At 36.1% G+C, this 72,089-nt stretch overlaps 1 protein-coding gene across 1 annotated transcript; it reads left to right on the top strand.

Moving 5' to 3' along the window:
• The first annotated feature begins 14,887 nt into the window (after window positions 1-14,887).
• Window positions 14,888-58,853, top strand: LOC114356341 (furin-like protease 2). Its single transcript, XM_028309449.1, has 12 exons — window positions 14,888-15,167; window positions 40,822-40,926; window positions 47,266-47,400; window positions 52,651-52,785; window positions 53,210-53,517; window positions 53,592-55,352; window positions 55,436-55,551; window positions 55,626-55,746; window positions 55,817-56,371; window positions 56,525-56,625; window positions 56,962-57,143; window positions 58,669-58,853. The coding sequence occupies exons 1-12, from the start codon at window positions 15,024-15,026 to the stop codon at window positions 58,837-58,839; spliced, it is 3,834 nt and encodes a 1,277-aa protein (XP_028165250.1). The 5' UTR covers window positions 14,888-15,023; the 3' UTR covers window positions 58,840-58,853.
• The last annotated feature ends 13,236 nt before the right edge of the window (window positions 58,854-72,089 follow it).

Here is a 72,089-nt window from a genome sequence, read left to right as displayed (position 1 = left end):
TTAAGATAAGAGACTTTCGTTCAAAAAAGGAAACTGTTCGTCATAAAAATCAAATAATACCTTGTACTAATAATAACGAAGACAATGACACTAGTTATAATGGTATTTTGGATGACATAGACACAACAGAGCGAAGGGAGAGAAGGGGAGACGTGAATAGTGTTGAGGCTCATGAACAAGACCCACCACCCGACACGAGTGTCGCCGAGTCTCCAACACTGGCTCCAGGGCCAGAGGCCACTCCAGCGAGCCCTCCGCCCCCACAGGCGAGTGGCGCACCTGTCAGGGGCGCCAGCCTATCTATGGTGTTACGTAATATTCCCCGAGTGGATTATAAGAAGTTTTTCTGATTATGTCGATGTCATCTGTTACTGTACTTATATTTACTATGTAAAGTTGTGTTCACTGTCTGTAATAATGGTGGAGGGATAGTGTATAGTTATACCTATGTGCGTGCTACGACACCACACGAACGTACGTCGAATACACTCAGTGCATTACGAGCAGCCCGGTGTTTCACTCGTTCCCACGTATTTACCATAGACGATACAAGATCTTGAAGAAAACTTAGGTGCGTAATAGAACTAACCTCAAAACTCGGTTTAATTTCAATTTAATTGGTTCAATTTCAATTTAAACCAATTATAGGACAGAATCTTTGACTGATAAATTAATCGAGTTATTACTTAATACCAACTACACAATTTACTATTTTTTTAGTAGTACAATCTTTACTAAAATAGTATCATAAAGTTTTCTGTTTATTCTCGCCACAATGCAACCTCGGTTACCCTTCCAGTTAATTTAAACCAGTCTATTGCTATGGGGTTTATGTCCTGTTTTATGGGTCATAAACTTCTTGTTGGAGCGACACCGTTAATCCAGATTTTAAATGAAAAATTGATAGTTTTTAGTAATTGGTTCGTTGCGGGGCAGATCGATAGGTAATTTTAAATCTTGTTGTGAGATGCGATGGATAAGTGCGTTAAGAATACGCGGTTTGAAGCACTGCAGTGTAGATTTTAATAAACAGACAAGCGCAATACTAAATTTGTGACTGGCAATTGAAATGAGCTTTTGGAATGTCACTTACGGGCCTAAAACTCTACAATTAATGCTTGCAACCGAATATGTACTATACTCGACGCAAAGGCTCGTGGCAGGCGGGGCCCATAAGTAATTTTTGAAACAGAGATGCACACTCGCCATTATTTTATTAATTAGTACGTATTATAAACAACGCTTAAGTAGGTATTCCTTTCATGGATTACTTTCAAAATTTCAGATTAAGTTAAGTGATTTTATAAATACCCGCATTAAATTTAAATTTACCTGAACATTAATCAGTGGTGGTTTTCACAGAAATCCCCATAATGCAAAGTCCCCTGGAAATATTGGAATATTCCTGGAATAAAAATAATCCCATGCCAGAGTTCCCGGAACCAAATCTTTTGTAGATTATTTTCAAGATTATACTACCCATACGATAATATAATGTATTTCGCGTCAGATAGGTTCTATTTGCGTTTTATAAGATTATGCATTTCCATTGAGTACCTATTCCGTTCCACATAAAAAAAGATATCACTTACCTACATAAAAAGATTAAATACCTATAAAAGACTAGCATTGACTCGCATTTCCACCAGATTTACATACAAGGTATACAGGTTGTATTTCCATCACTCACGTCACTCATTGACTGACTGACTGACTTACTCACTCACTTATCACGAAAGCTCAGAAACTACAAGTGGTAGGAGTTTCAAATTTCGCATGGGGGTTCCTTTTAGAACGTAGATGCACACTAAGATGGTATTTTGCAATATTCAGAACTTATGGGGGTAAAACGGGATACACGCGTACCTACATAAAATATTATTTTTCAGGTCATTTAACGGTCCGCATATTAACAGAATTACAAAATCAGTTCTTTATAATATTAGTCTTCCAAAAATAAAGTGCCCTCAACTCCATAATAGTTTATGAACCAAACAAACTAAAGTCAAAGACAACAGACTCTACAATAAAGTAACACTCCTTACCAAACAATGATATTCGGCTATTTATTTTCAAAACCCAGTTTCATGCTTCAGAAACTCGGTTATTTTCTTAAAGCCATTCCAGTAATAATTCGAAGGGTCAATTTGGTCATTAGAAAGGGTTCTATTGATGTTTGAAACTCTTGACCTGACGCAGAAATCTGTACCACTTAGTTGAACATCTCAAAGAGTTTATATCAACTTAACTCAATTAAAATTCGTACGGAACTTTTGTTAAGTACTTAGTACTTTACAGTCGTCGCACAATCGAAGGCTTGCTTTATTTCAATCAACTAGCTTTCTGACCGTGGCTTCGCCCGCGAGGAATTTTGTCTGTCACAGAAAAACTTTATCGCGCGCATCCCTGTTTCAAAAACCGGGATCAAAACTATCCTATGTCATTTCCCGGGACTCAAATTATTTATATGCCAAATTTCATCAAAATCCGTACAGTAGTTTTTGCGTGAAAGAGTAACAAACATTTTAACATCCAGACATCCATACAAACTTTCGCATTTATAATATTAGTAGGATTATTAGGTGAAGTTTTTGTTAAAAGCTTTTTCAAACGTTTATAACGTTTGTTTTTCAATAATAAATTAGCATTTGGTTTTGTTTTATTCTATCTTCACATGTATTTTTCACACTGACAAAATAAAACTGATCAATATTGTAAGACACCTAAGTTGTTGTAGTTGGAAGCAATAAAGATATTGAGTAAAAATGTTGAAAGACAGGCAAACAACAAAAAATGGTATCGGAAATTTATAAGTATGAAATATGAAAAGTAGTTTCACAGCTCTACAAACACACAAAATATGAATTCAATTTACTGAAAATTGACTTCTCAGAAATTAGGAAATCAAATGCCCGGTGAAACAAATTGAAATAACAAATTGTATTTCTCACCACAACGTGGCGATAGATCGTTTGTGCAACTTTTCATTTAGCTAAATGACAAAAAACCGTTTCCCCGTCTGTTTCTCTTGAAAAACAAAAATGGAAACCTCCGGCCTCAACAATTAAATTGAATTGGACTAACAATGCTTTATCCTGGATCCAGTCAAATATAACTTTGAAGTAGATATCTTTTGGATAATGAGTTCTATTCACTCACAATACAATATCGGCGGATCTATAAAGTCCCATTCAAGACGTGTGCTTTCAGAGGATTTCTTAGAGTAAAATGAACTGCTCTATATCAATTCATTATAATGCTATTCAGATGTTCTATTGTGAGGGCCCATTATGACATAATTTACCTTGGATCACAGTGTGGTCTACAATGGGGACCATTTAAATTAGTGGGCTGGATGGACGTAGTCATTTCAGGTAAATCTACAGAATAGGTTTGAGTGTCTTCGCCTCGAAACTTAAGTTTAGCATTAAGAAATTATTGTAGTTACAAAAGAAATAGTCATTTTCGTATTTCGAAAACTTTTTCTATTTCTTCCACTTCATCGTAATAGATCTATTATGGAAAATAATTTTGTTCATTTGTATTTGGTTTTTCTATTTAGAGAGAGAGAGAGAGAAATAATAATAATATTTTTTTTTGTAATACATTGTAAAAAATATATTTAAAATTAAGAAAGAACTATAAATAAAGAAATAATAACAAAACATTTATTTATTTCGACCACATACAGATCATAGTGTTAGTAAATAAGTACTTAAAAATTATTAGGTTAGTAAGAGCCATACAATTAGTTTGATTTGAAATTTAAAATAAGCATCAGCGGTCTGCCAGCACATGAATCATTGAGCAATGATTCAGGTACCGACGATCAAACCTTGACGCAAACATGCCCAGCACGCTGTTGGAGCTGGCCTCTACCCTGCGCACCAGGGATGTGCAGCGTTTGCGCATTGTTGCATAGAAACAATCTATTCGCGCTACAAAAATCACTTGACAGTTAAATATTTTCACATTAGATTCCAACTTTTTATTAGACACATTTTTCCATACAAAAATACCCCACCGTCCGAAGTCACGTAAAACTTTACTATCACTATTGTAATACAAACTGCGAATGGGGTCATTCTGACAATGCTTATCTGACGGATAAATTCGAGAATATGAAAACAAATAGCATTTATAGCCTATATGAGGGGAATGAACGTCGTATAACACAATAACGTGACAACGGCCGCTGCGCCCATAAACGGTGCTAAATGGCTCTTGGATGGGCCAAAAGTGTTTCCACGTTCTATTCACGCATTCCTTTTCGCTGTTAGGCTAAGAACTCATGGCGCGATTTTGACCCGGGCCGGCGGCGGTTGCGGGCCCGCAGCTTCTGTGGAATGCAGATACTTATGTAAAAACTAATGCACAACTCACGACGCGGTTTGCGCCCGCAGCGTGCGCGGTTGTATGCGGGTCCCACGGCACCGGCGAGCAACTAGTAGAATCGCGCGGGCCGCGGAAAACGCTGCCTCGGCGGTTTTCGCCCGGGAGTTCTGCGATCGATTGGCAGGTGAACATTTTGTACCAGTGACTAGATTGGCGCGATTTTTACCCGCGCCGTGAGTTCTTAACTTAACCGCACAGATAACCGGTCCCGTGAGTTTTGAAATAAAACCGCAATTCCACAACAGCCGCGGGTGAAAATCGCGCCGTGAGTTCTTAGCCTTACGCGCGTGAAACTCGAACGAATCTCCGGAACGTAAGTGACAATCGTTCAGGTTACGCTGTGGTATGTAGGGAGAGGGGGGCAGCTTTGGACAGGGGCAGCTTAGAACAAATGATTTTAAAAATCACTGGTTTAGGCTACAATGGTATAAATCATAATTTATATTGCCAGCACTGATGCGCATAGCCGTCACATCTCATTTTTAATATCTAACTGTAGGTTAACCGGCAAAAGTGTTTTTTTGTTTTTGACTGCCAATTTCGCACTTTTTTATTTTGGTTCTAAGGATTTTGTGGACGTAGTTTTATAAAATAGTGAGTGGTTTGTTTACTATATGGAAGTTTAAATAGTTTCAATGAAGATTTGATAAGAAATTGCGATATAAAAGTATGTTCCGTTATTAAATTTATGTTTTTTTCTGGAAATATACCCATGGGGCAGCTTTGAACGAAATGGTTGGGGCACCTTTGAACTTTATAAATTTTCTTCTTTAAGTGGTATTATGAAACCTTAAGTTTTCTAATACTTCGTAGAAGGTTTTTACATAAAAAATAAGCAGATTGCTTTACTGTGACAGATAAAATTTCAAGCTGGGTGAAGTCCGGGCAAAAGCTAGTTTTAGTAGTTGATTGATATTTTTTCAATTATGCAGTTTTGTCTTTGATGTGTCATTAAACAAAAAGTTTATTAGTATTTAGTTAATTGATATATCTTATATTAACTTTTTTTTTAATAATATCTTTAAGTTTTGTGTTACTTTGTACAGAGTGATGTAAAATAAAATAAACATGTTAAATTGATCCCAAATGACACTGATCATTTAAAATTTTGTTTATTAATTATTTTAAAAATACACATTCATAAATATTCAGTTTTATTTCATTGAAAAAAATACTAATTCAAAACTGCCCCAGGCGTGTTCAAGGCTGCCCCGACTACGGGGCAGTTTTGAACGTTTACAGGTCTGTGCAAAAATCTAAATATCTTAATAAGCGTTCATGAATAATTAAGAAAAACATCATTATTTTGTTGTGTGATAACCATGACCTCTATCTAGGAAGAAAAAATTAATGAAATCGTTCAAATTTGGAAGATATTTAATAAAGTTTGAAAATTGTTCAAAGCTGCCCCCCTCTCCCCTAGATGGAATTATGACTTCCCCGAAAAGAGTATAAAACGCAAGTGCGCGGTTTAACGTCAGTCGGGCATGATATTTTTGACAACGAATTTTCCGGTGTTTCGACTCCTATGAAAATTCGCATGAATTTTATACAATAGGTATTAGCGGCCGCCCGCGAGTTCGTACGCGTGGATCCCGTTTTACTCCTTAAGGGTGAAGTTTCGTAAAATCCTTTCTTAGCGGATGCCTACGTCATAACATCTACCTGCATGCCAATTTTATTTTCAGCACAATGTGTCCAGCGGTTTGGGCTGTGCGTTCAGTCAGTCAGTCACCTTTAACCCTGCCTTAAAAGCCTCTAGAAATTAATAATATAAGCGACAATAGCCGAACGGCAAAGGTGTCAGACTGGCTGACTCGTGATCCGAGGAACACGGGTTCGACGACTGGACTGTTGAAGTAACTCGTAACATAAGCATATCTTGAAATAATGGAAGTCTTTAAATAAACTTTGGACGCAGGTTTGCCGTAGTAAGGACAATCTGGTCAGGTGGGGATTCTTGGATGGCTTAAACATGGAGTGCAGGTGCGGTTTTGTTCCCTAGTCGATGAAGCACCTGATGTCGTGCGAGCATTCAGGGACTGGGTAGTCAATGCGGAAAAACGCTCAACGGTTGGAATGTGCAGGTGTCAAAATGTCCATACGGACCGGTTGTTAGTGTGGCAGAAAGTATGAACGTCAAAAAGTCCCAGTGCCAAAATGTACATTGTTACCATGGTTACAATGGTTTAGTGACAAATGGTACACATCACAAAATACAAGTACAACAAAAGGTGTGATAGATAAAATGATCAACTGATATATTGTGCTCATGAATAAATTAATAAAATTAAATGTCAAAATGTTCAATGTTCTTGTAGTCTAGTCAAGAAAGTTTTTTTGGACATTTTTACCTTGATGCATTTAAACACGTGTTCACGTTAGCTATTATACAATAAGACGCTTGTTCAAATAAACCCGAAGACATTTTAACTTCAGATCATTTTAACCATTGCTCATTTCGACGTTCATACTTTTTGCCACACTAACAGCCGGTCCGTATGGACATTTTGACACCTGCACATTCCAACCGTTGAGCGTTTTTTCGCATTGACTACCCAGTCCCAGAATGGCCCTGAGTGCCCAAGCAACTGCACTCAGGAGGATTTGATGAGTGCTGCTGACAAGTTTGAGATTCTGCTGAGAGTTTTGGGCTGACTACAAAGTGTAGGTTTGTTGTCATCACGAAAAGAAGAAGAAGGATATAATTAGCTTACCACGTGGGTAGGGTTGCCAGGCGTCCGGCTTTAGCCGGACATGTTTGGCTTTTTAGGGACTTGTCCGGCCAAAACTTGCCTTGTCCGGCCTGTCCGGCTTTTGTTAGGCTTTTTATTTGGTTGCCGCGCCAGGTGAAAGTCGAGCCACAGAATCATATGAAGCGCACGCATCAGGATGTTGGTTAGCAACCGATGATGATAGTCCTCACTCATGAGCTGACACTAATTGAACCGTCACATGTCCGGCTTTTAGGGTAAAATGTCCGGACAAATGAAGCACAAAGTCCGGCTTTTGTGATTTTGGACCTGGCAACCCTACTGACGTGGGGTTAAAGGGTTAACGGCACAAAGAAAGAGCATTTTTATGCGCTTTGGTATAAAATAAAGAATTTTCAAAAGTTTCAAACACATATTAACAAAAATCCACGTGGGCGAGGCCGCACATAGAAATTAGTATATTTATAACTTTGACATCCGAACAAGTTAACCGAGCCTTACTCAACATGTCTCTAGAGTTTCAGTCGTACGTCAACTAATACAATCCGTTTACCATAACTCAAGTATCTAATGGAACTATATGGCGTCATAAGCTCATCATATCGGGTGTCCATTGATTTGTAAAACAATAAAGATTGGGTAATAAAATGAAAACACACTAAAAACGTTATGAATTTGTATTTTGTCAACAATACGTAGAAAAAAATCATGTTTTATTGTCACAAAATTAAAAAATAATACATAGAAAAAAATCATGTTTAATTGTCACAAAATTAAAAAATAATACCATTTTAATAATACAGGCTATTATTTTTTAAACTTTATTTGTTATTTTGGCACTTAATCTACACTCTAGATTGTAGAGCAATATATTAAATATTTTTGAGCGTTTAACATTTGAAGACTTACATTTCCATTTTATTAAGGTAAGATTCAGTGAATTGCTTTTACCGTATTTTTATATCACAATCGTCATGCAAAGGAAAGATTTTGATAGTAGGTATTACTAACAGTACCGATTGTTTCCTCTAAAATAGCTCAAGTTTTTTCTACTCTATGAGTTTTACTAACTGAAGTCCCACACTTTGCATTTCACTATGATTTATCCCAGGCTAGCTATTAACTGAGGACAGCTGACATTCCATTTTATTAAGAATTCACTGTTGAAATGTTTGCTTGACACCCTGTATAAATGCGTTAGTTATTTCGCTGTGCGAAATTTAATTAATCACACAGCTGTCATGGCGCGAAGAGCGTGCGATGCATTAGTTCAATACGTGACTGCTAATTAGCATTTTGATATTGCAAATAGGGTTGTCAACTGTGAATATAAAGAAAAAAGATAGTCTGTGAGATTTTCAGAATATTTTATTTAACTTGGAAAAGGTACAGCTTCAATTTGAAGTAATTACCTACTAAGGTTTTTTAAATTAAGAGTGTTTAAGCATTATCTAGATAGGATAGACAAACAAAAGATACAGGGTTATTGATGATGATTAATTTCCTGATGATGTCAGCAATTTATACCCCTACGAGATTACTGGTGTTTTACAAATAACCCTGTATAACTTTATTTATTAATTAAAACTTTATTGCATATCTATAATACAGGGTGCAAAAGGCGAACTTATTAGTACTACAGCGTAGTTCCATGTGATCTAGCCTTTTTTTAATTAATAATATTCTGATTTATAAAACGCATGAAACAAAAGCGCAGTTAAATATTTAAACCAGTTTATTGAAAATCATGATAAAATTAAATCCCAGATAATAATTGTTAAAACGTTGTAAAGCTTTATATTGCGCACGTATTATTTTAACTGCCACTTATTATCGGTGGTTAATAGGCTAGTTGCCTAAAAAAAGTCTTTTTTTGTCCGTAATGTTTAATATCAAAAAATATTGGACACGTATAATTTTATTTGTCAATCTAACAAATAATTACATAGTTATGGTGCGTTGAAGTTGCGCACGACGTCACAACGTGCGGCATTTTTAAGCAAGCGTTGACGTCACGGGCCTCTTCTTATGAACTTTGGGGCGCTTTATCTCTTTAAATTTTCATTAGTTCAAAAAGTGAAAAATACGTGTAGAGTATTTTTTGATAAGTTAACTGACGGACTAATTAAAACTCTTGCTTTTTGACCCAGGCAACATCCCCATTGTGTTAATTGTATTTTATTGACATTGTATTAAGGCATAAACTGTTTGTTATTGTATTAATCCCGTCGTCCCCATGATCACTAGTTGTGCCACTGGTAGATGCTTCGAAAATTTTGTCCCCGTGACACAATCAACATTATTTAACATTATTATTCAAATATTTAGTTTCTAATCCCTACACAACATTTTTGCTGTAGTACTTAACAAGGAATTTCGAGTGCTATTTCGAGAAATGCTATTTGCAAAAAATAGCGTTTGCCATTAATTTATTTATTCTTGTCTTTTAAATTATCTTTTTGTACTAAAATATTTCAAACTGTTAAGAAAGAGCTCTACTCTTTGGAATAATAAAAATATTTCTATAAAACCTATAAACTTATTTTTATGCTACGTTTTTAAAGAATAAGTAGTTCGATAAAGCATTTGTTAACTCGAATTCAGAAGCAGTGCGTTGTTCCCTTAAATAATTGAAACTTTCCTACTAAAACTAGTCATTCAAATACAATTCTATTGAAAATCGCTATCAAACGTTTCAAATTCTCAGCAGTTTCCACCAAAAAGGCTTGAATTCAAAGCGATCGGCCACTTCTAAAACATTACTTTTTAAAACAGAGGGCCTTATTCAATTCTGAGGCCGGGTTTCCACCAAGACGGAGCGGTGCGGAGCGGAGCAGAGAAGTTTTCTGAATAACCAATCAGATTTCCTTATTTACACAATGCACATCTCTAATAACCAATCAGATTCCCTTATTTGCACATCTCCCCTCTGCCTCGCTTTGGTGGAAATAGATCGAGCAGAGAATAGCGAAGAAGTGTCGGGCGCACTTGTTTTTCTATAGAATTTGACAGCGGCGCGATGCGGAGATGTGCGGAGTGGTGCGGTGTTTCATAGCTAGCAATAAGCAGGGTACTCATCTAGCCGTGTAGCATGTAATGTATCAGATACTGTATCAAGTGAGTACATAGGCACGAGCCCGTTGCGAGCTGCTCGCGCGTGGTTCGAAGGGAGATCGCAACGACCCGCCGAGTGGCGGTATCACTGCCAGCACAAAGGCGGTGCAAGAAAGGATTTTTTCCTGGCGGCTTGGTGACTGGAATTGAACCGCCACCGGTGCAGACGGAGACGATGGTGAATTGTCTGCACGTGGAAAAGAGGTTGTCCGGCTTGCAGAAATTTATATAAGTACCGTTCCTTGTGTGAAATTAAAAATTTTTAATAAAACANAACAGCCAAAATTGCAACGCTACAGCGGCTCGCAGTAGGATCCAGGAGCTCGCAGCCAGATACGCGGTGACCGTGGACGAGCCGTACTCACTTGAAGGTTGGTTACGTTACATGCTACGTTACGTGCTACATGGCAGGTGAGTACCCTGCCTTAGACTGACAGCTGACAGCTACGCACAGCTCACACATCTTTCGCCTCGGCGCCGCTCCGCTCTTCTCCGCTCCGCTTTGGTGGAAATAGCCTGCCTTGCCGCACATCTCTCGTCTCACCGCTCCGCTTAGGTGGAAAACAGGCTTTATTCAATCCTGAGTGAACCGCGAACTCCAATGCCTTATTTGTTTGAAACTCCCAACTTTAAGTGCACGCTATGAAGTTGAAACAACTAAGTATATCTACGGCTACTCGGAATAAGTTAATTTACCTTGGCTTCTGTACTCAATAGTTTTATGGGCGAGCGCAATGAAGTATATTCGGAATGGAAATGAGAATGTTAAGCACGGCTGGTAGATTTGGGATGTATTTCTTACTCATTTATTCATGCGTAATTAATATAAAGTTTGGGAATGTCTGCTTGTGTTTATCATCATCATATAGGATGTCCACTGCTGAACATAGGCCTCCCCCAATTATTTCCATAGTGATCGGTTGGTAACGGCCTGCATCCAGCGCATTTCTGATACCTTTAAAGGTACGTGAACCACCATTTCAGATGGTCTTCGGTATTTTTCCTACTTATTTTAGTGTGTTTCAGCATCATCATCATCAAGTCATTTAGTCTATACTGCAGGAGCATGGACCCCTTCCAATTTACCAGAGTCAAATGGAGGATTTGGCTTACACTCTTACGCTACGGCCTACGCTAGATCAGTTGTTTTACAGACAGCGTCAATAGTTCGTGATACGCCAAGTAGCCAAAACGCTCGTAACACGTCTTTGTTACAATTGGAATAAGGTTGAGTTGTCAACTCTTACCACCAGGTTTATAAAGTCTCATAGGGACCAGAGTTCTGACCTCTTGCCACAAGTACAACCCGCACTAAACAAGAAGAAATTGTTACCGACCAAAATGTCTTAAATGTGATATTGATTAAGGACAAGACAAGAAGAATGTCTGCCATTTTTAAGTCTCACTCAAATGGAACCCATTTATGAAAACGAAGATTTATTGTTCCTCCGATTTATATCACAAAACCGGGTAACGATCCGGAGTATAACTGTCAGAACGAATTTAAGAAGACGCACTTTTATTTGTCTAATTTTGAAGTAGTAAAAAAGTTGGGAGTACGGTCGCTGGAATATAGTATATTTATTTAATTCTCATGTTAAAACCGTCGCAAAACGAAACGGTTCTAAAGTGTAATTTTGGTTGAGATCTTTTAAAGGTAGCAAAATGTAGACGAACTTTTTACTGACTAGATTTAATCAGTACTTAATAGTTTGAATCACAGCGACTGTTCTGTGTTTCTAGATCTTAAAACTACGAGTACAATTACGTTATTCTATTAAACGTAGGCTAGATTCAATTTAATAAAAGACCTTACCATAGGTATGGCTTTTCTCTATTATTTTAGAGTAAATATAGTTTTTCATAAACAAACATTTAGGCCCGATTCGACCAAACTTTTATCCAAAAATAACTCCTGGTATAACTGGCACATTGACAGTTGCAGTATGGGAAATATGTCAAAATGTCGAATAACTGACGATTTATTCTGAGATTAATATTTACTCTTGTTTTGTCGAATCCACCCTTAAGTTAGGAATATTAAAATTAGTGTAATAGTACTAGTATTTTGCATATCCAAAATCTAACATCTTTTATATTCTAAAAGCTTTTTTATAAGAACTAGGACTTACCTACTCTTCAACCAACAGAGCTAGTTGTAAGCGTTTGAGAAACAATAAGATAGACTAATACATAACTTTAGAACGTACGAAGTTATATGAGCCTTATGTACTGTACGCATTTTATTGGCATCTGGGTCACAGGTCGAATGTAACAGCCAGCTCATTTTGTACAAATACCAAATACAAAAATATTTTAAACATTATTCGGCGTTATTAGTTTCAAAATTACGATATCTTCTTAGAATTTCTTCTTAGAATTTTATTTGCAGCTGTATGAATGTTAAATTATTCGATAAAGATTTATTAATTATTGGAATTATAGCAAAGGAGAGCGAGGAAACTTGTTGTAATCTAATTGTATCATTTCGAACCTTCCCTCTTTAATTAATATTTACCTTAATAAGTTAAAATGAATAGACAGAACCCACTTTCAATGTGCTTTCCAAAGAGAGAACCCGCTACTAATTATCCACATCACCCATACCCGGCATGAAAGTCATTTATTATTGTGTCACCACGACCAAGGCTTGCATAAAATGAGATTCATCACGTACTCGTATCACATCGTGGGATTAAAGTTTAGTTAGGCTTTTTAAAGCAACGATATGCTTCCAAAAGTCTTACTTTACGCCCTGCCAGCGCGTGCAGTACATTTTATTGCAAATGGTGTAGGCGTGTGAAAACAGGGTCAGAAGTTTTTCAGGCAGTAAAACTGTAAAATCCTGGTTACACAGGAGCACAACGGTGAAAATTAAAGGTGTGGCCCCCTGGAAATCTCGCAGAGTCACTTTGAAGGAGCTAAGTCAAACAATCTGACCCATAAAGTCTGACTTGCTCCCCTCCCAGGCCAGAAGCTGGGTATGACTTGACCCCCTAGGCAAGTAGCTGGGTATGACTTGACCCCCCCTAGTCAAGAAGATGGGTACGCCCATGGAGAGGTGGGAATAGCCTTACATACTATAATTAGCTGCCTGTTCTCCTCATACTGTGCCCCAGTGTTTGTCTTAGGGAGTAAGTTGCCAAGTCGCGGTTGCGGTTGTTGCGAACAAACATGATGTTGCGTACACAGCACTACCTTATTCCTGAATATTCATGACACTCTTATACTTTTACTTACAACTTTGCTTGAATAGTGCTGTTTTGTTACGTGGAATTTTTCTTTGAAGCTGTTGCGGTTGTGTGGTCTCGCATAAATGTAGTTTTTAAGTATGCTTCTTTTTTGCTCCAGTTTCCAAGCTTATAAGGACTTTTTGTTGGCTTTATGCTACGTGTGAGGTTTGCAGCTTGAGTTGCTGTATTTATATTGGTTTTAATCTACATTTTATACTTAACTAAATCCTCACACTTTCAGACCTTTTAACCTTTTCCCACGTTAAGCACCAATTGATGCCAAGTCAAAAGTCACTTCTCAAAATGCGTGTGGTATCTATCGTTGTTTTGGCAAAAAAAATTGCAAATAAAGTGGAAAATGAGCATGTAGGTAATTATGAAACTACATTAGTTGCAGAATATAATTGTATATTATGTAGTTTCATAATTACATGCACATTTTTGTGACACAAAATGTCTTGATGCAAAGTGAAGCAAAAATTTTGACAGCGTATATTGACTTGTATTGAGTTGCGGGAGGCGCACTTTGGTTTCCAAGTGCCCGTAGGAAAAGGGTTAAAGTAATGTAAAACTGTTATAAAATAGTTTTAATGATGTAGAATAATAATGAAAATGGGATATTTCATAATGGAACGAGAAGGTATTTCAGGAAGATACGAGTAGGTACCTAGTTAATCGTGAAGCCCTTGGAAGTGAATGAATTCAAGAACCGTCACGATGGCAGATTTGTAGACTAGACGTGGTCCACTTAGAGCACCCGCTTAAATAGCACCCGCACGAATTGCACCCGCACGAATTGCACCCGCACGAATTGCACCTGGCCTAGGACGTAGACGGTACTATTCTTAGGCGGTAAAACATACTTTAATGGATGTGAAAAAGAGTTGGGTAAGATGGTGTAAGTTGAGGGTGGTACCTTAGTTACCGCACCACGTCGTGGACATGAAAAGTTGAAGCTTAAGTTTTAGGGCACACACTCTGAAGCAGTCTTAACAAACAGAAACTTTCGTGGTTTTTTTGTTCAATAATTTGACTAGGCTATACTATTTCAAGAGTTATTTGTGAGTTTTACAAAATGATGGATAATATCCAACCGAATACTTTTATCCCCGAATTTCCGACGCCGCGTCATCCAAAACCCGGCTATAAAATATCAGGGGCTCGCTCCCATCGGATTTTGTATCGGCCGGCGCGGAACATCAAAAAGGTTTTACTTTAATGCATATGCCGATAAAAAATAGCATTACAAACAACAATAGGCACCGGAACATCATTCGATCCTCGATCCAATTAAGTATACAAGTCAATTGATGGCATGCACACAATAGATATATGAAGAAAGGGCGCCAAGTTGGGCGCATGCGTGGGCATCTCTTGCTGAACTGGCGGCCACGAGGAGTCAGTTCTCGCGAGTACGTCACACGGGCCCGACGTCGCTCCAACCGCGAAACACAACACGATCGCTATTAAAATCAGATTACCGCGAGTGCCAGTAGAGTTACCCCATTGGTGGACATGGATGTTGGAGCATTAGCGAGCTAGGGACGTGCAATGCGCGAAGAGCGGAATGCTCGCCCTCGGCGTGTTTTTTCTGACAGTGTTGGACTATTGTGTACCGTTCTACCATCATCAGTTCGCCGTTCACGTCCCCGGCGGGCCAGGGTCCGCCGACGAGATTGCCCATAAGCATGGCTTCATCAACCATGGACAGGTAAGTTTAGACCCCAATTTTGGGTCTTGTACAGTCTTCAGTAACATCTAATCTTTCTGTACTTACAAAAATAAAATTTTGCTAACTTCGTTAGTCAGGAAACTTCTTGATGAAGTTACGCATAATGAGATTCGTTGGAAGCAACATTAATTGCGTAGCTCTTATTATTTTTGTTGGCCGAAACTTGGCCTAATTTTTGTCGTTCCGATCTTTAGCAATTATTACGTCACTGAAGTGTTATTACACTACACATACAGCGTCTTAAAGGCTTAAAACATTATGTTCAAAGGAGCGAATTTTTGCCTATAGGAAATTGGCGCGCAGAGATTTTAACTCCCCGGAAATTAATCAGGGTAACATTGTGGGGGAGTATTTTAAAAGAAATCCCAACGAAAGTGCTGGGCTTATCGAGATTTTTAGCGGGGAAAAACGGTCTTGGGGACGTAAAATACTCAGTTTTAAGTGTTTCTGACGTTTATTGTGAACCTCCGGGCCGTTGTTGAACGTTCGCATAACTTACTCGTAACTTAATTATTACGCCTTAATGGATATTAATGAAAAGTTTTGGGGGGTTCTGAAATCTAATCGGGTTTGATGTCATAATAAAAATCAATCACAAAATATCAAATGTGCAGAAATGTATGACAAGTAAGAAATTCAGGAGTATCTTATGTATAAATGCGAAAACAATATTAAATTAGTTACCTAAACTCAAAAACTTTTTTGACGAATTTTTGTATGATGGGTAATTAGTATGATAGGTCAGATTAGATCTCGTACAACAGGACCTTCAGTCACGATACAAATAATGAAGAGACCTAGAGTTAATCCTTGAAATTGTGGTTTCAATGAGACTGAGAGGTTTCTTGTGATTTCAATGAGACCTTATGTTTCTTGTTGATTACTTTTATAAGATTAAGCCAGTGTCATTTTGTAAAGCCTGAGAAAATATATTTTACACCTAGGCCAATAGGTACATGAGACCCTGTTTTTCATGTATCTGTTTTCCCGTGATATGGAGTAGTACCAACCGGGCAACATGGAAAGCATTGGGGGAGGCCTATGTTCAGCAGTGGACGTCTTATGGCTGAGATGATGATGATGATGAGCTTTTAAGATTTTACTCATATGAAGACAAAATTTTGTCTAAGTACATTGAGTAGGTACTAGAGCTTAATTAATTTGTTTTCCGTGATATAAAGTTGATATTAATGTTACTCGAAGAACCACATTTCATCGAAATCCATTCAAACTTAGACCGACAAATCACAAAACATAAAAAATGCGAATGAATAATAACCGCAATCGAAAACACGATCGAAAACCTTTTTCGTGCTCTTGTAGATCGATAGATTTCGTGTGCGGAATTCGTAATAGGGTTTTAATGAAACGTATAATAAATTGTATATTATTAATTCTTCAAGTAACTCTAGAACGTTGGTAGAGACTAATAAAATGGAGAAATGTATTCTGTCTGCGATTCTATGTAAAATAGTTTATGTTTACATAGTTAGGTATCTTATTTAAACTAGACTTCGGTATGAGTTATTTTCACGTTTATTTACATGTTTATTTACTCCTGAAGTAAAGTTATCTTTCATTATGCAGAGTTTAAAAAATAAGTGCATTAAATAATAAAAACTTTAATTGGGTATTTACTGTAAGATCAATATAATATATTAAATATATCCTAAGTTTTCATAATTAGCGTATTTATAGACAGATAAATAGATAGAGAGAAAAAATGAAAAAAGGTTCCTACATAAATAAATTGTAAATAAATAAGTAGTAAACTTAACTAATCAATTTATTAAATTAACTTGATATAAAACTGTTCCAAATACCGTCTGTTCACAAATGAAGCTATAAGAACGGGAAAAACTAATTAATTGAGGAAATTATTAGCTACTTGTCTTCCGACCTCGTATTTCCTTATACGGTCAAATAGTGATGTCAGGATGACAGGCCGAAACAGGCCGAAACGGCCACTCGTATTGTTCGCTGTGAGCCGTATTGTATGGGGAAATCATGTTTTCGTGATATAGTGTTATTTAGTCAAATTAATTTGAGTGTAAATTCATTTAGAAAAATAGATGAAAAACAGACGAAAAATAAATTCTAATTTGGTTAATCTATATCTTCTATCTATATAGATAAAAATGAATTGATGTTCATTAGTCTGATTAAAACTCGAGAACGGCTGGGCCGATTGAGCTGATTTTGGTTTTAAAATGTTTGTCGTAGTCCAGGGTAGGTCTAAACGGTGAGCAAATACGCGCGCGATAATGTTTTTCTGTGACAGACAAAATTACACGCGGGCGAAGCCGCGGGCGGAAAGCTAGTAAGTAATAATAATTGTAAAATCGTGTTATTAATAAAAGAACGCTGAAATGTAATCTTTAGTTCGTTTATAAATATGAATAGCCATTCGTTTGTCTCGGTAAAACTCGAGAGTGGCTGAGCTGATTTAGCTGAATTTGGTTTTGAAATGTTAAATCGTAGCCTAGGCAAGGAAAACGCTGAAACGATGATACTGAATAAACATTTTTTCTTCTTCTTCTTCTTAAACATATGGAAGAGTAGTTTTAAAATTATTTTTCCATGTAATTATTATGACCGTATGAAGTTCGCCGGGTCAGCTACTTTTACTGAAATAATTTAAATCTGAATGTTTTTTCGCCATCTCTGGACATAGACTCCTTGTAGGTATAAGTAAATGATCTTATTTCATTTTTAGACTACTTATTGCTTAATGCAATGTCTTATTTTTAGTCGTTATGCTTACGTAACTAGATTTTTATTGAATTCACGATATTTTATTTCTTTAATGGGAAGAATGATTCTCCATCTGCTTTTGATAAATTACAGAAGACAATGGAAAAACACGCTTTTTTGAATATCGTAAAATCCAAGTCATTTTCATGATTGAGTCGGGAGCTCATTATGAGAAGGCGTAATTAACAAAAACCGGACGGACTTTCCTGGATCATTACGAAGAATTTTTGATAGGTCAGCTGAATTGAAGGCTGGTCGTGGGTTTTTCGTAATACTTCAGTTTTTATGCCTTCAATGTCACGGCCTTCATAGCCTGAATCAGTTGATATAGGTAAAAGGTAGCGGAAAATACGAGGAAACATCGGCTTTTTATAGATGACAAGAAAATAGGGTTTTGAAAATTTTTTATTGTATTTATTTTCATTACTAACATAGCCTCATCCTATACTTAAGTAACTATCGGCCGAATACTGAAACACTACTCAAATCTGTCACTCAGCTGACGGGCTCCTAAATTTAAGTGTCCTTCAATTTTAAATGGTATTCTCAAACGCCACTCAACGGATTTGAAGCCGTGATCAGCTAAGCAGCTCTCAAATGTTTACGTAATGGCAACATTTACCAAAAAAAGTATGTTTTCATTTACACAAATGATAACTTTACGTTTTTTATCCATTACACGCAGCATCGTTTGGTTATGTATTGTCTTTTATGGAAATATTACTCAATCAACTTAACATACAACAGTTTATTTTTAGTTTCTATTATACATAAATCTCGTTTTATCATATAAAAAAATTAATGCTTGCATTTTTATTTAATTAAAAAAATAATTTTATAGGTGATACTTTTTATTGTTGAAATCTATTAAGTGGCGATCGTGGACCGAAACGTAACCACAATTGACATTTATCATTGTTGACAGACAGAGCATCAAATTGACAAATCAACAACTCTTGGAAATGCTGCTATGCGATGTCCCCTTAATCCTCAGAAATAGGCATGTTTATGTAAAGCGATTTCATAGCAGCTATTTTGGTTGTTACTTCGTGCACTATACGATGCACAGTTGGCTGTTAGATGTGGAAGATATCACCTAGTACACGTTCATAACTTCCCGTTGCGTAGAACAGTAGGGTTATAATAAGTATTTGGTCCACTGGTTGTATGGCGTTTGGTGAGGGGTTTCAAAGAGCTTCCAAATTATGAATCCAGAAACAACACCGTTTCTTTAGAGACGCGGAACCTCGCTCGGAATTGCATGTCATTATAATAATATTGTTCAATAGCGTTCAGCCCTCAGGTTCAGCCTTATTGCGTTCCTGCGATTAGATCTAGGTATTTCCTCGAGGCTCGAAAGAAATGATAACGATGACACACATTATTTACCACTATTTAGGTCGATTTAGGTATAAGAATAGGATTTAAGATACCGCGCAAGCACTCTCAAATTTAACAGCTGCTTAAGACGATTTGACAGTTTTGTTTGAGTAATGCTTAGCGTTGAATGGCGTTTCAGTATGCGAAAATTCATTTGAGTGGCGTTTGAGTGCAACTTAATTTGAGAGGTGCTTAAAAATTGAGAACTGCTCAGATATTGTTTTGAGTAGGTATGCGAAATGTAAGTTTAGGAGCTGCTTAACTATTTGAGAAGCCGTCAAATATTTAAATGGCGTTTCAGTATTCGGCCGTATGTGACTGTCTCCATAATCTGTTAGAATATACAACCTTCTTATTGTTAGTCCATAAAAACAAAAATAAAACTAGTTTTTTAAATTTTACTGGCTTGGATATGGAATTGAAGTCTTGAAGGATGGACTCATGAATTGTGATAGCTTATAGGCACTATACATATTTTTAGCAAGATAAACATGATTCCTTGGCTTAAGCCGTTCTCCCAATGAATCAAACACCAATGGCGGTTCAAAGTCTAAAAATAATTGTTGTGACTTTAGTCTTACTACTAATTTACAATAGTAATTAATAATCACCACTATTCCGAATCGATCAGGTATAGCAAGGCAGCCATTTGCAACGCGGGACATGTCTCATGTTATCCGCCAACACGAGGTATTAATTAGCGACAATATGTTAACTGGCTGGATTACTATACCGCTTTGTTACTATCTGGTGGTGCAGCGACAGCACATCATGTGTACATTTCTATTAAAAGTACCTTAATGAAAAAGGGCTACTATAAAGTCGATGATTATTTAAAAGATAAAAATGTTTGGGATACGTTACTGCCTAGCTCGCATAAATATTTATAACTTTGTACATTTTTTAATTAAAGCATGTAAACCTTTGAAAAAGAGGCTGACAATAGTGACTGAGTTTCTTGCGCTGCTTCTTCTCAGCAATGGCCCATTTATTGTCCTGAAGCAGTGGTAGGGTTAATACTGGGACGTGTAAAAGTGCTTTTTTAAGCCTATTTACAGAAATAAATGAGTTTTAATGAGTTTTATTCCAATAACCAACCCTCTCCTAAGACCCCGCGTACAAAATTTTGCAGAAAATAAAATACCTTTGTCAGTCACAGCTTTGTAATAATGTTGTAGTACTAACGGCCCACTGTGCAATTTTTTGTACATATTCTTTAAAGTTTTCTATTGTTTTTCAAATCTTCCCGCGACTAGCTTTACTCAAAATTACTTGATTACTCTATATTGCCTATGGCACCAATGCCGCCAGCCAAAAAAAGGTAAAAACTGTCAAAACCAGCTGTGACGAACGAGGAAATATGACGTTTTGCATGCCGCGGCCTCATGCTAGAAGAAAGTCTCTGGATCTGACAGCAATAAATTAATTTGTGCATAATTTTGTACAGTGGTTTTTGACGACTACCGTGTTATTTTAAGTCTGGGTCTTAGGACGCTATAAGAACCACACAAGGTACCTTTGATAATTTCCATTCAATAAGGTCTTCCATTTGAGTAGTTTTCGAGCTTTTATCGGTTCTTGATAAGTTTTAGACAGATGACCTATTACAGTTATTGCACTAAAAATAAAGGTAGCTGGTTACCGGTGACTTCAAATGTTGAAGGATAGAGTCGGAATCAAGACTAAATCAAATCAAGACTAAATCTAATCAAGACCATGACTAAAAGTTGAAAGGACATCATCCACGTTTCATATATTTTTGGTCCAAAATCAAAAGTGCCGGCCAACAAAAAAAAGTGCTGTATTCTGACAGAATACGTCTGCCTTAGCATTTGTTACTATGGCACCAAAGCCGTAGCTCCACTGTGCGTCGAGTATTTGAGATCTAAAAGTCATCGACTATTCATACATTTTTTGTTCAAAATCAAAAGTGTCGGCCAATAAAAAAGAAAGTGCTGTATTCTGACAGAATACGTCCGCCTTAGCATTTGTTACTATGACACCAAAGCTGTAGCACCACTGTGCGTCGTAGTATTTGAGATCAAAGTCAGTCGTTTCATATATTTTTAGAACTCAAATACCACGATGCACAGTGGTGCTACAGCTTTGGTGCCATAGTAACAAATGCTAAGGCGGACGTATTCTATCAGAATACAGCACTTTTATTTTTTGGCCGGCACTTTTGATTTTGGACCAAAATGAATGATGTCCTTTATCGGAGAGATAAGTTTATAATCCTACTAATATTACCCTACTAATATTATCCTACTAATCCTACTAATATTATAAATGCGAGAGTTTGGATGTCTGGATGTTTGTTACTCTTTCACGTAAAAACCACAGAACGGATTTTGATGAAACTTTACAGGACCTACCTATTATTGTTTATAAGCCAGAATAACATAAGTATATGCTATAATTTAGGACGATATATGACAAACTAAATTTCACGCGGGTAAAGCCGCGGGCAAAAGCTAGTAAACAATAAATGATTGTAAGTGGTGCTATATACGCTAATCGTGTAGGTCATAATTTGTAAAATAAGATAGTATAAATACGTACTAAGTATACGATAACAAACACTAAAAAGTATATAATTGTTACCTAAAATTGCTAACTAAATTCAGGGAGGTATAGCAATTACATCTAATCGGCTTTGTAATTTGTTAGTAACTAACGTTCAAATTAGCTTTACACAGTATTTAGTTCCATGTTATTTTTATGTAAATAACGATACAAAAGTTGGATTTTACATCGACAAAAAGATTTTTTTGCAGAAAAAGGGAAAGAATATTTTACCGGAAAAGCAATTTAATTTGACATTACATCCAAACAAACTTCCAAGGTTCATCCGTGACAAACATAAATGAATACCGATCTTTTTTCTTTGTAACATTTTTACCCTGTTCGATAAATTGAGGAGTTACCGGTTACTGTTACTATATTTATTGCATACATAAACCATATCAGTAGTATTTATAGCCGCTATATTGTTTCCTTTCTGTATTTTTCCATGTCATAAATATTTTCCCTCACATTGTAGGTAATTTCTTGTAAACATTTTTCCCAATCCATTGTTTACTTAAATTATAAATGTGACTGAAATTATACAGGCTGTCCTAAAAAATTGTGTCAAGCGGAAGCGCAGAGGTAGATCTTCACTAGGGCTACCCGAATCACCGCGAATGACTTTTTTAGTTTACATTCCTGATGGCTGTAAATACTTCTAAATCAGCGAGGCCTAGTAGGTATTAATAAGAATTAAAAAAAAACTCAGGCTTGTACCTTAACTATTCGCGCCATAGTGACCAAAAAAGTGTCTAAGCATTGAAATTTAAAACAATCATAACTCGAAAACTATCTGAAATCATGGAACATACACGGGGATGATTTGGGTAACCCTAGTGATGCTCTACCTCTGGGCTTCGGCTTGGCACTACTTTTTGGGACACCCTGTATATTACGCCTGTCTGACACGTTTTCAGGCCTAAGCCGAATAAGCCAATTCTGATTAATTTTGGTATAGAGATGGATGTAGCCTAGGTCCTGCTAGGCCCAATGTTTATTTAATAGAAAAACCTCTTCAAAATTAATAAAATTTCGGTACACAGATTTGTGACCTTTTTACGGTTTTGTCAGGTACGATGTTTTAAAGAAAATTATCATTTATTTTTAAATTACATGAAAGTATTTCATCTAATAAAATAAGAAGCTGACAAATGTGATTGAGTTTCTTCCGCCACTTCTTCTCAGCACCAGCCAATATGTTGTCCTGAAGTGATGGTAGGGCAAACTATACTAGGGTCGTGTTTAGAAAAGTGCTGTGTAAAGAGCCTACATACTAATAGATTAATTTGAATTTACTGAGTATAAGAAAATTCACCAAAATTAATGTAGTGATTCAGGTGAAAAAAACTATACGCATTAGTCTTCCAGTGTATTTTTTCTTCCGGGCCCACTTTCAACGTTAAACCTTGTAAGCGGTACAGGCCATTTGCAATATTTTTGTGTTTGGACACTCATATGAAAATGTGAAAAAAAAAAAAAAAAAAAAAAAAAAAAAAAAAGATTTTTGGGTCGCCCACATACAAAAATGTTGCAAATGACCTTCACTTATAACCCCTTACAAGATTATGCTCTAATTCCAAGTGACCCTGTATAACGGAGTGTTCAAAACATCAGAAGTGGCACACAAACATCACCTTATATTATCTCCATCTACAAATATTTCCCGGTCAATCTCGCAGAAAACTTGTCCCATATAAAAATACTGCCGCATAAACGTGGGGCAAGTTTTACCTGGTTTTAGTTGATCATCAAAGAAGCTAACTATAAAGATAAAGTGGAATATTTGCGGTGGCACCACGAACTTAGTTTTAGATAGGTGGGAAGGTGGGAAAATCGTAGGGGTGCCAGCCATCGAACGGGGTTAGGGTAACTGGCTGTGAAAATTTACGTACGCGTGGCCTTACTATCGGGTTAGCCGGATATACTGTTAGTAACCGGATGACGGGGTGAAATCTGATTTTTAGGTGAACTTTAGTAAGTTTTATACCTAGATGCTGCGTATGATTTATGATTATAGTGATGTGGATAATGCAGTTAAATCTTTTTTGATGAGGAAGATGGATTTTGAAGGTAATAAAAAAGTGAATCCAAAAAATATAGTACTAGTCCTCACTCGACTCAAACAGGTTGCTAATTTTCTATATTATCATTAGTGTGATGGTAGGTACTTATTATATTGCGCAAATGGATATTGAAAAACATAAAAATTTTATAAGATTTGTACTTAAATATCAATTATGTTCACATTTTGAATCACCAGGCCACTACGACATTGGATTTTCACGAGTCACATATTTCACGTTTTAACGAATACAGATTTTTATTTAATATTCAACCATCATTGATATATACAGTCTATTAACGGACAGGTCAATCATTTCCAAAAGAGTAATGGTAGCCAGGTAGGGAATGCAGTAACGGGAATGCACGGGAAAGAGAAAAATGGGATCACAGTGCGGTCATTTTTCATCTGCCTCGTAGAGCAGGCTAAAAATAAAAATACTCCGCTCTGTTCGAATGAAAATCATAAAAAGAAGACACCGTTGTAGTTTATTTTAACAATTAGTATAAAAATAGTACATATAAACTATTGAGGTTTTCTCTATATGACGAAATTAGCTAAGTATTTATTTACCCTAAAGTAAAAAAGAAATAACATTGAAGAAATATAAGTTTAGAAAAAAGATATTTCATTCAAGAGCTTTCCATTCAGGTCCCAAATAATATAAAACCACACTTTTAAGTCTTGAAATATTTCTATGTATAGTATTACTAGAAATATCGTCTAATATTGAGAAACCTACCGACATGTTTTGAAATTTCGTATTCGTGGAAATCGTTTGCCAATGAACCGCGACCTTTCATTATATTGGATTACATCGTTTTTTGAGGATCCACGTTACTAAAAGGTAGTTACTCCAGCCAGACTAGATTATTTTCCATCGAACAATGTAAACAAAATTAAAATGTTATAAGCCGAAATCGGACGGCCCTAATATTATTACCAAACTTTTCTTTTTCGAGCTAATGTAAAAAATTACGAGGCAAACCACGACAGCACATGAAGCTACCTATATTTATTAATTTTTTTTTGCAATATCAAACTGTCTACTTATCATGCGTAACATGTCGAATCTATTTTCATCCAACTCCGAGACGCAACAAAAATGTCTAATGACAAAATAAATTTTGACACCCAACTCGTCTAGTCAACTTAGGGAGTGTAGGCTAAATCCTTCCTTGTGCCTCTGGTTAATAGAAGAAGCTTGTCCTCCTTTAGTAGACTAAATGACTGGTGATGATGATGATGATCATCATTTTGAAAATATTATTGCAGTATAGGTACAGTGGACTAAACACATCAAACCATATAATTTTGTAGCAAAATAGCACAAATTACAACGGCATAAGATGTTGCTTGATGTGCGTTGTCTGTACTTTACCATTATAAATGTAGTACCCATATTATGTAGTAGGTATTAGTGTGTTACACCTATTAGTGTCCCCCTCGGGACAAAGTTGACCTTCACTGGTTGTTTTTTATTGGCGATCAAGCTGTAGATCCTGGCTGGGATAAGGCCCTTTTAGTGTCTACTAAGACTATCTTAAGTATTAGTTTTCCCTGTACCGGTTCAGGGCATCCCTACAGGGCGTGACCTGTACTCCAGTATAAATAACTCCGGATAGCCGGATTACTTGCACAAACTTGCGCGATGACGATTTATTCGCAACCGGACAGCGTGCCCACAATTTGTTGGGGATTTTGTTGAGATTTGTCCGGTAATTCGACAGTTTGTTAGCCGTAATTTAGTAATGCAATAAGGAAGGCTTTAGCTCGAGGTATAAATATTTAAATAAACTAGAATTGTAAGTTTACTTTGTAAACAGATCTTAGAGTACTGAGGTGGATCTAAAAACCTTCTTAGTAACTCTACACACCACCCGGCGGCATGATGTTGGTGGCTTTATTTCAAAAGAATGTCGATGAACTTGTACTTTCTATAACTTTTGACATGACATGTCGGCAGGTCCGCGGGTTAGGTGTGTATCTAAACTGCATTAAGTAAGATATTATGCATTCTATTCATAGGCAAGTAAACCTAACTAATTACATTACTGAAATATGTATTAATTACTTCATGGTTCATTAAAGATATTGACAATTAACTATGAGTAGCTTAGAGTTAGTTTATTAGATTAGATTAGTAGAGATATAATATTTTTATTTTATTTAATAAGTATACACGTCACAAGTTATTTCTGCCTCAAATAATAAAACTACCAGTCTCCCTAAAGCTTATTAGATTCAGATGGTAAAGGCTATTGGGTGAATTAGATTTTACTTACAAAGATGGAAAAGGCTCACCTATAACGGGCAACTCGTGAAAAAGCTCGTTACAGGCACCCGCCCTTCATTAAAGACATTTGGAGTTATAACATTAGCCCAACTTTTCGTTTTGTGCCTGTTTATGTTTACTTTGGTTTGGAGAGACTGTTTTTGTTATCATTTATAAACGTATTGTTTTGATGGAATAATGGATGGATTAGGAAAAGCCTTAAACTACGTACGTAATCGTTTTTATTGTTTTCCAGAGAACAAAATGTTCTTTATTTTTTTAATTATGGTTAATTAAAGTATGTGATGTCTGAACTAATAAGGAAATAAACAACGAATACGGAAACTCAATAAAAAATAATTACGCTACGAATAATTACGACACTACAGACGAGTCAATTATTAAATACGTTTTCGATAAATATTCTTTCATTTATAATTATTTGGCCAGTGAAATACAGGTGCCTATGTTAATAATTATGAATGTTTATTTAACTTTACTATACCTAATTGTATAAGTAATAATACTGACTACAAAAGTGGTTATATGGGTAAAAAACAGGCCATTTCAAAAGGCTTTTAGGTAGATGAAAAAAACCGTCATTTTTTTAAGTTTATAAGTTTACGCTAAAATGGACGTGGTAAAATGTTTTTTTTGACGAACAAAATCAAAACAGCAAAAAATGGAACATGTCAGTAACATATTCGATATTTGTTAATACAATCGGAATGAAATATCGAGTCGAGTCGACTCCTAATCGAGCAAGCTTTATAATACTTTGTTTGACTATTTTATTGACCAAACTGCTTACATTATTTTGATGATTTCCCCATTATAAGAAGTGTTTGTTTGTATTTTTAAATATTTTTGCCAACTTTATAGATTATGTAGTTTACAAATAAATTAAGATACTTAGGTAAACTATTGTAAAATTCAATCAATAACGTCATACTTACAGTTTTTCTGTAAAGTAGTCAAAAACTTCATATCCCTTTGCTTTGTTAAGTATATTAAGCTATAAATTTATAACTCACTCAGTGAAAAAGTTTTCTCTATAGTTTTTTGCAAAAAAAAAAAACCAACATCAAGGCGACTCTGCCTTAATAAGCAAAGCATTATTATGAAAATGGCCTAACAAATTAAATAAAAGTAAAAGGCCACTCAATAAACGAGCACCCATACATTCCCTAATGGGTGTTCTTTTTCAGAACACAACAATAAAAAAAGGTTGGCAATGTTAATCTTATTTTTTTAACTCAATCAAGGATGCAAAGACATAAAAGAGAAACGTGGAAACATGCGCGGTAATTTCGTGCTATGGAAAGAAACACAATTAGTTATAGGTTTTCAAATACCTTCAGTTACATCGGGTTACGCATACAACACAATATACTAATTAAACAGAAGGGTCATTACTAATTACTTGCAGATATCTACTAATGCTATGATCGGAGTTTGCCTGCAGAAAAGTTCTCGAGTGGGGATCACGGGCCGGAAGATGTAGTGTGGGCAGGTGGACCGACGATCTATGAAGATTTTGTTTCTTGAAAGTAGCCGCTAGGGGCGCTGCACAATATGTCATACAATAGGCTAGTTGCCTAAAAAAATTTTTTTAGTCCGTAACGTTTAATATCAAAAAATATTGGACACATATATTTTTATTTGTCAATCTAACAAATAATTACATAGTTATGGTGCGTTGAAGTTGCGCACGACGTCACAACGTGCGGCATTTTTAAGCAAGCGTTGACGTCACGGGCCTCTTCTTATGAACTTTGGGGCGCTTTATCTCTTTAAATTTTCATTAGTTTGAAAAAGTGAAAAATACGTGTAGAGTATTTTTTGATAAGTTAACTGACGGACTAATTAAAACTCTTGCTTTTTGACCCAGGCAACATCCCCATTAATGTCATTTTTTTACGCAGTCGCTAGCGAGCACACCTAACGTAAACTTATGGTAAGCACACTGGGGAAGGTCAAGGAAGTACTCAGTGCAGGATCGGTCGTTATGGAAATTCTTGGAGGAGGCCTTTATCACAAAATATAACAGAAGGTAAACTCATGTATGTACCTCGCTTTGCATACCTCTCTCGCTCGCACGCTCGGCCGTCGCGCTAGGGTTGTCTTGTCGTGTGTTGCGTTTATTTCGTTATGATAGAAAAATGTTACTCTTAATACTATGCAAGAAAGACAATAACAGATATCCTCGTATACTTATTTTTATTTAGTACGTTATTATAGTAATAGTTCGCAAACAAATACACGAGAAGGAAGTAGTATTTAGTTGAGTGGTTGACACTATTATCCAACTAATATTATAAATGCGAAAGTTTGGATGTCTGGATGTTTGTTGCTCTTTCACGCAAAAACTACTGAACGGATTTTGATGTAACTTTACAGTATTATTGTTTATAACCCTGAATAATATATAGGCTATAATTTATGACGATCTGTGACAAACTAAATTTCACGCGAGTGAAGCCGCGGGCAAAAGCTAGTTATCCAATAATTCCTAAAACCTCTCTAAAACAATTCGATATTCCTAATAATTGAGTTGGCTTTCAATTTCAAGTGAAATTCAAATAAATAACTTACTTACCTCCCCGAATCAACTGGTAATTTAAAAAATGAAAATTCGGTATTTAATGATGAGTTTAAGCAACCAAATACCGAACAATTTACGACTTTTTCTGTTCACTCATTTTCGTCAATTTCGCAAAACAAAATAATATCACAGGCTGTTGACCGGCGCGTGACTCAAGCGAACCACACCGAACGTGTGGCGAACGACTGTCGCGCTACGTCGCGCTCGCATTCGTCCAAGACAGTCTTGCTAGAGCGGTGTCTATGTGTGCGTGGCTCGAGCGCGTTTAGTATGGAGTTTGTCTTCTGTTATATTTTGTGCCTTTATCCACTAGTTATTTGGTTGAAACGAACGACTTACAAATTGTTTACTTCATCGTTATTTTGTGGGATAATTCTGTTAAATCTTTTGGTGAAACTTCGCTTAGGAGGACGTCCACTGCTGGATAAATGTCTCCCGCAAAAATTTTAACAACGATCGGTCCGGCACTGCCCACATCTAGATGCTTCCCGCAACCACCCTACACTAACCACGTTTTCCAATCCGTGGTGTCTAAATGATTTATGTGACGTCAATTGTATTTTAATTTAATATCGTGAGCCTACTGTTTGATATCTACGAGTATGTACACAAGGTCTCGAGTGGAGTGTGCCCCGCCATGTTTGCCAAAATTCTTTCATAATAATATAAAAGACTCCTTTTGTCTTTGAACTGTATCTTGCAAGCCGTAGAAAATAAAATCAACTCGTTTTCCTCATAGGTACAGTCGACATCACATCAGACTATAAATTTTGTAGCAAAATCGTTCCTATTACGACTACGTAAGATGCCATAATATTTACCTTGATGTGTCGTTGTCTGTTGTACAATCAACCAGATAGGCAAGCCTTGTTTTATGTAACCTAATCCGTCAAATATCATCATCATCATTTCAGCCATAGGACGTCCACTGCTGAACATAGGCCTCCCCTAATGCTTTCCATGTTGATCGATTGGTAGCGGCCTGCGTCCTGCGCTTCCCTGCTACCTTTATGATTTCGTCGGTCCACCTTGTGGGTGGACGTTCCACGCAGCGTTTTCCGGTACGCGGCCTCCATTCCAGGACCTTGCTGCCCCATCGGCCGTCAGTTCTGCGTACTATGTGCCCTGCCCATTGCCATTTGAGCTTGCTAATCCGTCGGCTATGTCAGCGACTTTAGTTCGTTTACGGATCTCATCATTTCTGATTCGACTCTATAATCCATCAAACAACGAGTCAAAATCTTATTTTTAGACATCCGATAATAAGCTCTATTCATGACATACTAATAACTGATTAGGCATCTTACTTTCGGGTATTTTGGTCCTAATTATGTTTGATCATGCTTTACATAATTATTGTAATTAGTAAGGATATCATTTTAGTATGTTACTTATAAAAAATATGTGGCATTCTGATAAACAAGCTTTATATGATTTTTCGTCGAGCGAGCATTTCTAGCGCAACCAAATTCTTTCTCAAACCGAATATTGAGTTGCTGTGGGACACCAGAACAAATAGTTAGAGTCGCGTTCTTGATTAAACTGTAAGGTAAATAGAACCCATTAATTTGACATTCAATAGACACATAGAGGAGAGAACGGCTATGAATTGAAAGTTTATTTATCATAACATCCCTGGGGCAAACTTAGCATTTTCTGGTTGGGTTTTAAGCACTTTTAGTTGACCGATAGTTGAGTCGGGCTGTTAATCAATCAGTATGGAGATGTACGAACGTGCGCACACTACGCCGATTTGGTATCGGCCGATTCTTCATACAAATTATCGGGCACTAATAATACATAAGAATCGGGCCCAACTAACGGCCAACTAAAAGTCGGTGGTCTGCGCATAGGCTTAATGGTGACTGAGCTATATATCCTGGCTAAAAAGGAGTTGCATGAGCAGGGATGATAAAGTCCCATGCTAAGGCCTAGTGTACTCACATGAGTACAACCCTTTGATTAAAAATTATCAAAGCTGCAGACTACAGTGGCAGGGGGAAGATGTTAGAGCGTTAGGCACTGCCACGTTTGGAGTCATAGGCGCTTATAAGTTCGTTTATCTAGTACGTACAAGCTGTGTTTAGTTTCTTCTTCTGAGCTTTACATTCTTGACAGAGTGGTCGTAATGAACTGTGATTAATTTGTTGTATTTAGTTTTGTTGAAGCTAAAAACGATTTTACTTATTGATTAAATATTGTGTTTTTAAGGTCCCAATTTGTGTACAAATTATAACAAAATCAAGTAATTAAACATGTCGATCAAGAGTCAAATCAAGTTAACCAATTCTGCCCCATAAAAAGATCCTTCGATCGACTTTGCTGTAATTTGTGTCTAATCTCAAACAAAAGTATTTTCGAGCGTGTTCCTTGACTGCTCTACTTGCGCATAATTGATTAATGGTCCAAATATATCGACGTACGTATTTAGCTGGTCAACCTAACAGCCCGGTCAGCCTCAACAAAGGCAAAATAAATGGTCCGGTCAAGTTTTACCTACCCCCGATCCATCAATTAACTGCTGTCGGGTAGTTCCGTAGGTATCTTTTTACCATTCGAACGTTATTACGGACTTTTAGCTGGAATTCCAATACAGAAGTTTTTGATAAATTTACTTTGTAGTAATTATTAGGGTGAACTACGAGTAGTGTCTATTAAGAGTAGGCGCACACCGTTGATTTTTAGTTGGCCGATAGATGTGCCCGATTTTAAATTGTATGAAGAATCGGCCAAATCGAATCGGCGTAGTGTGCGCACTCCCATACATGCCCATATTGCCCATACTGATCAACTGCCCGACTAAACTATCGGCCGACGAAAAATCAACGGTGTGCGCCTACTCTTAGATTTTACAGGTCAAAGGTTAAAGGTCACGTCAAAACAATCCATAATAGACATGTTGACATCACAAATCAATGACGTACTTTTTAAAACTGTCAAAACGAAACTCTCCCATTCATTTTTTATGGCACTACTATGCAAGTGACGTCACTATTTTGTCAACTCAAATAAACTACTTTTTTCAATTAAAATGCGACCAAAAATCGTAATTTTCAGGTAATTTAAAATTAATTAAGTTTTTAAGACCAGAATGAAGTCTTTTTAGAAAAGTTGTGATTTCGAATTATTGGAGAATGGTGTCAAATGGTCCATTGGGAATAAAATAACATACGTATACATACAAACATAAGAGAGAAACAATTTGTTGAAGTAACAATAAATGTGAGATTTCAACCCCCATGGAAAACACCCCATAAGAGCTTTCGACTTATTCGATTACTCGTCTAAATGGGGGTGAATATTGACAAAATGTGTTGACACATTTTATTTATTTTAATCAGAGATGTTTGTCACAGATTGACATGCAAGACAGTTTAACTATAGTAAGTTTTAGTCAAAGGCATACCTTAGGGTTATGCCTTTGTTGCTAGTAAACTAATCATGGAGTTCTATGGAGTTCTACTGGTCAATCCATGGCATTTTTCCTCTGGTTTCACACTTTGTGTGTCTCGTTTTATAGAACCTAGAACCCCATATTCGAAATATTAAACCACTTTTACAAATTCCTAAAGAGACATAATCCTTGACAATATTATCGTCAGTTTTGGCTCATGATATTTATTAAAATGGATAATAATTACGTGAATCCAAAATGTAATCGTATTTATTTAAAAAACTCATTTCTGAATTGGTTATAAAATGGAAGTTATTCATAAAAACATGGAATATTATAGCATATTTTACGTACAAAGCGTGAAAATGGCGGCAATAAAATAATCCATTAGAATAACGATGCGTTTCGCTTTTTTTAATCGTGCAAAGTACTCATTCATTATATTCATCGCCCCATTCAGGGAAAGGTTTTTACAACACGGAACAAAATTTTACATAATTAATAACAAACTCTATGAAAGTACTAAAATGTGAATTTTAACAGCGCATCAGATTATATTACAAACTAGCTTTCCGCCCGCGGCTACGCCCGCGTGGAATTTTGTCTGTCACAGAAAAACAATATCGCGCTCATATTTGCTCACCGTTTAGACCTACCCTGGACTACGACAAACATTTTAAAACCAAAATCAGCTCAATCGGCCCAGCCGTTCTCGAGTTTTAATCAGACTAACGAACATCAATTCATTTTTATTTATATAGATAGATTAAATAAAATGCCACAAAGTTTGGCTTAAAGTGCTGTCGTCTATACAAATTAACACGTTTACATGAACAAAATTACTAGGTGATTCTTTTGTGTTTTTAACCATTTTATGACAGAAATTTTGCTCTTTGTCTAGAACATTACATTACATGCCAGATTTTTAGGTACGAAACATCAAATTGCAATAATGAAACTCAATTACCTGCCCAATTTAAAGCAACAATAGTTGAGATAATTTGTAATTTACAGCTCATTTAGTATCGCATTAAAACTAACTAACCGTTTGTAAATATTAAAGTTTAAACGTTTGAGTCATAAATCATTAGCTCTATTGTTTAAATCGTAATTTGTGAGTTCCCAAAGGGGCATCTATTAATTCTTTTTATTGTGACACTTGAGTCACAAACTTGATGAGATTCTATGAGCCGTCTAATTGGTTACATAGAATCGACGGCACAACGTGTAATTTGCATATCACGATGCATATGCAGGGCACTAATATTGTGTAATGAATTGGTATTTGAAAAATATTCACTCATTCTTCTTCTTCTTATTCGTTACGCTCTTGGCAGAGCAATCGTGGTCACGTTGAGGCGTTGTTCACATCGGTTGTAGAGGCGGATACAACTCTCCGCACGATCTCCCTCCATCTCTCTATTGGCAGACTATCTAGTGCAGTCACATAAGCCGTCTCCCACTGCTGCTTTCACTTGGCGGTCCAGCGCATTGGTGACCTGCCACGCGATCGGGTTCCTTCGACTTTTCCCTGGACGACCAGTCGTTCTATGGAGTTGTCATCCCGCCTCGAGACATGTCCGAAGTATTGCAGTATGCGCGACTGTACTCACTCATTAGTCATTACCTAACGATGATGACACCTCAAATATGCTGGTGGGTGGTGCTGGTAAAACAAAACTGGCTCCACTTCAAGTAATGCAAAACAAAATTATAAAAATACTTTTTCAATATAACCGCTTAACTTCAACTGAAAAAATATATACTAAATTAATGAACATCAAGCAATTATATATACTACCTGCATACTAATAAGAAAAATTTTAAAAAGCTCTTTCCATACTAGCATAACCTTAACAACAGCTAAAAACTTTACTAAACGAAGCGCTCGCCGAGCCAGTTTTCTCGTACTACCTAAAGTAAGAACAAATTATGGCAAAAAAATGATCACTTTTGAAGGAGTGCAACTTTACAATAAAATACCCTCAGAAATAAAAAATGTAAGCTCATTCAGTGGATTTAAAATTAAACTTGCTCAACATATTTTAGAAAGTACCTAAGCAGTTGGTTATAAAAAAATAAAATAAAATAATACGAATGCACTAAATGAGTACCTACCTATGAATAAAATAAGCGTTTTGAACAATCTATTTGAATACTCATGTAAATGATGTTCTCATGTAAGTGACTATTTGTCTTTTTTGAGAATAAAGGATGATGGGCATATTGGGCGTTAAACCAACAGAAACAAAAAGTATACTAAATTAAAGCTTAATACTAGTACTTCATTTCATAGTATCACAACAACCCTGAAATACGCGGGGATATGGAGATAGAGGTCGTTGAATATGCAAAGTTTCCATAGTTATTTCACATCACATTAGGGTAATAAAAATAGTATTAGGTCAATTACATTGCTTTTATCGATCATATTGAGAGTATTGTATCATATCTTACTATCGATTCTATCGATTTAGTAAGTATGTATACCGAATAAACCATAATCGATTATTCGATTGCAATAATCGATTATATTGCTGAAAATAAGGAATTGAATTAACAATCAAATGACAGTAATGATGGTAATCAATAAAATCGATTGATCGAATTGTTAATCGATAAATCGTTTTTTGGCAATTCGATTAATAATCGATCCGTGATCGATTATGCGACAACACAACAACTTAACTGGTAGAAATCCCATTGAAACATGACTGTGTTCATGTCATTTCTCTAAATGGTACCTAGATATGGTCCTACGCTTATAATGTAGAACATGGTTTAAATAAACCATTTGTTGGCACCACTCCTGAACTATTGGACATAATAATGGATAAATAACTTAATGTATTTAAAATGTAAGTAGATAAGTATATTAATTAATAATATTTTTTGTTTGCGTAATAAAGCACCTATTACTATTACACATTATGTCAATTTCCAAGCAAACCCGGGAGTTTTTGGTAGTTATTTATATGAAAATATATTTCTGATATTAAGTCGTAACAAATAATCGTAGTTACATTTCTGTTGGTTTTACGCCCAGATTCCATAGAAAAGTGCCCATCATCCTTTCTTTAACCAATATAACACTATGGTAAAATATACCTAGGTCTAGCGTTTAACTCAGTCGGTACCTGAGCTATAGGAGCGGCACGTGAGAGGTGACATTGACATAATAATATGACGTGACAGAGAGATCTGAAGTCTCGCTGACGTTTGACGTTACAAAAAAACCTGCCAAGTGGCCAAAACAAAACTACTATAGTAATGTACATCATGTTTTTTTTAGATTTTTAATTTTCTTATTTTAGAAGTTAGAGGGGGGGGGGGGACCAACTTTTTTCCACTTTGGAAGCGTCTGTCACGCAAACTATTCGGTTTAGAAAAAAAAGTATTTTGAAAACCTCGATATCATTTTTGAAGACCTATCTATAGATACCCCACACACACGTATGTGTTTGATGAAAAAAAAAATTTTTGAGTTTCAGTTCTAAGTATGGGGAGCCCCCAATATTTATTATTATTTTTTTATTTTTGCATCAAAATCTTAATGCGGTTCACAGAATACATCTACCTACCAAGTTTCAACAGTATAGCTCTTATAGTTTCGGAAAAAAATGGCTGTGACATACGGCCAGACAGACATGACGAATCTATAAGGGTTCCGTTTTTTACCATTTGGCTACGGAATCCTAAAAATCCTCCCGTGCCGCTTCCATAACTGAGCGCTAGACTTATGTACTATTTGTAATATTCCGTGTTATTTTACAACAAGAACTATAGTTTTACCGTCGACTTTACTAGGAAGCAACCAGAACCTTCCTTTTGAAATAATAAACTTGTTCCTAGTTTCACAAGGTCGGGTGTTAATTTCCCTAAATAAATCTCGCAGCATCGAGTTTGAAGAGTGAGTATAATAGAAAGTGTTTTCTTAGAACATTGTTATTCCTTTCTTTCGCTATTGGTAAGATAAAAATCCTTCCAAAAATAAAACTTGTTTAGAGATAAGTATATTTTGGCTTTTGTTAATGTTAGAAGTAGGTTGATTGAAAAGATCCTATTATTATTAACTTTAGTAAAAGTATTTCTGTTTGAGGTTAACTCTTCGCTATAGTTTTGTATTTTGTTGTCGGAAAATATCCTTTGTATTTTCTATGTAATTTCGTATTAGCGAAAAAGTTTATGATCACTGAAATAGGTATCCTCAATAATATGATTAAAAAAAGCCAGCAAAATTTTAAACTTGATTAGAACATTATTTATGGGCTCCAATCTAATTTATGTAAATCATGCGCGAAATGATTCTAGTGCGCCAAAAATATGTCCTCACATTATACGAGTATTCTATATTATATTATTATCTGACACTAATTTGCCCAAATATTCGGAGATACTCACATCAAAGAACAGAATTACTGTATTTTATTCGAAGGTCAAGCTCGTCAAGCTTTGAGATTCCACGAAATTCAATTATTGGCTACGTAATACGATATCCGAAACCGAACATAGAATTTGATGTTTTCTTTTGGATATTTCCAAATAAAATATCAATATACCCTCCATAACTGAAGACATTGCTGCAACGTGCTCTAGTTTCTACACTTTTTCCCATGCATGCCCCAAACCCCTCATTTCAATTCCCATCGAACTGTAGTTTCGCCGGCGCCCGGCAGATGTCGCCCTGAGTCGTAACTTAAGTCTATTTGCTCCACTAACTTACTTTGCGGTTGAAATTCGGTCCTTTGACTTTCGTTCGGTCGGTAATATCACAGCTTTGTTATAAGGAGCATCTGGTATGGGTTAGTTACAGATCTCAATTGTAGATTCTAGATTCTGCGTTTGAAGTTGGTCGAACAGTTGAATATAATTAGAATATTCTGAGTTTGCTAATAAGCAGGGAACTTAGAAACTGGGAACAATACCAAATAGTATGGCATTGGCAAAGTTTTGAACACATTATACTCATATTAAATTAATATAGCTACTTGTTTGGTTTGGTATAGTTGCAACTTTTGAGCCTAGTAAGACTAAATTAATTTCCCAACAGACATTTGCTTGAACAACTTACATCAATAGAACTGTTGGAGTTTCTTACTTAAATTTCGTTATTTATAAAAATAATATAAAAGTGACAGACTTACCTCGGGCCATTCCCAGGGGTCGAGAGTTCTTCACACGAAGGAACAAAATCGCAGCGAGTGGAGCGGTGTCAAAAGGCAATTTGTATTCTAGAAGGATACAGTGCCACGTTGATCACATAAGACAAATTGCCTCATTAGGGCTTCAGCCAGAATGTGAAATTCAAGATTCTCTCCGGCCACTCTCCTTGTACATTTGTAGATTGCCGCTTAAGCATTTCATCTTCATATGCACTAAAAGCTTAGGTGAATTCATCTTGCTAATAGTCGACCCGGTGAGTGCGTTGGAGCGGCATTTCAATTACCTAAATTAACTCTTTGAATAGGGACACGCTATTGATATTGAAGACAATGCAACGAAAGAACTCAGCTAGTTGCATTGCTACTGAGAAGGTTTTGCTTTAAATAATATTAACTATAATTTTAATTGTACGTTAAAATGATAAAAATCAAGGTACCTACTTTAATAGAGACTGAAGAATGATTTATAATGAAATGTTTTATTCAGCGACACAAAACAATATCATGAAATTGAAACAAAACTAAAACTAAATAAACGTCACGTGTCACCGAAAAGGTGTCGACAGGTCTCAGTCACGTATAGAAAATCTAAAAAAACTATTTTGTAGTGAAAGTAGAATCTGTTAGGATTTTCTAAGCGCTATAATTAAATGAGATGTTATCTAAGTTTCTAACGACTACTAAAATACGGTTAACCTTTCATCAAAACATTAAATCACTTTGAAGCAACATGCAGTATCGTTAGCTGGTGAGCTACTCCAAACTCTAATCCCCTTCCGACCTCATCTACCGTCGAGTCGCGCGTAATCAAAATACACTGCGGCAAATTATCTTCCGAGCGACTTGCGAGCTCAAAACGTAATTCATCTTCATATGCACTAACGGCAGTCCGCACTATGCTTAGTGCTCTAACCTAGGCGTGCATCATATTAATTAATTAGTGCGTTGAAGCGAGTTTTCAATTACCACGGCTTTTGTCCCGTTTTCTCGCCATTGTCATATTTATGCCTCCCACAGAAAATTCTCATTCATCTGGTCGGGATTTAATTAATTTCTCTAACTTCGGCTTTTTGAGGACAGTTCAGTTGTGCTTCCGCGGATGTTGGGGATAATTATGTTTTATAGTCGCTTACTGAAGCGTGTATTAATGGTGGGCGCCATTTTGTTTCTCTATTGTTCGTTTATTACTACTAGGCCACAGAATAATAATAAGTACTACCTACTACCTGCTCATGGGATAGCAATTTAGACTATAGGCTGCTGCAACTCCTGTGTAGCCAGGATCTACAGCTTGACCGCCATTAAAAATGTAACTAGTGAAGGTCAAGTTTATCCCGGGGAAAGTTAAACTGTCATTGGACCCGCGACGAAACAGGAGTTGCAGCGGTGGGAAAGAGAGGTGGAAATAGTCCCGTTATACAATTTGACAACCATGGGCTTACAACTCAACTATTTTAAGCACCTATCTAAAAATAGTAGATAAATATTGATTTGGATGTCACGCCGTGGTTTCATCACGTCTTTTTCACGCCAACTTTGTGTCAGAGGCTTTATACGAAGGTCACTTTAAAAATGATGAAATTACCTGTAAAATATTTAACAACGAATATGTATTTGAACGCGTCTGTCTGATAAATAAATAATGTTTCTGTTTATTTTTAGAATACCCTAACTAAATGGACAACAAAAGAAAAAAGTATTTTGTTTATTTGGGTTTAGAAAATTAAATGACATAATTTGTGAATTGACCTAAACCTTTAACGACCTTTTTCAGGCTGTCTTACTTTGAGGTTGAGGCTTTAGGTTAGTCAATATTCAGCTCTATCTTATTGAGTTAAAGTAAATTTTTCCTTGTGATGTAACTTTGTATCGGGAATATTGGGATATATGGCGCTTCTACGAGATTTGAAACTTTGTATTCTATTTGAAATCGAATACCATTGAAGTTTATGTTCACGACAATGTTAAAGTTGGCTCTTTGGTGAGCGTGAATGTGTCACTTTATTTTCTTTTGAACTAAAAGTTATTTGAACTACAAAACACGTATTTAAATGTTTATCGAAAACATAACTTATGATACCTAAGTATTAAATGTTAATATAAGTCTTGAATGACATTGGGTCACTAACTGAAATTATTTTAACAGCGAATTGTGAAAACTCAGATAATTGGGACTAATTTTGTCCCTAAAGATACTTATCTGGCTCTTACAGCTTATATAAATGAATTTCGTCTATAAACGTGATTTGATTGAGTCTAGTATTTCCATTAATTTAGCAGTCTAGATATTAGGCACGTCATTAATTTAAATGTTAGAATTTATTGAGGCAGCTGCTTGAACTAGGCCTAGAATTATATTAATAACTTTACTGAAGTCTCGAATTAGTTTCTAAATGAGAAAATGTTCCGATCATTAGTTTTGAAATGAATTAGATTCAATTCATTAAACTACCAACCAAACCAACATAATTTATTATACGGCTTTAGAGCAAGATCAAAGGTGAAATGTATTCTTCAGGATAAATAAAGTACTTGTTCATAGATCCCAAAATAATACAGTCAACGATTAAGAAGAAACATAATTATCAACCGAATTGAGAACCTCCTCCTTTTTGAAGTCAGTTAAAACGCACTTAATTTGTACTAAGTAATGAAAGAGGCGAAAAAAGAATATTCCGTAAAGGCTCCTTTTCCATTCGAAATACGAACCCTAAAACAAACGCTTTCGAACAAATGACTGCAGCCCACCATTCTATTGTCCATTCAAGCGGCTGAAAAAAGGCGGGAAATGTCCAAACGCGGTCCGTTTTCCGAACTCTTCCGATCACTTGCAGTCGCTGGTTCTTCAGCGAGGAATAATTGACGGCCATCTTTTTTCGATCGGCAACTTTGCGTTTCAATTTGTTTCTGAATTCGATTGTTATTAATTACAGAGTTTAATTACCTCTTTCGATGCTTACCTAATTATTATGATGGATGTAGTAGGTAAGTTATACCTACTCGTATTTTTATTAGGTACGTAACTACCTGTTTGATTACGTATATTTCTCATCTAATTTGGTGTAGATTTAGTTTCAGGCATTAACTATACATTTATTGATATTATTTGGTCTGAAATGAATATTAACTGAGTTTTAATTTTTAATGAACATTATTATAATAATTCATTATTCATTATGTAAACTGCTTACTTATATTACTACTTCATCATAATTTCAGAGAATTAATTTCTGTGTTAAAATTAATGCTACCTACGAAATTAATTCTTTTAAATTATGATGAAATGGGATAGGTCTAGGATGATGTGAGAATCATATGTTCATAATATGACATAAGTAGGTACTCAAATTGTAATGAAGTTTAAAATTACAAGATTGTTGCTGAAATGTAGCAAACAAATAAGCTAATTAAATGTTGCTTATTTTGTCCCCAGATTGGCAACTTGAAGCACTTCTACCTTCTGTCACACCCTCACGTCAGTAAAAGGTCGCCAAATGCCAGCACAGACCACGTCACTAGGCTCAAAAATGACCCACAGGTAAGTCAAAGTTTTTATTCAGTACTTACGCCCGTATTCACAAACGATACTTGCTTAAGTGAAGCAGCAAATCAATGGCACAGCGTTGAATAAAGCTTTGTGATTGGTTCGCGTGTCACCCTGTGCGTCCACGCGCTCTGTGAGACCTCATAGTAATGTTTGTTAATATGGACGTTAGGCCATTTACTGGGCGCAAACACATCTTAATATAGTGGTAAGTTCATGACGTAATTGTGTGTAAAAAAATAAATGAAAAATGCATTTGGAAAACAAAAGAAGCTCTCTGGGTAAACAATTTACGCCAAAAACAAATGACTGCGGAAATTTTTTGCTAGGTTTAAAAATATTTCGTATATTTTATTGTTATTTTTTTAACGATATCCGTTATTTACCATGAATGCAGGTAAATATTGTCTATCCATTTTCTATAAAAAACGTAACAATGCGTAAACATTTTATTTTTATTTTTACGAAAAGTAACATGTTGACAACAACATGTTGACTTATCGAACAATTTGAAATATTGTAGAGTATTTTATATGTATCGTTGGCTCTTTGAAATAATATATTTTATTTCAACTGAATGGCACACCACAAGCTGTTCTAAATGCTCATGTCAACTATCGAATTCACTTCCAAGAATAAAATTATCTTATAGTATAACAAACGTTATTCCTAGAACTTTCACGGTCCCAAAAGCAAAGCACGAAAATTACCCTCCTTAACGCATTCCAGTAAAATAAATTGGGATCCTGCCAAAATACATAGTTGTTTGTTTTAATACATTAACTATAGCAATTTTTTATTTGAATAAACAAGCATTTTGCGGTGTTTACTTTGAAACCGTTGACCATTAATTCAGAAGATTCCGTGGCACGCCACCCGACTTAATTGGAAAATTACAGTTGCAGTACACGACACTGTACTTTTATTAATGTATGAAAAATGGACGGCGACATGGAATGTTAAAGCAAATCGAGTCCACACATTAAGGCGCATAGCTTAGGCTGAGTTGTACCATCTTACTTTAACTTTGACAAACGTCAAAAATCTGTCAAACTATATACAAAAACCACCGGTTTTTGTTATTGTTACGGTTAAAATAAGTTGGTGTCACCCTGTGCGTCCACGCGCACTGTGAGACCTCATAGTAATGTTTGTGAATACGGGCGTAAGGCGTGTAATTGTGACGCTACTGTCAAAACGAGACTCCCTTAAATTTTCTAGGACAATAAAAATGTGAGTTATTAAGACTCTTAGAATGAAGTGTTTAAAAAAAGATGTACTTTATAATGATTTTTGAATGGTGTCAAATATGTAATTGGAGTAGGAGACTTTCTCAACTTTGTCTAGTTCTCGTCTCTCTTTCATTCAGAAGTAATTATTATTCACGTCGGCAATCTGCTAAGAACGTCTGAATTATTAATAGTCACCTTGTATTCCCATAATAACGCGCACATAATAAAGAGCCCTTGAATTATAAACGACCAGTGTGATGTTATTAGAATTTAATTAACTCTGAAAATTCATCCGCTTTTAACGTTTCATCGCAATTGCCTACTTTATCATGATTAAAGCGATGTTTATTAGCAAATGACGGTAGTTTAACACGTCCGATGTTGACATACCCGCGTCCGCAACCGTGTCGCGGTCAACTAGTATCATTGGGATTAGTTGCACACGAAATTTGTGAATTTTGAACGGATATTTAACGTCCGATTGCGAATAACATTGAACATATGTTACAGTTAAGGTACAGTTACACATGCATTATTAGGATGCTTAAAACAAGCGTGCAATTAAAACTGACACTTTTGCTTTTGTTCAGCATTTTTGAGCACACTTCTAAATACTTAGGCTGAAATGCTTTATCATCGCCCAGCAAGACATTTATAGAGTGAAATGGTTTTATTTTTTCATAGAAAATAAAAAAAAATAGTACTTAGTAAAATTAGCATGAAGCAATGTTTCGACACACAATGCTATTAAGTAGCAATTGCTCAATAGTAGCATGCTTTCGTACGTAAGCGCAGTTATAACGCAGATTTAGGAATCTGCGTTATTCTGCTAATGGCACATATTGCCGATTTTTGGAAACCTAATTAACTAATCAGTGAGTTTGCAACAGCGTGCATTTTCTAGCTCAAAACTAAAAATTAAAACCAGCGCTTCGAGATCATCATTTGGCAAGTGCTGAGAAGAAGCGCCGCGACAAACTCAGTCACCACTGTTTGCCGCTTGATGTAAATAAATAGATAGATATAGCAGTAGTAGATACATGATTAAGGAGCACTCGCTCGATGTTGTCAAAAAGTTCCAAAAAATTGCAGTTGTAATGTAGTCTGATCGTTCTAACGCAATTTGTCACGCTTTTGTTTCCATTTTAAGTAAACAATGCTATGAATTTCAATTTTGAAGAGAAAACAGTAATTTGCGCTCTCGCTCCATTAAGTCTAATTAACTTTTTTATGAACGAACGTCTGGAGGTCAGGAGAGGAAAAGACAATTATTATTATACAAAAATCTTTATATAATCTAGCTTTCACAAAACTAGTCGATTATGGGACAAGATACATACATACATTTTAATGATAGCACCATAGATACATCATTCATAGATACCATGAAGCAACATGCATGCACTGAGTGCGAGAATCGTTCCAAAGGACGTCCACTGCCGGACGAAGGCCTCCCCCAAGGATTTCCATGATGACCCGTTCTGCGCGGTCCGCGCATCCAGGCTCTTCCCGCGACCTTCACCAGATTGTCGGTCCACCTAGTGGGAAACCTGCCCACGCTACGTCTTCCGGCCCGTGGTCGCCACTCGAGAACTTTTCTGCCTCAAAGGCCATCGTCTCTACAAGCTATGTGCACCGCCCACTGCCACTTGATTTTAGCAATTCTGCGAGCCATGTGTTATGTAGTCTCATCAATCAATATTGTCTTTCAAAACCTATCTCTAAAAGGCGAAGGAATAAATTATTATATGAGTGCTCGTATAAACCTAGACTGGTTTGAAAATTGAAATACAAGATCCGCCTTCGAAGTAGCGGCAGATAGACGATATTAAAATTGTATAGGTTTCAGATTAGAGGCTCAGTGCTTGTGTGGCATTGATTAATGTACGAACGTGTACGTTGTAAACAATTTTTTTTTTTGTTTTTTTTTTGTTTTTTTTTTTATCTTTATTTGGGACAACAAACAGTTACATTGAGGGCTTATGTACTAAATCTTAATAATTTGAAAATTTTGTAACAATGTAACCAGCACCATTTTGTCATGTCGAACGGAATATTCTATACGTGTAGGGATTTAATACAGTTTAATGGCCTGCTTTGGTTGTTTAAGTTGGCGGTTAAGACAAATTTTGACGAGTACCTATATTTCATATCTGGAGAAATCAACATTCAAAGATTTATTCATGTTATTATGTAATAAAAGGAAACTATATTTACTGTAACATTATAAAATTAAGAGTGGAGAGGCTAACTTATGGATTTATCTTACATTCAACGTTTAACAGTAACGCCAAACTGAAAATTAGCGTAGGCGATGTATTAAAACTTACACACACACTTACACACACATGTTAAAAATAATTAATATTACTTAGGTACTTACAGATATTTTAGAACTTTCTAGAAATTAGTCGTAGTCGAAGTACGATTTTGCAGTAATAATAAGTAAATCTGTTAAGTTTTAACGAAAACATTTCTCAACAAACAATTTGCAACGTTGCAATTTCTTTCATTGTTTTGTTTCCACTTAAGCTCATCTCTATCGCAATTTTGTTTTAATTAAAATTAAAGCTAATTACTGTAAAAGCAACGGATGCAATGATATTTAAAACAGCTGGAATGTTAACAGCTTTGTTGTTATACAAAAAGATTGCAGCTTACTAATTGTAATTACTTCACTGAAAGAAGAATGCTTATTTAATCAAAGTTAAAGCCATACTTTAACGTATTTGGTAAACAATTAGGAGGTACCTACGGCGAGATATTTAAAATACCAAGTGGCTAATAAGCCAAAAAACTCGCGTATCAAAGAACGAAATAAAATGGAAATCATATTTACTATAATTGTTTCCAAGCAAAATTTTCTTTTTTACTCTCTTTATTTGAGAACAAATTCAAATTGGAATAAAAAGTTTTGCTTCACATTTACATTTTCGTGTAATTGAATCGGGCCATTAAAAAAGCTTTTATACCGTCAGTCATTACCATTCATTGATTTAGATTTGTATTCAAAAGTCTATTCATGCTGGAATATTGGAGAGGATACCATCCCTGGATTCAATTTCCGAGTGGACAGTCCCGAGATGGAGCTGAAAGAGAAGCAATCGAACGTAGTGCGGGATGCTGGTGCCTCAAATATTTGTGTGTATGTGTTTACTCGGAAACCTGTGCAAGTCGCGTTTTATGTCCAAACTCGCTGTGCCCGCGACTTCGTACCTACGCGTGAAAATAAAGCAAAAGTATGGAATCACCAACATGTGTTTTGTTCCGAGCGATCTTAAGAACTGAATGACTATGTATGTATCTGTGTTATCCTTTAAAATGGTACCAGTTTTATTTGTTTATTAGTCATTTTTGTGATCGCTCGAAACAAATAGGACGATTCCATATTTTTGCTCGCGAGTGTAACTACACTCATGTGTAATGTTAGTTGTTGCAACATTTTTCTTTACTGCTCCGCCCCTATTGGCTGTAGGGTGATGTTATAGCCTAAAGCCTTCCTTGATAAGGCCATCCAACATAAAAATTATGTTTTCAAATCGGAATAGTAGTTCCTGAGAATTAGCACGTTCCAACAAACTCTTCAGTAGTATAGACACTGGAAAAATTGACTATGTGACTTTGTTAGGCCAGGGTGATAAACAAAACCCATTTTAAGGCTTAGATTTTATAACTGAAAAATAAGTTTGGCATTTTTACAGTTTCAGTATGTGTGGGTTCCATTAAGTTATGCTTATATTATAATATCAGCATATCAAAAACCTTAATCTTGACTTCAAGGTACTCACAGTCCATACGAAACAAAATGTCGGATTACCTTCAGATCCATTAAACAATAATTAAACTAAGTTCTTAGTACAAATGAAATAGAGCTAGCTGTCCTTGGACAACCTTAAAACTTATCAAAGTTAAGTGGAGGGCTATTCTCAATAACAAATTCTTTCTGAAGTGGATATTTGATACGACCTCGAAAACTTTTTTGTGGATTAACCCATTATTGGTCAATTTTGACAGTTGATTGTCTGCCATGTGTTTTTAGGTTCAGGTTTATAATGTAGTCGTTGAATTTAAATTAACTATGGGTAGTTAAGGCAGTTTGTTGAGCCGTAAATTATTATTTAGGTAAATCAATGTAAATAAAGATATTTTGTATTAACAGCCCAAATATACCGGGAGCTTTTACATATTCGCAAGGCATTTCTATAAAGGAGTGTGTATAAATATGATTGAAAATAAAATAAAAATACAACGAACATAATATCATGTCCACCATGAGATTGTAGCTCTAAGTCTCAAGCCTTTAAAGTAATGCAGAATTGAAACGAGGATATGCTTTCTAGATGGAAAATACTTTGTTTTCCACGCTTTAGAAAGCGCTGTGACGACATTTTAGTCATTTTATCTATTTTGTTATAGTCCAAGAATCCTTAGGCTGAGTTGCACCAGCTAACTTTAACGGTAACTTATAACGGTAACTGGTGCTTTTTGTATGAAGTTTGACATATTATTGACGTTGGCTAATGTCAAAGTAAGATGGTGCAACTCAGTCTTAATGTTGCGGCAGTAATGAGGTCAACACATTTTAATTTACTCCTGAATCGTGACACTTTCTTCTGTTGGTTGTCCTAAACGAAATGCCTGTTACAACAGTCCAAAAAATAACAATTGGAATGATATTTTATGAGTCTTTTTGAGCTCGCATGGTTTGTGTATTTGCCATTAAATTAATCTAAACATCTTAAAATGTTGGATTGCGATCGCATTTGTTTCATACGTTCTACGTTAAAGATAACTAAATTAAAAATATGAAAAGAATAAAATAAAATTTGAATAATCGAAAATGGAACAAAGGAACTGGCAATAAACATTTTTTTATGCAGAACAAGGCAGGTATTTGACCGCAATCGTACCTGATGTTTAGTGAGATACAGACACCTAACTTTGACTATAACTTAAACGATAACCGGTGTTTTTTGTATGGAATTTGACAGATTTTTGACGTTTGTCAAAGTTAAAGTAAGATGGTGCAATTCTGCCTACGATTACTCGTATTTAATTAGGTACCTAATTTTGGAAATAAATATGTATTCTCTAACGGCAGGTGAGATGGGCGATGCAGCAGAGGGAAGTGAGGCGGACCAAGAGGGACCACAGGGCAGAGTGGCCGCGCCACGTGATGCGGCAGTCCAGTGCGCCTTCTTTCCCCGACCCACTCTTCAAGGAACAGTGGTACTTGGTAAGAATTTATTTTACACACAAATGAACAATATTAGTCGATTAAAGAAGGCTAAAAAATGTAGAGTTTTTTTGCATAGAAAAAGCTCTACAGTATGGTAGATACCATACTATCTATATATCTATTTATTTATGTAGTAGTAATATCTAGATAGTTAATGGGTAAAGTAAACACACTCAAGAATTCTTTTTCTTAAATTGTCATTATTTCAATCTGAACAAATAAGGTTCTTAAAGAGATGTAGGTAGGTACATTGGAAAAATATAAAAAAAAAAATTCTTTTTCCATTCTGACTATTTAACAGAAAAACGTCTATTGTGTGCCGATTTATTATATCTTTATAGACATTTATATATTTCGCTTTTATAAGCGAACTGATTGACTGACTGACTCGCATTTGCATGGGGTCTCAAATTTTGCATGGGGGATCCGTTTTAGAACGTAGCTGCTCACTAAGACGGGATTTTGCTAAATTTAACTCCTATGGGGGTAAAACGGGGTACACGCGTACGAAGTTTTGTTACTTATTGAAAGGTTTATGATGTCTTATTTAGCTATTCACTGTTATTAAAACTTCAAAGTTACACACCAATTAATCCTTTTAATAGCCGCTTTATCAGTAACAAACTGAATATTATAAGCAGAATAACAGTGTCCTGTTCTGGGTTCTGCCTCAGAGCAGGACACAATGTTGAGCGGAAGCCATTTTGGTTCAAACATGTACAAATACTTTGAACTGTAAAATTGTAATAATTGTTTTGGGCCCAATAAACATTTCTCTTCCTTTTTCTTTCTTTCTTTCCATGCCATAACTTTATCAGATGAAATAAAAATTAGCCCCGCTCGACTGTTTTGCTAATCGAAATGTTTTAAAAGCAGTAAACTGCCAAGTGATCGCGTAAATTTAATGAAACAATATGCTTAGCAGAAAACCGATACCTCGCTTAATGAGGAAACAAAAAACTCGAGCCTCGTTACTAGGGATGTCCTAAAACACTATTTTTATCGATATTTCGTCGGCCGTTTGGTGTGGTTCAGAACGGACTACTATGCCGAGAGGTCCCGGATTCGATTCCCGGCTGGGCAGAAATTGAAATGATGAATTTTAATTTCTGTGACGGGTCTGGGTGCTATATTTTTATTATTTATGTATTTACAAAAAAAAAGAATTTAAATATGTTTATATCCGTTTTCTAGTAGGTACCCATAGTACAAGCTTTGCTTAGTTTGGGACTAGAGGTGCAGTGTGAAATGTCCAAGGATATTTATTTATTTATTTCATATCAATCGTGCTACTATCGTATGGGTTCTAATAAACTGAGATCATACCCCAATGCCATTATTACTTTTACGTCAATCTTGCGTTCATTGATTGTTATAACAGAGATTCGACCTATAAGTCAGGTTTATGACCCGCTATTATGTCTAACATGGCTTAATCGCATCGTTCTGATTTAACTACGGATTAGATCACATGTTGATACGTATTGCGTTTTGTGTTAACTAAACCATCTATCAAGAACAGACAAAAAGTTAGTAATTTTTAGTTACTTCCTTAATTCTTTTTACTCTTGCTGACAATACATGTTGAATTGTTATCGTTCCAATATCAGATAATACAACTTTTTACGGAAACAACAAATTTGTAATACTGTTGCTCGTTACAACATTTTCCGGTTGATAAGTTTTTCCAACGATTTTACGTGCCGATTTGTATAAAATGGTGTCAATAATTTCATCGATACTCAAAAAATAGCGTGGGCCATCTCTAGTCGTAATACTTAAAAGTGGAGAGCTTAAGTACAGCAATAAAGGGAGAATTCCCAGATGGTACCTTTAATTGAGTTCTTCAAACAAGACTACCGATCCAGCTTTTAGTTAAAAGATCCAATTTTCTGAAGGAACATGTCTAAGTTACGTAAAATATAACCTGTTAGCCAATGTAAGTCACTTAGGGTGACGGGAATTATAATTTTGTACCTAAATTCTAGACACCGGTAAATTAAACCATACATTTTTGTTTCAAAATAGCATCTATCCTAATAACATAAATTATCAGTTTTTACCTTGATGTGCCATCGTCTGTTATTTTCGGAGTTTCATCAATTGAACATTCTGAAAATTTTATTTTTATAGTGCCAAATTTTGTGAATGAATGTTTGTTAAGTACCACTTGTTCACGTAAAAATTAGTAAATGACATTTGATTAAACTCTACAATTTTATACAGGGTTATTTTTTAAATACCAGCAACTTCGCAGCATTTTAGCATTGCTATTGACATAAATGCAACAACATTTTATTTTTAGCACTTAGTACAGTCACGGAATGAAAAGGTTCGTCAGTTTTCAAATTGATTCCTTCAACGAATCGCGAGCACATATTACCTTTTGAAACTATATTACAGAATAATCTCGAGTTAGAGAAAATAATCTTTAACTGTTCGTTGGTAAAGTTCAAAATTATTCAGATCAAAGTTGTTTGACGATTTATCTTGTCAAGAAGATTATTATGATTGATAAACTAAAACCTTCTTGTTGGTTCAAACTGCCATTATTATTTCTATTTAATAAAAAAAACTATTGTCAATTGGTCAATGTCATCATTGCATTGCACTGATGGGATAGAAAAATAAACAAGCAAAACCTTATTCGTTAGCAAACGTCATATGTATTTAAATGTTAGCAGCACTGTTTCTTTCACTGTTATGTTGGCAGGTTTGACTCTTACAGTACCTAGTGCAAGCGAAAACCGACACTAAGGTGACGAACCTTTTCATTCTGCGACTGTACATACTTAGCACATACTTAGCACGGAACAAAAAATAGTCGAGTCCAAGACACTAGAAAGTATCTAAATATTATTATAATAGAGTTATGCATAAAGGTAGCAGGAAGGCTCTGGACCCAGGCCGCTACCAACCGGGCAACATGGAAAGCATTGGGGGAGGCCTATGTTCAGCAGTGGACGTCCTATGATGATGATGATGATTTATGTAGAGTTAATTTATACACATTTATTATCTCTCTCTGTCTCTTAACTGCTCAGAATAAAAAATATTTCAAACAAAATCTCGGAGCTGTTGAGCATTATGATGTAGGAAACTTTTGAAAATACTCTTAATACTGACATTTAAAGTAAATGTACGTAAATTTACTGTTACAAACCGAGTGAAACGTGCCAATCTGTAAGCAAATTAGAGAAATGCTTACGAAAATGCGCGGTCTAGAAAGTTAAACAGCGCTCATGTGCAGTAGGTTTTACATACTTTTCTTGATTACATAGGTTATTTGTACCTATTTATTTGTGCGTAACTATATAAAGTTTTTTAAAGACTAAACTAAGAAACAAAATAGGATCGTACTTCAAGATTAACTCTTTGTTTCCTTGAAAGGTGAACTAAATTCTTAATTAAATGTAAACAACACTTGATTAGGCTTGATTATCGTTCGTTCGTTTCAGCCATATGACGTCCACTGTTGGACAAAGGCCTCCCCCAAGGCTTTCCATAATGAACGGTCCTGCGTTGCCTTGATATCAGTGTGCTTACCATGAGTTTACGTTAGGTGTGATCGCTAGCGACTGCGTAAAAGAATGACATTAAAATATATGACATATTGTACAGCACCCCTAGCGGCTACTTTCAAGAAATAAAAAAAACTTCTTAGATTTTTTTGACCTACTCGCTAGCGAGCACACCTTAACGTAAACTCATGATAAGCACACTGTTATTTCTTTTTTTCGGCGCTGACAGTTCAGTAAAATTATCTAAAATGGAATAAGTTTTACTGAATCCATTTCTCTTAGATCCCACTGTTACTTCTGAGAACGGTTATTCTAACTTGTGGGTAGGATGCGTCGTAAAACGTCTAGATCGAACCTTTTAGAGAATATACCAGCGATATCAATCGACTTTGCATTTTGATAAGCAATTTTCTTTAGTGGGGTTCGTGATAAAAAGAAATTAAATTGATCTTATTTGGGAGTGGAGTCGAGGAGTTTTAAGAAAGTGTAGAATCCCCTTATATGAAACGAAGCTTTTGTGTAGAGTTTATTAGGATATTTGTAAGTAAATACGATGATGCTAACCAATTTAGGGATTCTTACTTAGTTAAGCTTGAGTCAGTTGAAATCTATTGTTTGTAAAACTTGTACTGTAACTGTTTTGAAAAAAAATAATATACGTATTACCGTCAGTAACCCATTAAACCACAAGTGGTCGCATAAGACCGCGTAAAAAATTGATTCGCGAGGCTTGAAAGGTTAAATAAAATGTTTTTTTTTTAATTTCATTCCTGCCTGTTATTATACTCAATGAAGTTAGTAATTTTCTTGACCGATAGGTATGATGTTCTCGAAACATTTATATTAATTTATTGTATTCACTCGTGTCTCAAGACAAAAGTCTTCGAGCAGTGTGTGCTGCCAGTGTTGATTTATGGATCCGAAACGTGGACGCTTACTATGGGCCTCATAAGAAGGCTCAAGGTCACCCAAAGGGCGATGGAGCGGGCCATGCTTGGAGTTTCCCTGCGTGATCGAATCAGAAATGAGGAGATCCGCAGGAGAACCAAAGTGACCGACATAGCTCGCAGAATTGCTAAAACCAAGTGGCAGTGGGCGGGGCACATAGCTCGTAGAGACGATGGCCGTTGGGGCAGAAAAGTTCTCGAGTGGCGACCACGGGCTGGAAGACGTAGCGTGGGCAGGCCTCCTACTAGGTGGACCGACGATCTCGTAAAGGTCGCGGGAAGAGCCTGGATGCGGGCAGCGCAGGACCGTGCATTGTGGAAAGCCTTGGAGGAGGCCTTTGTCCAGCAGTGGACGTCATTTGGCTGAAACGAACGAACGAACGAACGAACGAACGAACGATTCACTCGTAGCTTATAATTTAATTACCTACCTCGTTTACCCGTTATCTAGAGCCTCTTCGTAACTCAACACTAAAGTCCATTATTCCGTAGCTCTCTTTTAGCCTAGGCGCAGACCACTGACTTTTAGTCGGCCGACAGTTGGGCCCGATTCTAATTTGTATGAAGAATCAGCCGATACCAAATCGGTGTAATGTGCGCACTTCTATACATCTCCATACTAGTTAACAGCCCGACCCAACTAACGGCCAACTAAAAGTCGGTGGCTTAATAAAATTGTGCCTAGGCTTAAACTTCGCAAAGAGCGTATTTGACTTGAGTCTTCTATACCAACCTGTATTGTGTCTAAACGTTTTTTCAATTAGTATTATTCTTTTTAGAACGGTGGCGCTGCAGACGGTCTCGACATGAACGTCGGGTACGCTTGGAGGAAAGGATATACGGGGAAGGGGGTAGTTATAACAATTTTAGACGATGGCATCCAGCCAAACCATCCGGATCTGTCGCAGAATTACGTAATTACTCTTTTATTTTTGTTTTAGAACGCTTTTAGTTTGTGACATTTAAATATGTTTTTGAATTGAGGATAACCTTCTAAATACACGCTTTTTTGGTAATAGCTCAGAGAGCTTTTATAAAATAAGCTTGCCTTGAAAATTCATATAATGAAATTCAACATGAAAATATCCTCCCTAATTAATTTTATACGAGACCTTAATATTTATTCTGCTATGTAACGAAAAAACTTTATCTACTTTTTGCTTAAATTAATTTGAATGTTTGTAAATTTATTCGCTCTCTGTTATTAAAACTAAAGCTTTTTTACGTTTATTAACATTTCAATGATTCTGTAAATGTTGCTTGAATCAACTCACAAGATTAAACGTATAAAACATTGGCTTTAACACGACCAAGCGATAAAACTGAGCATTTTTCTAGGATCCAGCCGCATCAACAGACATAAACGGGAACGACACCGATCCCACCCCGCAGGACAATGGCGACAATAAACATGGCACCCGATGCGCGGGAGAGGTCGCAGCGGTCGCTTACAATAGGTACTGCGGCGTTGGAATAGCTTACAACGCCAGCATCGGCGGAGTCAGGATGCTAGACGGCCTAGTTAACGACGCAGTCGAAGCACAAGCCCTCAGCTTCAACACACACCACATAGATATCTATAGCGCCTCCTGGGGGCCAGAAGACGACGGAAAAACCGTCGACGGACCAGGCCCCCTCGCTAGAAGGTACCTATTGTCTAATTGCATACGATTATTTAGCACTACCTCGCGGCTAGCTCATTAAAACTGCTTTGTTCCAGGGCATTTATAAACGGAGTCACAAACGGCAGAGGGGGCAAAGGATCCATTTTTATATGGGCGTCAGGAAACGGGGGGAGACACACCGACTCCTGCAATTGCGACGGTTATGCAAATAGCATTTTCACTATATCAGTTTCTAGCGCAACCCAAGGGGGGTATAAGCCTTGGTATTTAGAAGAATGCTCGTCGACTTTAGCGTCGACTTATAGTTCTGGGACGCCGGGGCGGGATAAGAGCGTCGCTACCGTAGATATGGACGTCCAATTAAGGCCAGATCATATTTGTACTGTAGACCATACAGGAACATCGGCGTCGGCCCCATTAGCAGCAGGAATATGCGCATTAGCACTAGAAGCAAACCCCTTGTTGACATGGAGAGACATGCAACATCTAATAGTCATTACTTCGAGATCCCAGCCATTAGAAAAGGAAGAAGGATGGATAGTTAATGGCGTTAAGAGAAAAGTCAGTCATAAGTTCGGTTACGGGCTAATGGACGCGGCTCAAATGGTCACATTAGCAGAACAATGGTCCAGCGCTCCGCCGCAACACATTTGTAAGTCACAAGAAATAAACGAAGACAAGTCCATTGAAACATCTTTCGGTTATACGATATCAGTACATATGGATGTAAATGGCTGCAGCGGCACTATGAACGAGGTCAGGTTTTTGGAACACGTTCAATGTAAAATTTCACTGAGCTTTTTCCCAAGAGGTAATTTACGGATACTGCTTACGTCGCCGATGGGGACAACGTCCACCCTTTTATTCGAAAGAACACATGACGCAACTAGTTCCAACTTCGATGACTGGCCTTTTTTAAGCGTACACTTCTGGGGCGAGAACGCAGAGGGCCGGTGGACTCTCCAAATAATAAATGCCGGGAATAATCACGTAACTCAACCTGGAGTACTGAAAAAGTGGCAGTTGATTTTTTACGGGACCGCCACTAATCCTATCCGGCTGCGAAATAAGGGTTACTATAATTCAAATAATGTGTACCAGGAGGAAAAAACCTATCACATAAACGATGTTTATGACGCATCTGAATATTCTCAATTTCTCAACGAGATCGAGCTTGGTATTTCTGATAGGCATAGTTATCCCAAGAACATTCCGTCGGCTCAGCGAAAAAATGTATTGGCAGATGCCAATGATAAACAGGTACAAAGATTATGCGACCCGGAATGTGATTCGCAGGGCTGCTATGGCAAGGGTCCGACTCAGTGCGTCGCGTGCAAACATTATCGTTTGGATAATTCTTGCGTCTCGAGGTGCCCGCCGAGAAGCTTCGTGAATCAAGGAGGCGTGTGTTGGCCGTGTCACGAGTCGTGTGAAACTTGTGCCGGGGCCGGCCAAGACTCTTGCCTAACTTGTGCACCCGCACACCTGTTAGTTATTGATTTAGCAGTTTGCCTACAACAATGCCCAGATGGCTATTATGAAGACCCCGACGCGAGTGCTTGCTTTCCGTGCGCCGAACACTGTTACACCTGCTCCGAAAAGGCCGACATGTGCTCATCTTGTGCACATAATTACTTTCTGTATAACGGCTCTTGCTTAGCAGCTTGCCCGCCCGGTACATATCAAAAAGATGATTTTAGTTGCACGCCTTGCCACGAGTCGTGCGAATCGTGTTCCGGGCCGAGCGAGACGGAGTGTGTTTCCTGTCGTCTCGGCGATTATGCATTAAAAAACCGCTGCGTCCCAAAATGTCCTTTAGGCTATTACGCCGACGCACAAAGGAGGGAATGTCTCTCGTAAGTATAAATGAATATTCTGACCTAAATCGTTTCCTTCAAATTACCCTTATAAAACAGGAAACAATTTTCTGTTGTCTTAGGTGTCCAATAGGATGCACGATTTGCACGTATGCCGTCTGCTCCGTTTGCAAAGAGAAATGGATTCTTACCAAAGGCGGAAATTGTTTCCCGGATGGCAATGACAAATGCGACACCAGTGAGTAATGTTCAATAAACAAAGATCCGTTCTCAATCGCTCCATTGAAATTGTAATCCGTATTTTTTTCACAGACGACGAGTATTATGAGGGAGGGCGCTGTAAAAATTGCCATTCCACTTGCGACAAATGTAGCGGACCAAATGAGTGGGACTGTTTGTCTTGTTCGAGCCCGTTGTTATTACAGGGATCGAGGTAATGGCACTTTATTAAGCCGGACCTTTCCTTATGCGAGAGAAAATATACATAGGATGTTTGTTTCTAGGTGTGTCGCAGAATGCGGTCAGGGGTTTTACCAAACGGCAGGGCGTTGTACGCGCTGTCCACATACATGTGCGGCGTGCGTTTCGAGGTTGAATTGCACGTCTTGTGCTGGTGCCTTAAGGTTGCAATCTGGGACGTGCCGAGTGACGTGTGCTCCTGGTTACTACCCTGATGAAGGGACGTGTTCAAAGTGTTACCTATCATGTGAGACTTGTACAGGTCCGAGAAGAGATCAGTGCGCGTCCTGTCCTCCTGATTGGAGACTCGCAGCTGGGGAGTGCAGGCCAGAGTGTCCTCAGAACTTCTTTCCATGGCAGGAGAGTTGTAGAAGATGCCACCACTACTGCCAAGACTGCCGTGGTGCTGGGCCGCAGCGTTGTACGTCATGCCCGCCTCACTTTTCCTTGGAAGGTGGCCTATGCGTGGAGTGCCTTAGTTCTCAATACTACGAGCCCAGGTCGAGAACCTGTGAGCCGTGTCATGATTCGTGCAGATCTTGCTCGGGGCCTGGACCGACCAGCTGCGTCACTTGTGCCCATCCTCTTCGTTTAGATAGGTAAGAAAACATACGAGTTCCATAACAGCATCTCAATTTCAAATTCCGTTTGATGTTGATAGAGCGATCAATTATTAAAATGACACAAAGAATGAGAGATGCCATTAGGAGTACAATAGTTTGTGTGTACATAACTGAGCTTTCAATTTTCAGGGTAAACCACAAATGTTTGCCGTGTTGTACAGAAAGTATGCTCTCATTTTATTTGAGTACGAATCAGACTACAGACTGTTGTCATTGCGACAAAGACATTGGTAAGAATATTTTATTTTTTGTGTTGTGTCTTACTTTTAAACTAATGATAGCTATATGCTATAAATTTAAAATGAGAGATTAATTGTTCATCACAAAAGTCATGTATTTTCTGCGAATAGGCTTTTTAAAGCGCTATCACTTCATTACATTATTCAAAAGATCATTAAAACGTTTTCATCACGGAAGGTATCCAGATAACCCTTTTTACTTTCAAAACATTTTTTCCGCGTCTAATTCCAAAGCGGTGTTTTAAAAAGCAAAGCTTTGCTCCTTTTAAGAATTCCACCACATAATAGTGTTTCCGTTTCTTTCGTAAACAAAAGTGTCGTTTCCAGGGGGCTGTCTGAACGGCTCGTCAGCTGGGAAGCGGCGAATCGCGGAGAACATTCGCTCGCACGTAACCGCGTCTTTATTCGTTGACGACGCGGCGGGCGCGGCGAGCTCCGACCGTACTTTGCTGGCGTGGAGCGTAGCGGCGACCGCGTTCGGGGTCATCACGCTTATCGTTATTGTGAAGGTAGTGTTTTGTTTGTTTTAATTATTTTTTACTGGTATTCTTTTTTTGAATGTTTTCTCTTAAGGTTCAGCCAAACCAACGCAATCACACTCGATTAGCCAGCGTGCAGTGATGGCGATCAATGCATTTAAGTCTGATCGCCATCGCTGCACGCCGGCTGATCGTGATCGCGTTGGTTTGGTCGAACCTTTACTTATTCCGACGAATAGTCCCTACGTCACATTGGAAAACAAACACTAAAGTGTGATTAGGAAATGACAATGCATGCAAAGTTTACATAACTATAGCCCAATCCATACATTAGTTTAATAAGGCTCTTAGACCTTAAGAATGACCTAATATTATGAATGAATAGGTAAGTACAAATTTTAATCTACACTCAAAAGATTAAAATCTGTGATTTATTTACTTAACTTTATCAAATCACTGATTTGAATCTATGCTTGACTTTGAATCGAGTTTTGATAGTCGTTTTGTTTTACGGGCCTATTAATCTCCTGTTGAGAGTGAATCAATAAAGGTACTAATTGTACCTCTTTGTTACTGACGTACGAAAAACACAGTGCAACGAGTGCTTGTTATTGCAATTATTTTGTAACATTAACTATTTTTGCTCTTTCCATCATAATAAAAGACTGAACTTGCATAATATTGCTAAATAAAACTACAAGTTATGTTATAAGTACACTCAGACGATAACTTCCATATAGAGAAACTAAGAAAAACTATTTTAGCTGAATGAGCCACAAAAGCTTTTGTATTACAAATCTATATATATAAAAATGAAACCCGTTTCGCGTTGTCACGGCATCACGTGTGAACGGCTGAACCGATTTCGATAATTCTTTTTTTTAAATGTTTGTGGAAGTCCAAGGATGGTTCTTACGGAAAAAAATATTAAGAAAATCTCTACGCTAAGGCGGTACGAAGTTCGCCGGGTCAGCTAGTTACAAATACTACCGTAGTACGCTACGGAACATATCGTAGCGCGTAGCCGCGTAGTAAGGCCGTAGCATTACTACGATGTTGCCGTAGGCCTGTAGTATGGAACGTCACTCAAGTTTGAATGTGCATTCAAGGAATGGGATTGTAGCCAACATGATTGGCTCAAAGCTCAATAATAGTAACTTATTAGTTGAATTGAGGTGGCCTTGACATTATTAAAATTATCATGTTTTAGAGTCACGTGGAATGATGACTGGGTAATGAAATCGAAATTCTATTTAGTCCGTCAGACAGATAATTAACAAATATTGGACACGTATTTTCTGTTTTTTTTTCATAATTTAATAATTACAGTATTATTTAATAATAATTGAGAAATAATAAATGTCGCGTGACGTCACTTTTGAGGAAAAAATCTAACCTGACGCAACGCACCATTTCAACTCGATGTAGCACTGTTATTATTTAATTATGAAAGAAAATAAAAAATACGAGCCTAATGTTTTCTAATTATCTGTCTGATGGACAAAAATTGAAATTTTGTCATCTAGCCTATTCCTTAACATATTTTTATCCTCAGATAACAACCAGAAAACGCAAACATCGGACTATGTTCCCGAAGACAGAATACTCCCAGCTGACGACAGTTGACGAAGACCTGGTCGCTCTGTCAACATCAACGACTACACTCAAAACTAGTGAGGTCAACGACCCATTACAGACTTTGTGTGAACTCGAAGAACCAACATAGCAATTTGAACCTAATGTCAATGTAAGTAGAGTAAAATTTACACTGCAGACTGATATGTAGACGTTTCAGTATACAATTTATGCGTAATATATTTGGTATACCCGTTGAATTTTACAGTTGTTTTACTGCTGAAACGAGTTTGTGAAGTTAATAAAATACTGTATCGCAATTATTGCTAGGAATAAAGCCTGGTTTGTATAATATTAATGTTATTATTTTAATGAAATACTCAAAGCAATCTACCTTATTATTATGTTTAAGATAGAAAAAGAAAAAGCTTAGGTGTTATTATTGAATTAATGCGAAAAGAAGAGAAAAAATCATTTTACTGTATTTTCAAACGTGTAACACATTAAAAAGTGCTAAAAATTTAATTTTGATTTTATGAATTATAATAATTTCAATTCTAATATTGTATCTTAAAAATTATATGATGCAAGCATTGATACAGAATGTCAATTTGTAACATAAATTATAATAAAAATCATAAAATTCTAAACCTAATTTTATTTTAATGAAAAAGTTTATCGTTAAAAATGTATTAAACGCGTCACTGGAAATATTAATCAAAATGAAAAATATTTATTCAGTTTAGACCACAAGTGGCACTTGTGACAAATATGATTTTTGTCATTGACATGACAGGATTTTCACAAGAAAGTGTTAAAAAGCCGCACGTTTACATTCAACTTCGCAATAATGGTCGTTTAATTAAGTTAAAACGAAATCTCATTTAGTAAGAAATTATTAAAGTTTAATGAGAAATGTTTATTAATGAACGTATGTCTGTTTGAGCAAGTATTGTATTTATTTATGTTCAGAAATCAACGATATTTTACCATATTTAAATATGCCAATCAGTATTATTTTAATATTAATATTGTATGCAATTTTATTATGTTCAGATAATTCATTTAATACTTATTATCAGGTCCATTAATGAAAGAATTATACATTTTATATTTTCCAATACGATCATCAACTTTAAACCGGTAATATTTTTATTTCAGAACTCGAAATTATTGAAAAATTAAAATATTACCCACGTATTCATTCAGTGAGACTGAATCTATGTTGAGAGCTTTCTGTGGCATATTTATTTAAATCGCTCAGATTATAGTGTTTACAGTTACATAACTTAGTTTTAAGACGAAGAGACCTAGAATAAACCTCTAAATCCGTAATAAACGGATGTAACGTTACATGCAATGTAATGTAACATTTAGTTAGACTTATACAGCAAGTTGTAATGTAACGAAAGTTGTAATGTAACTTGTGTACTTTTATATCAAAGCCATTCTGCTGCAGTTGCTTTTCTGTTTCTTTTTGGATGAACATAATTAGAATTTAGAATCTGATACTGCAGAAGTTTTACATTTCACAATAATGTGAATACTGAATAAATGTTACATTGTATTTCATAATACATACATTGCACTGTACTAATCAAATGCCCATGATAGAAAAAAAATGTCCTTTGCTAATAAAATAGGTTCGTAAAGGACACCAAAACCTTGTTGCTACTAGATTAATTCAGCATTTTAATCACTGTACTATTGATCATAAATAAATATATGGGACCCAATCTTTTCGCTTGTTCTATTATTTTTATTCTATATAATGTTGTCATTTAAAGTGTTTAATAGTATTTAAATTTGACATATCTAAAGGCTTGATCACACGTACCGAGTAAACGGGCGAGACAGTAAAATGTTTAATCGGTCGAGACAGTTGGGTGAGCGAGTCACATACTCGAGCGCTCGGCGTAATGTTCATACACAACGAGTACTCGGCCGAGAGCACTGTCTCGCCCGTTTGCTCGGTACGTGTGATCAAGGCATAAGTGTAATTTGATTTCACTGAAACATTGTTCTTGTGTCGATTCAGCGGTGATGTAAATAGGATAAATCCATTGTAAACTTAACAGTCGTTTATGTAAATATGTAAATATCGAGAAGTGTAAATATATCGATGGTTTTTATGACGGGTACTTTTTGTTTTATTTACCTCTATTTTTTTAAAAGATTGTTAGCAATTTAATTTGCGCAAATTACTAATAGTCCCATTAGCCCCTCCTGTTAAGCTAAATAAACTTGTGTTATGAGTGGGCTCAACACAATAGTCGAGCGGCGGTGGGATTCGAACCCGCGTTTATTTATTTATTTATTTAAACTTTTATGCCAAAATAAATTTGTACATAAGGCGAACTTAATGCACTAAAGCATTCTCGACCAGTTTACCTTTGGGTTGAGCAGAAAAGAAATTTGTTTGGCGGTACTTCACTTTCCTCGGATCTCGGATCGGCCTCTCCGACCCCTTCACCGTTCGGCTATCGTGGCTATAATCTATATTGAGCCAGTACCTACCTACTCAATACCATACTTTACTCCTGGGTTCGATGCCCGGATGTTTTAATAGAAAAAAAATACTGCAAAGATAAATGAAGCCGATTCAATAAAACCTGATTGTATGTCAGCTACTAAAGTATACCTTCAATTCTACCTTCGCTATACAATCCAACAGTTCATTTCCTCCATCCTTATTTCCGATACAATCACTGATTGGCCGGTTTCATGGAAATAATGGCCTAATCATTTGTTTTACAAAAGGGAATAAGAGTCCCGTAATTGGGCCAAATTCTCAAGGAAATGATACAATATTTTTAGATTAATCTTGATTATTTGTGACTTGTTGAGATGATAATGTTAATAATGATCCACACAGTTAATATCGTCACAAAGGCAGATATATTAAAAGAAAGATAGTTTATTGCCCAGGATGTCATATTTCAGATATAATATGTATTTCAGCTGTACAATAAACTACACTCGGCATCAAATAAATCGCACCTCCCGCGACAAGCACTTATCAAACGTATGCATCCCCTCTTTCCACCAACATTGGTACCATTTGAAAGCCTAGTTCTAAACTTCATTTCATTAAAGGAAGGTTTTTACCCCAAAAATGTGTCTTTACAAGGATCCAGAGTCACTTCTTCAAAAAATAGGTAGTTACGCTATAGCCATTTTTTATGACTATAAAACTGTTAAGTTGGGATTAATCGCTATCCATCTGTTAAAGAGGACACGTGAGATCTTTATTTGGTTTTATAACCATAAAAATTGGTCTAATTGATCCCAGAGGTGAGCCCAAAGTGAGGTCTATTTTCAAGTCACATTTATGGTATATGTTAATCATTTATTTAGAAATGAAATGTATTTTTCTTTAAGGATATTTATTGGGCTTTCAAATAACACCAATATTTGAAAATTATAAATAACTTGAAAAAATCGAACTGCCTAAGGCGGGAATTGAACCCACGACCTTCCNAGCTGTTTCATCTTAACTGACAGTTAAATATTTGCAACAATATTTCTGTTAGATGTAGGGTAGGTATACTTAACATTGATGAAACAAACGCTGGCTGTAACAGCGTATTAAACTTGAAAATTTCGACGGGTTCATCCAGTGTCTAAGTAGCTCAGTTGGAAGAGCAGTCGCCCGGCAAGCGGAAGGTCGTGGGTTCAATTCCCGCCTTAGGCAGTTCGATTTTTTCAAGTTATTTATAATTTTCAAATTAGTTTGAGATGCGACTCCAAACGCTAAAAATTTAACACCAATATTGTTGGGGTACCATGATTGTGTCAGAAGAAAATCTATAAAGTTCGCGTCGGGGAAGGTGCGGTTTATTTGATGTTGAGTGTATTTAGTTCTTGCAAATCACGAAGGCGAGTGAGCTTTACTTGTGTGTGTGTGCGTATAGGTACATGCACATAGCAATAGTGAAATGTGTATCAAAACTCTTGAACCTAAAATAAGGCCCTACTCAAATTATAAAATAGAAGAACTGTTTAGTTAGTGCTAACTGCGTTCAACATCCGTTTCATGATTAAAAATTAGTAGTTAACGTAGAACAGCTTGTGTCATAAGTAACAAATGTTTCTCAGAATGACCCAAGCAACTGTTCGTTAGTACATAATTAATTAATTAGGTTATACAGGGTGGAATTTTGTAATGCCAACTAGAGGGAAAGTACTCTTAATATTGTAGATAGAAAAAAAATCTCAAAAAAAACATTGATTTATTTTTCAAAAGAAATAGAACTGCATTCAAAGATTTCCAAAAATTTGCTTGCTATACCCGGGAATCGAACCAACTAAAATCTGTAAAAAATTACACCCTGTATTTTTATTGTATCCATTTAGGGTTAAGTATAAGGATTAAATCTCTCCAACAAACTTGAGAAATCAAATGAAAGGAAAACCATGAAATCTTAAATTATCTTCATTATTTACAGAAAATTGTATGGTATTGTAGAGAATTTTCGAAAAATTTTCGAAAATCTAAGAATGCAGTACCTCTAGTAGGAAAAACTTTCGAGTTCGTTTCGTTGCGTATTCAAAGTGTCATCGAAAAATTTTGTATGAAAAATTAAACAGCGCCCCCTAGGGCGGCTATAATATAGGGGGCGCTGTTTAATTTTTCATACAAAATTTTTCGATGACACTTTGAATACGCAACGAAACGAACTCGAAAGTTTTTCGTACTAGAGGTACAGTTCTCTTTCTTTTCAAAAATAAAGGAATGTTTTCTTCAGTATTTTCTATCTACAGTATTAAGAGTACTTTCCCTCCAGATGGCATTAGAAAATTCCACCCTGTATAGTCAATACAGCATTTAAGCCATAAAACGCTGCCTATCTGATTGCTTGGGTGTGTAAATATTTCAAAAAAAATTTTTACAAGAAAATAGGGAATCATCATAAGTATTAGAGACAAAGGTTAAAGACAAATACCTTTTAACGTAGTTTAATACGATTACTAATATGATATACTAGCTGTGCCCGCGACTTCGTCCGCGTGGACTAATGACTTTGGGTAGGCACTTTTAATAATTTAGTCTAATTATTTTACAAAGGCCTATGTTCAGCAGTGGACGTCCTATGGCTGAAATGATGATGATGATGATGATGATGATGATTTTACAAATAGCTTTTGCCCGCGACTTCGTCCGTGTAGAAGTCGAAAAAGTTCTCATAGGATTTTTAAATGGTTTTTAACGTTATTATCTAAATGTTTGAATACTATTTGATCGTTTAAACACAGTGAATGATTCAATTACATAAAATTTTAATGATACTTTTCACGGCTTCGCTCTCATGAATGTTAACGACCGTCAAAAGCACGTCGATAGATGGCGATCACTAATTTAGACTTTGATTTGCTCGTTTAAACACAGTGAATTATTCAATTACATAAAATATCTATAATGACTAAATTTTAAATATTATGAACAGTTCTATAAATGTAATATTTAGTTCCTAATTAGGACTAATGATACGTTTCACGGCTTCGCTCTCATGAATGTTTACGACCGTCAAAAGCACGTCGATAGATGGCGTTTTTAAGGATATTTCTCACCTCTTAACTATTTATTGAAATTTAGTTTGTCACATATCGTCATAAATTGTAGCCTATATATTAGCCTGGGTTATAAATAATAATACTGTAAAGTTTCAACAAAATCCGTTTATTAGTTTTTGCGTGAAAGAGGAACAAACATCCAGACATCCAGACAAAAAGGTTACAGTGAGCCAACCATAAAAGATAGACATATGCTGTAGCGGACTTTTTTGTAGAACTTTTAAAGGGGAAAATCCTATCATACATAATTTATGCGAAACTTTAACCGTTTACGCAGCGTCAGCTCTCAAAAGGAAAAAAATCACTGATTTGAAACATTCTTCATTGGTGCTCCGCTCCTAGTGGTCTTAGCGTGATGACATATAGCCTAAAGCCTTCAGGGATTAACGGACTATCCAACACAAAAAGAATTTTTCAAATTGGTCTAGTAGTTCCTGAGATTAGCGCGTTCAACCAAATAAACAAACTGTGATTAATAAATTGCGCCACTACAAACCGTACCAACAGATGGCGCTGTTACGATCTTACTATGGCAAACTCCACCGCGCATACAATCCTGCATCGCGGTGACGAAGTTTTTTACCCTGCCCAGTATATATAGACAAATCAAAATTGTGTAAATTAAATGTTCTAACTCCTTATGGTGGTTGAGCGTCATGTTCCACAACTTCAGCTTTATAATATTACTAATACTAATATGACTAATATGAATATGAAGCAAATAAAAAACAGTAGGTATAACAAATAGTGGATCTAGCTCACATTTTAGTAATTTCATTTTATATTATGTTTGAATAAGACCTTTTATTGCAGTACACAAAACAATTTCGCATGGACGTTATGAAAGAACAAAGACGTTTATAAAATTACGTCCCGAAATGAAACTTGTCTCACAAAGAGCATATTTTCAAATAAGACCAAATTACAAACATTCTTCATGATTAAGAGCGACAATAATATTATTCTCATTCAAATAGGAACTTATTAAGTCGAAGGTACCGCATCAAAAAACGTGCCATTAGCGGTGCGACAATAAAAACAGATTACTAACACTCTTGGCGACAATACGTAACTTAGGAGACAGACGGGTGTGTAGAATGAAGAACAAAATATCCCTATGAAAAATTCATTTCATAATTCTAGCTGCGCAACTAGTCAATGAAGTCAGGATTGACCCTAAATTTCATGATCCAAGAAAATTAGATTAGGTTAAACTTAGATTCAGGGGTGATCTCATGAGAGACCAATCATATCTATAAAAGCGAAAGGTCACTGACTGACTCACTCACTTATCACGAAATCTCAGAAACTACAAGTGCTAGGAGTCTCAAATTCCTTTTAGAACGTAGGTGCTCACTACGGGATTTTGCAAAATTCAACCCCTGGCGGTAAAACGGGGTCTACCGGTACGAAGTCGCAGGCGGTCGCTGTAACTAATAACTGACTGTGAATGAGCACATGTAACTGTAACCTCCGTGATTAATTGTTGACAGAAAACAGAGTATAAGTAGTTTAAAATTCAAATTCAAATCTCAAAATGATAGTTTTTGAACTTAACGCTAAATCTTAAATTGTTGGCTATCCTTCCAAACCGTGTGTCACAGGCGGCTAACTCCCGAGATAAACAGTCTCGCATCCGAAATACATCTTCTGGAAGGGAACAAATGCCGCGAGAAAATAAGCCTTTATTTCCACAGTCCGGGACAACGCGTTAAATGAGTGTGCCGATGTGAGCTTATCTGTTTAGTGGATGATAATGGCTATGCGCTTTCAGCTTCAGAGCTTATTTTATAAGCCGTCTAATATTTGCACCATCTGCTAGATTTTTCGTCTTGGAAGAGTTTTAGGCGATGCCATATCGCTGTGCGCTCAAGCTGTGATATTGTCGTCGTAATATTTTAGCTTGCTGGATTTCAAAAATTTAGGGTTATGGTAGAGATAAAAATACGACTTTACTTAATATATTTTAGTAAACATTCAAAACGAAATGTGATTCAGATGTTGAAAGAAAAATATTGCTGCTCCTTTTGTTCGCGCGCAGGACGAACAACGCTCACCACTTCTAAGTTGCTCCATTTTAATATTATATCTTTCTATTTATGTAAGTTTTAATAATCGAAATTGATAGTAGTTAGAAATAAATGAAGTTATAACTTTTTCTATGTGTGTTTTATACTTACTCAACAAAATTACAATCTATTTACCCACATAACTTGAATGACCAAAAATGTAATCTATACTAATATCTATACTTCTATACTAATATTATAAATGCGAAAGTAACTCTGTCTGTCTTGCTGCCACGCCTAAACCACTGAACCGATTTTGATGAAATTTGGCATAGATATAGTTTGAGTCCCGAGAAAGGATAGTTTTTTTCCCGGTTTTTGAAACAGGGACGCGCGCGGTAAAGTTCTTCTGTGATAGACAAAATTCGCGGGCGGAAAGCTAGAGGTAAATAAAGTTAAAAATGCCACCAGCAATGGTACATTTTAAAATGAAACAGGCCCAAAACGCTCCAAGTAAACATTTACACAACGATGCACCCTCCCATACTTACAAATGGCCGTCAAACACCCACGTTTTTATCCGGTTTACCAAAACAAAAAAGAAACAAATGAAAATTCTGCGAGATTTATTTTGGGACTGCTAAATTAACCCGGAGATGTTACTCTGCCTTTTTATTATTTAACACTCGGACCATGTTTTAGGACAAAGCTCGGGTTTAAACGAGAATAAAATTTGCGACTTTACCTTGTGAAGCCGCAAAGATTTCAGCGGAACAATGAGTGTGTGGAACAATTTCAATGGAAGGTGCGGGAGAGTGCTTTTAAAATTTCATGGGCGTGCAGTAATGCAGGTAGAGTTACCATATTCTTAAATATACTTATTATTATGCTAATTTAAAACCTTACCTTACGTGTCACATTAATGGAGAATATTCTGATTGAATCGATCAATCGATGTCATCTAAGGTTCACTATAATAACAAAATATATACTAATACTTTCTGTAATCTATTTTGTTTACCTACTTTTTTGCTAAGTAATATTTTTTACCAGTGAAAATTGAAGAATTGACTGGAAAACGATCCCACTCGGTGGACAGATGATTCGGTGAAGGTCGCGTGCAATGCAGGACCTCTGGAATCCATAGAGGAGCTCGTTTTCTAGAGATGAACTTCATTTAGCTGAAACAAACAAACGAAAATTAGGGAATCAATCGAATGTTTCAAAAAATTAGTTTAAAATATTTATGTAGTTAGAGCAATGCTTAAGTAAATTCAGAAGATTATGGCTATGAATGATAAGTATACAAGAGGAGAAAAATAAAGCTTGTATAAAGAAGATAGATGTGTCAAAGTGCGATTCATACCATTGCCATAGTCAGGCAATAGTTGCCTAACATCTCTACCGCTATCGTATCCGCTAGCTCTCCACCAGCGTAACCCCGACCTATAGGGTCAAAATTTATGTTTCTACCGCTGTAAAAACGCCCGCAACAATTGCATACCGGTAGGTAGCCGTAAAATGTATTTTATCAAGCCCCAGATTTGGTCGGGAAAGATTAAAGAGTTCCACAGTCAAATCTTTATGAAGTCCAGTTTTTGTTGGTCTGCACCACGAAAAAGAAATGATAGTATAAATAACTGCATACTTAATTACGAGTTTATTCAGGTGTATGCGAATTTGAAATTTCTATTCAACGGTTAACAATACAGAACGAAAATAATATCGTTGAAAGTTATTTTAAGCGGTGATTATTGTTATTGTGTTGGAAAATGAAATGATTGATTCTGTTCGTGATTTCCATGGAATTAAATACATTTTTAGGTATTTGGTGAGGATATAAAGTTGATTACATTATTATGCACATACATGATACGTCAAAAATCAATTTAGTAAGTACTAAGGATGATAAACATGGATGTCCATCATTTTAAGTATTTTCATTATTTTCTATGTTTTTCAATTTTATTTATTTATATCTAAAAATAAATACTTATAGCATCTACGTGTATGTGAGTGTTACAATATTAATTTAAATTAATATTTACTTTAATCGTTCTAACGTAGTTAAATATGAATTGGTTATTCCATAAAACAAAGTATGAATTTAATAAACATTTGGCTGTCATCGTAGTGTGAAAATGCATGTCAGTGAAAACACAAAAGAGTAAAATAATTAAAATAATTTAACTGCTACTGTACTTATTTAAAGCAGCCTTTATTAAATTTTAAAGCCCGTCGTTAAACATGAATTATTTCCTTAAATAAAACGAAATATACTTCAATATTATTTCCATTATCTTCGCCAGTATAAAGGCCTATCTGCTCTCTTATTACGCGTTGTTTATGAGTACTAAAACAAAAAGATTCGCTTTTTACTGGGTAAAATATATTTTTGCTCAATTAAAATTTTAAAAGCCGTAACTTCTTGGGTTTTATCATTACCGTGTTTTGCTGGCTGTTTTTACTTATAGCAGGAAGAACGAGTAGGTAAAATTTTTCATTGAGGTAACAATAAAATTGCAATTATTAAAAATGTTTACTGGACGGAGTCATTAGAGAACAAAATGTTAACGATAATATTTTAGTCTTTGTTTATGATTATTATTTATTTATTTCGACCGATCATTGTGTTAGAAAGACTCAATGAGTAGGTACTTAACCTAAAGATATTGGTAAATAATTAACAAAATTAAAATCAAATCGATTTAGGTGAAATCAAAACATTTCTTAATTTTACAATTGTGGCATAATATTAGTTTTCTTGAATCATGAAGCAGCAGTACGCTTTCGACTTCTCAAAACTTTCATTGTAAAATTAAATGTAACATTTTCATGTTCTCAACTGTCGTGTCAGTAAAAAATAGGATACAAATACATCCAATCATTTTTAAATTTTTATACTTTTTTCACTATTAGTATCAACTGTTTTACAGATATCCGTTAAAATCGAGCGACGTGCGTGACTACTGATAGTTACAGGTACAGTTGGACTAATATTTTCTTTGCTAACGAATTCTAGACAAGCCATATTTCATCTTTAAGTACAGACTCGACCACATTGAGCTTGACACTGTGGACTCTTATGTAGTCGTAATAGAGTTGAGTTTGCAACAAAAATATAGAGCTTCATGTGCTACATAGCTAGTAGCCACGCCCATGTTTTGTTAACGAGGCCCTAGTATCAACTTGTGTCAGATACTTCAAGTGTTTTTCGTACAAACGAGTTTCTTTTGTGGAACAAGACAAATTAAAGCAATTTTGTAACTGATTTTGTTTTATGATTCACGCAACAATAATAATGGCTTATTAAAACCAGATACTACTTAATAAAAATATCTAAAGCATTTGTAACTAATAACGAGTAGCGTTACTAGATATTTTACATAAAATAATTTACGAGTAAGACCTGATTCCAAGATTGAGAGTAAATACCCACATATTTTTCTTAAGCAACATTGTATTCAATATTGTTTTTTTTACCCTAATAAAGTAAAAAAATCTACAGAACAATGAGTGGGCGGTACCTTCACTACATAGTATAAAACAAAGTCGCTTTCCGCTGTCTGTCCCTATTTATGCTTTGATATTTAAAACTACGCAACGGAATTTGATGCGGTATTTTGTATTAGATAGAGTGATTCAAGAGGAAGGTTTATTGGTATAAAACATGTATATTATAGAAGAGAAAAGCCGAGAAATTCCATTGCAACCGTGCAAAGCCAGGGCGGGCCGCTAGTATATTCCTTCCTTCCTCAATAAAACAAAAATAAGTCCATTCAAGGTCATCGTCCTTAAAGTTAATTTGGGCATCAACAGCTTTTCAAATGAACAAATCAATCATTCAGCAAAGCCAGGCTGATTCTATTTCCTTTGTTACCCGCAAAAGTACAAAGCCTGTTCCGAATAATTTATTTAGTCAATTCGAATTAAATCCAGGTTGAGGCTGATGAAAGCTTTATTAGGACAATTAGGGCTCCGAGTTTTTGACGACTCCTATTGTATCGACTGTAGTCTACAGCTAAAGTTTTGTTGAAACTTTACGATGTATAATCTCTGTAGAATATAAGTAAAGCTCTTTTTATGATTGATGTAGCTTTATTGATAGCTTTCTGAAAACCTAATTACTGGTAGACAGGTTCTTTATGGTTTATCAATGGCTTCGGTCACAAGGTGTTTGTACTGTTGCAAAAATCTTTACCACGAATCTCACGATCAAAATAAATATAACATCAAATCTGAAAAAAAAAGTTGTATTTTGGCAGTTGGTACATAAGATAGCCAGTTCCTTCAATGATTGAGGATTCCGGGTGAAACTCGTTTTCACCTTTTGCCAGATGATTACTTTTCAGCAGTTGAGATGCAGACCAAATCTCCATATTGTGTGTAAGAAACTTCTTTGATTTTTTCTTATGCCTTGATCAGACGTAGGCGAGTAAACGAGTGAGACAGTGCCTATTGTTGACCTAATCATCTCTAAACTAAAATCCCAACATCAAAATTGCTTGAGTGGCAAACGTAAAGACTGGTTCTCATATAATAATAGTAGACATAAACATAATAAGCAAGTAACTTACAAAATGGATCTACCAATCCCTAATGCCTTCCCCGGCTATAATACCACGAATACCCGGAATCACTCAAGTTACGAAACCGGCTGCGAACATTAGAAGAAAGTTCGCTGAAATGATAATATCCGACCCCTCATTGTCGTTACAATCTTTATATTAATTACGGGCATAAAAATGATTAATGATTGGTATCTGAAACAATGCTGGAGCGGTATTTATTGGGCTGCCCGCGTATTTGTCATCAAGACAAATGACCCGATGTTTGTGTTCATGATTTTTAATGGCACTCCCCGTTCGAGATGCTATTTGTTTGGGAGAGAGTAATAGTTGTTTTGAGGATGGAATTAGTAAGCGATATTGCTGTTTTTTGGGTCAAAGTTTGTTCAAATCTGTTTAAAATGTAACTTATAATTCGTCGTAGCATGGACTAATATATTGGTAGCTAATCTTATATCTATAAAAGAGAAAAGTCACTGATTGACTGACTGACTCACTCATAATGAAATCTCAGAAACTGCAAGTGCTACGAGTCTCAAATTTTGCATGGGGGTTCCTTTTACAACGTAGTTGCTCATTAAAACGGGATTTTGCAAAATTCAACCCCTAAGGTGGTAAAACGGGATCCACGCGAACGAAGTCGCGGGCGGCCGCTAGTATATCTATATTGATAACTCGTTTTAAAGACACATGTTTTGCTTCTTTACGCCCGCTACAAAATTACAGTTTTTAGACTTTAGACTACAATAATTACTTACCAAACTTTTTTGTCACCTAAGCTAAAAATTATTTACCAAGAATACTGCCTTAAGTATAAGTCTTTCTTAGCAATTACACCTGGTAGATAACTACATAGGTACCTTACTACGACTTGGAAACCTTGAAATTGTCTCATTAAAACTCATTTTACCACCTACGAATACCTAAAAAGTCCTACACACGCCTCCAGTAGAATCAATATCACAAAGTCACCTCTAAATCCGCTTCCTAAACTTTTGTTCATGTCGGATTATCACACCAAAAACGGGAAGACTCACCAATTTGCAACCAATAACGTTCATAAAAAACGTAAAACAAACCGCTTGCAACTAGAAGCCAGATAGTGACTTTAAATCCAGGCGACCAGTGAGTTGGAAAATTGAGGAGTGGATTAGGCAAATCACTTTTCATTCGATGCCCGAGCTGCGAAGTTTGCCCTTTCAAATTTTATTATCTCAGAGGTACGATGCTTCGGTGAGGGCCAATAAATG

The sequence above is a fragment of the Ostrinia furnacalis genome, unplaced genomic scaffold (genome assembly GCF_004193835.3).
Source record: "Ostrinia furnacalis isolate ACB-3 unplaced genomic scaffold, ASM419383v2 OfSCF2791, whole genome shotgun sequence".
NCBI lineage: Eukaryota > Metazoa > Arthropoda > Insecta > Lepidoptera > Crambidae > Ostrinia > Ostrinia furnacalis.
This window is presented reverse-complemented; position numbering and strand designations above follow the sequence as displayed.

What these genes read in the sequence shown, in the direction of transcription:
- LOC114356341 (XM_028309449.1), top strand. Translation starts at nt 15,024, where the DNA reads ATGCTCGCCCTCGGCGTGTTTTTTCTGACAGTGTTGGACTATTGTGTA. An exon ending in CGGATCTGTCGCAGAATTAC is followed by an intron (nt 52,786 to 53,209) that starts GTAATTACTCTT and finishes GCATTTTTCTAG; the next exon opens with GATCCAGCCGCATCAACAGA. An exon ending in TTGTTATTACAGGGATCGAG is followed by an intron (nt 55,747 to 55,816) that starts GTAATGGCACTT and finishes GTTTGTTTCTAG; the next exon opens with GTGTGTCGCAGAATGCGGTC.